This window comes from Antechinus flavipes, chromosome 2 (assembly GCF_016432865.1).
Source record: "Antechinus flavipes isolate AdamAnt ecotype Samford, QLD, Australia chromosome 2, AdamAnt_v2, whole genome shotgun sequence".
Classification (NCBI taxonomy): domain Eukaryota; kingdom Metazoa; phylum Chordata; class Mammalia; order Dasyuromorphia; family Dasyuridae; genus Antechinus; species Antechinus flavipes.
The window spans coordinates 656,244,870-656,316,958 of record NC_067399.1 but is presented as its reverse complement, the minus strand read 5'-3'; the positions used below and the strand labels follow the sequence as shown (position 1 = coordinate 656,316,958).

The following is a 72,089-nucleotide window of genomic DNA, read 5'->3' as shown; positions in this document are numbered from 1 at the left end:
CTATCTTTGCAGAGTTTTCTCAGTTACCAGGAGACATGCAAATCTCCTTTCAAAATTTATTTTATGATTTCAGATGTTATTATGGTCTGCACTGTGATTAATCAATATTGCAATTAAAAGAAAACTTTGCATTGTTATTCTTTTCAACTCAGTTTTGAACAAAGGGAGGAATTAAAATAATCATTATAATTCTGTAGCATTTTCCTACAGATACTGTTTAGAAGTATTTGATCTTGTCCTGTAATTGCTTTTGTACTGTAACACAAGTCATGATTCTTTGTTAATCATTTGTGTTTAGAATTCAGTTGGCTTGCAATGGGTCACTTTTAGAAATCCATTTCATCTCTATTCTTGCCTCAAAGAACTTAACTGACTTTAGGGGATGTTTGTGAACTCTCCAGGTCTAATATCTTTAGACCACCAACCTTTCCTTCAAGGATTTCTTGTTGGTTTTTATGCACCTGGAGACAGATGGGCACTCTTTCCTCTTCTGTAGACATTTATGACATTAAAAATTATTGTGACTCTATTTGACTCAAGTATTATCTGTTAAATGTGAATTTTAAAATTGTAATTCTGTTTTGACAATGTTTCATAACCTGAAATATCTTAGTGTATTTTTATATAGTAATTTTCCTTCTATAGCCAACCATACACCCAGACTTCTCTTTGTCTCTTGTCTCTCTCTGTCTTTCTATATCTTTGTCTCTGCCTGTGTGTGTGTGTGTGTGTGTGTGTGTGTGTGTGTGTGTGTGTGTGTGTGTGTCTTTCTCTCTTCTCCCTCTCTTTCTTCTATCTCTGTTTCAATTGTTTTCTTTCTTTCTTTTTGTATGGGTAAATACCGGTGCTTTGCCTACATGATTTTTTAGTATTTAAATATCTGCCCATTGTTCACTTCCAAAGGAAAATTCAGGAAAGAGAATCAAATCAAATATGATTTGTCTTAATTTCTCAATAGAAAATTTTCTCCTAGAATAATTTTGGAAATCTCCTTTCTTCCTTCCTCTCTCATTTCCTCCTTTCCTCTTTCTTTCTTTCCTCATTCTTCCTTCCTTCTTTTTTTCTTTTTCTTTTTTTCTTTCTGTATCTTTGTTTCTTTTTCTTTTTTCTTCTGTCATTCCTTTCCTCCTTCCTTCTTTTCTTCCTTCTTTCATTCCTTCCCTCCCTCCCTGCTTTCCTTTCTTCATTGCTTTGTTCCTTTTTATCTTTCTTGCCTCTGTCTCTATCTCTGAGAACATTTCTACTTTAGTCAGTGAGAAAATTATTTTTCTTGATTTAGTTCTAGGAATTGTCTTCTTCATCCAGTCAGGAACAGGTATATTGGGAAACTTCTTTCTCCTTTGTCATTATACCATCACTTTCTTTAATGGCAACAGCCTGCGATCCATAGACTCTCTTTTTTTTCCCCACATGGCCTTGGCCAACTCCATTGTGCTTATTTCCAAGGAAGTCCCTCAGACAATGTTTGGTTTCAGGCTGAAAAATTCCCTGGATCATGTTGGGTGTGAACTGATTTATTTCCTCCACCGAGTTGTCCGAAATATTTCTCTCACTATCACTTGCTTTCTGAGTGTTTTTCAGATTGTAACCACCAGTCCCTTCACCTTTTCCATTTGGTCAAAACCCAAAGCTACATTATGATGCACTATGATGAGTGTGACTAGCGAAAGAGATGAAGACTGAATTAGCATCCTGGATGCCTTAGAATCAGCCAGAGTCAGGATAAGCAAAAGTCCTTGCTTTATTCTTGGTCTTTAGGAGTAGAAGTGAACAGGATGGATACAAGATCTCCATGACCTTCCTTCTCTTTATCTACCGCCAAAGTGACTCTGGCTTGTCCACCCCCTAATCCTTCCCACAATTCTCTGTATACACCAAAAGACTGAACCAGCACAGAATAGTGGGAAGGGCCATTTTCCAAGCATATGCTAATAGAGTATTGTCCAATTGGTAATTAGCCTTAAGTGCTCATTTGTCTGACCTCAGTGCATCAACTCAGAGTTTCAGCCCTTTACATCTCTTTTGTTTGTTTTAGAACACAGGTAGTCATGCCATCCCTGACTTCTCAGGGAGGTGAGAACCCTAAAAAGAAGGTGATCATGTCCTCCCTGACATCTCAGGAAGGGAGATGAAAAAAAGGGAAGTGGGGATTGCTAGCAGGTTTCTGGGCTGAAGGATCTTATTAGAAACAGCTATGCACAAACCCACCAGCATGGGAGGTATTACACAAGCACATAGCAATAGCGCACATACTCTCCCCAAAGCCAGTGCAGGCTCAGTGTGGTGTAACAAGCATGAATTGTACATGCAAGTAATGATATAACAAACAATATAAATCAACATGATGCTGTAAGAGATTTCCAGAAGTCCTAGAAGGAGGGTATGTAAACAGCAGTCACACACATGCCTTCTTCAGCAGCCAAGAGATAGTCCAAAACCAAACTATTGTCCATTGCTTCACATGTCAGGGGATCGAATGATCCCTGAAAGTTTTTGAAGTCCTGAAACAGTCTTTTTATATGTTAGGGAATCCAATGATTCCTGCAGATTTTGAAGTTTTGCAACAGTCTTATCATTTCTCAGAAAATCTAATGATTCCTGAGGGTTTTCAAGTGCTACAATAGTCTTATCATGTCTCAGAGAATTCAGTGATTCTTGAGGGTTTTCAAGTCCAACAATTTTTGATGTCCATGAGTCAAATGCCATAATTGCCATGCTCTTTCAGTGGGGGGCTCAGTCAGCAATGGAACCACTTGATGTTTCTTGGGTCTTCTCCTTCATTTCAAGGGTCTGCTCCTTCTCTCTCTGAGAATTCACAAGGTGAATACAGATCATTGGCACACATCTGATTCCTTCTCCATTTGTAGAGTTACAAGCAAACCCTCTCCTCCAAGCAGTTAACTTATCTGGTCCCTTCCATTCGCCACTTTCTGGATCTCGTCACATCATTTGGAGATTATCTAAAGATAGTGGAACTGTTTGTACTGGACACTGCCCTTCCAGTGGGTTATAAAACCTGTCTGCCAGAGCCAGTGCATCTTTGTCAAAAATCAAGAAGTTAATAGTATAAAGGGCTAGATTTAGTAGTTCTCTATGGTTACCTGTGGCTTCCCCTTTCTTTTGTTTTTGGAGGAGCATCTTAATGTCTCTGTTTCTCCTCTCTACTACTGCCTGTCCTTGAAGATTAAAGATTGTACCAGTAGTGTGTAAAATCTGATACTGTGCACAAAAGTGTGCAAAATGTTTAGAAGTATATGCAGGTCCATTATTTGTTTTTATTACTTGTGGCACACCCATAATTGCAAATGCTTAGATAAGGAATTCAGTGACCAATTTGGTGAAAGGAAATATACTACACACACACACACACACACACACACACCCACACACACCAGAAAGTTCCTAGTAGTGAAAGCCTAGGATGTATATCTTGCAAGCACTTTTTGATTATATAAAAAATATAGAGAAAAAAGAGTAATCAGATAATTACAAGGAATCAGGAATCAGACAATGATGTCCTAGAATAAATAGAGAAAGATGAATAATAAAGAGAATGAGAGCAATCCTTTCTGTAAAGTAGTAAAAAAATGAAATATTAAAAAAAACTAGTGTATAACACTAGCTAAATGAGAAGAAAAAAAGGGAGAACCTATTTGACTCAATTAAAGGAAATAAGAGGAGGAAGAAACTAGATGATAGGAGAGAAAAAAGAACTAATATAAAGAATCAACTAAAAATTACTAGAAACAACAATTTTAACAAAATTGTAGAATATAAAATAAACCCACATAAATCATCCACATTTCTATATATTAACAAAGTCCAGCAGCAAGATAGAAATAGAGATCCCACTTAAAATACTGTAGGCAATATTAAATATTTGGGAGTCTACCTGCCAACACAATTACAAAACATTTTTCATTCAAATTGAGTCAGATCTATATATATAGAAAACTGAGTCAAATTTACAAGAATACAAATCATTCTTTCTCTCCTGGTTTGGAAAGACTTATTTGAATTGATGCTAAGTGAAGTGAGTAGAACCAAGAGAAGTGAGTAGAACCAAGAGAACAAAAATTGTAACCAGCAATAAGTTTATACAATGATCAATTCTGATAAACATGGTTCTTTTCAATAATGAGATGATCCAGGCCAGTTCCAATGGTCTTGTGATAGAGAGTCATATACACCCAGAGAGAGGACTGTGGGGACTGAGTGTCGATCAGAACGTAGTATTTACACTTTCCGTTGTTGTTGTTTATTTGCATTTTGTTTTCTTTCTCATTTTTTTTCCTGTTTGATCTGATTTTTCTTGTAAAGCAGATAATTGTGGGAATGTGTGTGGAAGATTAATACATGTTTAATATATATGGGATTACTTGTCATCTAGGGGAGGGGTTGAGGGGAAGGGAGGGAGAAAAAAAATTTGGAACACAAGGTTTTGCAAGGGTAAATATTGAAAACCATCTATGAATCTGTTGAAAATAAAAATCGTTATTTTAAAAAAGAATACAAATCATTCCCCAGTTAGTAAATGGTCTTTGGGTATGAATAGACAATTTTCAGATGAAGAAACTAAAGTCATCATGAAATTGTGCAACCCTTAGATCCAGCAATGTCCCTGCTGGGTTTATATCCCAAAAAGATACAAAGGGAAAGGACCCACATGTGCAAACACGTTTGTAGCAACTCTTTTCTGTAGTGGCAAGGAACTGGGGGTTGAGTGGCTGCCCATCAATTTGAAATTTATTAATGAGTTACGATATTTGAATGTAATGGGATATTATTGTTCTATAAAAAGTAACAAGCAGGCTGACTTCAGAAAAACCTGGAAAGACTTACATGAGTGAAATGAGAGAATATTGTATATATTAACAACAAAATTATGTGGTGATCAATTATAATAGATTTAGCTCTTCTCAGCAATACAGTGATCCAAGACAATTCCAATAGATTTGGAATGGAAAATGACATGGATATCCAGAGGGAAAACTATGGAGACTGAATTTAGATTAAAGCATACTATTTTCACCTTTTTTTTTGCTTGCTTCTTCTTTCTTGTATTTTTCCCTTTTGTTCTGATTTTTCTTTTACAATATGACAAATATGGAAATATATTTAAAATGATTGTACATATATAACCTATATCGGATTGCTTGCTGTCATGAGGAAAAAGAAATGAGGGGAGGAAAGGAGAAAATATTTGGAACTCAAAATCTTATAAAAAATGAATGCCAACATATTTAACATATATAGGACTGCTTGCCATCTTGGGGGGGGGGGTGAAGGGAGGGAGGGGAAAAAACGAAACATAAGCGAGTGCAAGGGATAATGTTGTAAAAAATTACCCTGGCATGGATTCTGTCAATACAAAGTTATTATTAAATAAAATAAAATTTAAAAAAATGAATGCCAAAAATTATCTTTACATGCAATTGAAAAATTAAATTGGAAAAATAAAATACTATTGAGAAAAAATAAATTAAAAAAGAAAAAAACTAATAAAAATTATAAGGGAGAAGAGATTTAAAAAAAGAAAAGAGTGAAGGTAACGGATAAAGGGTAAAAGCAGGAGAGCCAGTGAGAGAAGATGGCCACCTTAAAAAAGTAAGTTTGAAATAATTGAAGGAACATAATACTGTATTCCCCTCTCAGTTCTGGATAAGTCTAAGAAATATAAGAAAGCACAAGAAATATAATATAAAGTATAAGAAATACAAACAAAAAGGAAAATATGGAACTGAACAAATTTCCGAAGAAACTAGAGTTAAAAGACTTACTTAAATAGGACAGCAAAAGAATACACATTTCTCTATGTCACATGGAATTTTTACAAAAATTGACCCATGCAGTAAGACACAGAGATATTGCAAACAATTGTAAAAAGGCAAAAATAGGTAATTTTTTTTACAGACCATAATGCAATAAGACCAGAAATTGGTTCAGAAACCACAGACAAAAAAAAAAAAACAGATCTAAATGGAGACTTAATGGTGAAATCTTAAGTAATGAGTAAATCAAAGAACAAATAATAGAAATAATGAATAACTATATAAAAATGATAATAATGAAACAACGTACCAAAGTTTCTGGGATATGGCTAAAGCAACCTTCATGGGGGAAATCATATCCTTGCAATCATACATTAACACAATAGAAAAAGAAAAGATTAGAAAATAAACAAATAGAAAATAAGTAAGAAGACAGGCTATTAAAAATGAAGGGAGGAGGGGCAGCTAGGTGGTGCAATGGATAGAACACCAGTCCTGAAGTCAGGAGGACCTGAGTTTGACACTTAATGCTTCTTGTGACACTGGGCAAGTCACTTAACCCCAATTGCCTCAGGGAGGAAAAATGAAGGCGAAATTGGAAATAAGCCATAGAACTGATTTTTTTTTTAATTTGATTCTTTGAAAAGTTGAAAAAGCGGGGGAGAATTCTGGGAAAATGTCAAAGTAGATTGGTAAATTTCAAGCTCTCTAGATCTCCACAAAAAGAATAAATTTTCTCCTCTCTGTCTACATAGACTGGTGAAAAATCAAGAAGACAAGAGGCAGAAGAGGAGTCTTCCTGATACCACCCAGGAGATCTGAAGAAAAATGTGGACCAGGGATTAGCCCCTGTGAAATGCAAATACCCACAGGCTAGGTCCCCAGAAACCCCAAGTAGGGAGTCTTGGAGTGTGCTGGTTTGCCTGGAGCCTCAGCAGGAACCACCGGAATGTTCACCTCCCAGACAGCAGGTGGAATCAGGGTCGTCCAAGGAGGATTGGGGGAACCTTATGTGGAATGTCAGACCCAATTGTGTTGCAGAGACAACTCCCTGGGCAAGAAAGAACAAGCACGGGGTGAGTGCAGAGGCAGTGGGGCAAGGATGCTACTGGCTGTGGGCACTTGCTGGAGGGGCAGCTCTTGGTTTGGAGTTCCAGGTTAGAGAGGAAAGCTCAAATGAAACTAGAAGCATCATCCCCAATTAGAGGTGCTTACTGTTTTTTTTTTTTTTTTTTTTAATGAACTGAGAAAGAAGAAAGAACCCTGCTATAGAAACTTACTATGGGAACAAGGAAGACTGAGGTTCTTCAGAGGAAGACACCCCAAAGAGTAATGTGAAACAACTCCCTGCCCAGAGAGAATTTATAGAAGAACTAAAAAAAGAATTTGAAAATCAAATGAGACACACTGAGGAAAAACTCAAGAAAAACAAGATTATTGGTGGAATACATGGGAGCCACCTGACAAGTGATTGCTGGAGATCCAACCAAGAATGGATCTCCAACCTAGAATGGATCTCCACTTGTGAGAGGATGATATAAGGAGACTGAGAGGCTGTTGCTGTTCTCTGTCCTCTCTCACTGAGAGGCTGTTGTGTTGTCTAACCTCTCTCTTCTTCCCTCTGCCTCCAATTTATCTCATTCCTAGTCCGCAACACCTGTCAGCAAAGGCTGCCTTGCAACTCCTTCAGATGTTATGATCCACAGCTATGGAGGCTCTTGGAAAACTGACCTGTCCCTTAACAGATGATGAAAAAAAAAAGTTAACCAACTAGAAAAGGAGATACAGTGTCTCAAAGATGAAAATAACTCTTTGAAAATTAGAATTGGGCAAGGAGAAGCTAGTGAAGCTATGAGAGACCAAAAAATAACAAAACAGATTCTAAAGAATGAAAAAAAAATAGAACAGAATATAAAACATCTTACAAGAAAAATGACAATTCTGGAGAACAGATCAAGAAGAGAAAATATAAAAATAGTTGGACTGCCTGAAAATTGTAGGAAAAAAAAAAGAACTTTGACACAATAATGCAAGAAATAATCCAAAAAGCAGAAATAGAAAAAAAAAATCCACCAATCATCACCTCCATAAGATCCTTTGTGGAAAACACATATTATTTCCAAATTTCAAAAAACCCAGATTTTTTAAAAATAATTTTTTATTGACAGAACCCATGCCAGGGTAATTTTTTACAGCATTATCCCTTGCACTCACTTCTGTAACGATTTTTCCCCTCCCTCCCTCCACCCCTTTCCTCAGATGGCAAGCAGTCCTTTACATGTTAAATAGATTACAGTATATCTTAGATACAATAAGAACCGAACAGTTCGCTTGTTGCACAGGGAGAATTGGATTCAGAAGGTATAAATAACCCGGGAAGAAAAACAAAAATGTAAGCAGTTTATATTCATTCCCCAGTATTCTTTCTTTGGGTGTAGCTGCTTCTGTCCATCCTTGATCAATTGAAACTGAATTAGCAGTCTTTATCGAAGAGATCCACTTCCATCAGAATACATCCTCAAACAGTATCGTTGTTGAGGTATATAATGATCTCCTGCAAAAACCCCAGATTAAAGAGAGAATTTTGCAAGAAACAAGAAAAAACCAATTCAAATATGCTGGAGCTACAATTAGAGTTGTACAGGACTTAGCAACAGCCACAATAAAAGAGGTTCTGGAATCATATCTATGGACAATCAAAAGAATTAGGCCTGTGGCCAAAAATATCATATCCAGCAAAATATTTATAATATTGAATGAGAAAAAATGGACATTCAACAACCTTGCAGATTTTCAGAACTTTATATCAATCAAACCTGAACTTAACAGAAAATTTAACATATAAAATCAATATCCAAGATCAATTTCAAGGAACTCAACATAGACAAATTTTTAATTTTTTATGGGAAATATATTCTATATGTTTAAGATTGACATCAACAATAGAGTAGCTCAAAAGAAAGATTGGGGCAGAGTTAAGGTAAAAATAGTAATTATGCCATACAAATGAGGTGCAGAGGAAGAATAGACATAGAGTCATTAGAGAGGGGGGAGTTCTCATAGTTCTGAAAACCTACTCACATTGGGAATGGGTTAAATAGGAAAGAGTACATATATTCCATGAAAGGCATAGTACCCTCCAAAATCTATAAAGAAATAAGGGGGAAGGGATGAGCAGATGGGAAAGCAAAGCATGAGGGAAGAAGACAAGGAAGGGATTCATGGATGAGGGGAGGTTAAGTGTTGGAATCTTTACAAACTGCTAACTCATTAGAGTTGATAGATTATTGATCTGATTTTACAGGAAGATGTTTTGGGCCAGAACCTGAAACAAGGTACTAAGTAAAACTAACTGATACAATGCTTGTGTTCACACCTTTACTCATTGGAGTTCACACGTTTGGGAGATTTCAGGATGTAGTATGAGATATCCACTCCAGCGCTTAACCCAGGGGGTGATTCGAGAGGAGCTGATCCTGGGCCCAAACCCAGTTTGGGTAGTGTTGCGTTGAAAGATAGGCCCAAAACATCTTCCTATAAGATCAGATCAATAATCTATCAACTCTAATGAGTTAGAGTTAGCAGTTTGTAAAGATTCCAATAGTTAAGTGATAGCAAGGCAAGTTAAGGAGCAGAATGAAAACAAAGAGTCAACAAGGATAGAAAAGATACATGTGTATATGTGGGGATGGTATGGTATATGTGTGTGTGTGTGTACATATATATCTATATATGTGTACATATATGTATATATATATATATATATATATATATATATATATATATATATATATATCTTCTTTCTTAAGTATAGACTGCTTGAGAGTGGGAGGGATGAAAAGGGAAAAAAGAATAAAGTAGAAAAGATGTACAGTAGAGAACAAAATAACAATTTATAAGAAAGTAAAGAAAAGATGGATACTTATAATTCCATATATATATACATACTTTCTTGAACTCGTAATTTGTTGTTATATATTTTGATTCCTCCCTGATGTTCTGATGGGCACATGACAATGTTCTCTTTTATTTTGTTTTGTATTCTTTTTCTTATTCTATTTTTAAAATAAAATTTTAAAAATAATTTTTAAAAAAGAGCACCTGAATTCAAATCCAGTCTCAAACACTTGCCAGTTTTCATCTGTGTGATCTTGAACAAGTCATTTAACTATACTTGCCTTATACAACGACAAAAATTTCAGTGATAAGTTTGGTATCCCAGATTCCATATATATATAATACATTTGTATATTACATCTATATAACACATATACACAATATGTGATATATGTGTGTATCTATATAAAAAGAACTATCTATCTAGATAGCCATAGATATAAAAACTCAAAAGATGATGGTCAAAGATATGAACAAACAGTTTTCAAAAGAATTGCAAAGTATTCACAACACATGAAACAATTCTATAAATCAGTAACAATAAGAGAAATGCAAATTAAAACAACCCTGAGGTTTTATTTCACACCTGACAAATTGGCAAAAATGGTCCATCTAAAATGGCAACAGTCATATAAAGACAGACCCAATAATACATTGCTTGTTGAGCTGTGTATTAATATAATCATTTAGGAAATAAAAATTGTACAAATAAAGTTCCTAAATGTTTATGCCCTTTGAAACAGAGACTCTTACTGAACTTAAATTCCAGGGAAGCCATCAATGGGGAAAATGTTCCCATATACTCCAAAATATTTATGGTAGCACTTTAAGAATTGGAAACAAAGTAGATACCGACCTATTTGGGGATGGCTAGACAAATTGTACTAAATGAAGGTAAAGGAATATTATTGTGCTGTAAGAAATGATATATGTAATAACTTCAGAGAAACATAGAAAGGTCTATAATAACTGATATAGAGTGAAGTAAAGAAAACCAAGAAAACAATATACACAGTAACTACAGTGTAACAATATAAATGGAAAGAACAGTCACACCAAAAAAAAAAAAAAATGAAAAGAACAATATTACAGAATTGTAAAGATCAAATAGGCCTGAAATAAAGAGATATGAGAAAATATCTCCAATCCACCTCTTTATGGAGATGGGAAGTCCACAGACATTATACATACACACATTTTGGAATTTTTTCAATGTATCAGTTAGTTGTGTTACGTTTTTTGTTTTGTTTTGTTTTTTGTGTTGCCTTTTTTTTTTTTATTTCTAGAAAGTGTTATTTATCATGTGGGATAGTTCTCCAGGAGGAAGAAGGGGGAGATAAATGAAATATAAGAAATAGAAAATAACAATAAAACTTGTTTAAGAAAAACAAAAGGAAAATCTAGTGCTATAAGTCTCTCCAAGACAATGTCCTGTATACTTCACCAGGATTCTCCCCAAATCATCCCTTTCTCATAGAGAATTATAACAGTCAAGCATGCTGATCTATTCTGCACATTCTCATAGCGATTGAATGCATTGATCAATTCTCCTCCTCCTTACATTGCTCATCTTTTTCTCCTTAGTTCGCATAAATATTCAGGAATAGAAATTTAAATATGTGCAGACTGAACAGCAGAGAAGTTAAATGACTTTCTCTGAGTCATACAACTAATAAGTGTCAGAGTCTGGGTTTAAACTCACTACTAATTGTAATTCAAGATTTTCTGTTACTCTACAAATAGCTTGCTCTTATATTCACAGAATATTTTTCTCTCATGTACATCTGCAAAGAATAAGGAATCTCACCCTTAGAAAATGTAAGCTACTGTATACTAATAGTCATATACTTTAAACTGGGATTCCAGATCATCTTCTGATATTAAGCTTATTGGGTTTTTTGTTTTTGGTTTTTTCCTAGACCATTTTTCAAGAACAGGATGGCCAAATGTCAAAGTGCAAAATCTCAGAGCAATCTGATTAAATTTGTGCCTATTATTTTTAAAAAATGAATGCTTAAAAAAAAGAAAGAAAAATACATCATACCTAATAAAGAATTCCTTCTCTAGTTAAGTAGACATCCAACTTTTACTTGAAGAATTTCAGTGAGGGAAGGTTTATTACTTCCCAAACCAGTCTATTTCAGTCCTTCAGAAGCAGTGGAAGGCTTAATTTGACCAGAACTAGGTATAAGGTGAAAAAAAGGAGAAAAAGTAGTTATTGAAAAACAAGGAAACTAGGACAAAAGATTAAACACGTTTTCCTATTTATTTCTATTTCCTATTTTTCCTATTTTTAAGTTTTCCTATTTTTTTCACTAATTTCTTTAAGTATTTATGAATCAAGGATTCATTTGTTTCAGTGACTTTGCATTTTGTTAGAGTCCTAGCTCAATAGTTGTGCTGTTTTATTTCTAGTTTTGTGTCTGTTCTTCATGGTATCATGGAGAAGATGCAGCAATACTGTGTGAAAAGCTAATTTGCCACTTTGGAACAACTGAGAAGTCATTCATAAACAAAGGTAACAATGGTCCCTGCAAAGGAAGACCACAATAGAATAATGGGAGGGAGGAGTGATTTTGGAGCAGAGGACCTAATCCTTTCCAGCTCTAGGCCTTGAGCCCATGAATCTCAAGTGACTATCTAGATGCTACAGGTCCCTTTGTTGCCCAAATAGGATTTCTTATTTGCTTTTAAAACCATAGTTAATAAATATCACAATTTTTAGGTTTTTCTATTTTCAAGTAAACTTAAGTCTAAGGTTTTTTGTTTGCCAGAACTCTCCTCATGCTTGGCCCTCATTCAGAGCTCTGAACAGAGGGCTTCCTTTTATTCTCATCTTTCCACAGGATGCTATTGTGCTTTTGGAACAATTGTATTTAGGGAATGATTGCATCATTCATTCCCAGTGAGTTCCAGCAAGTTAGCTGAGTTTGGAGACACAATTTTGGGAGCCAAATGATTGCAAGTCTGCTATTTGGAAACTGGAAGAGTTGTGAGATGGGTTTTATTGTACTCCTTGTATAGGATGTCCCTGCAACCACTAATTGTAAGACATGAATTAGTATGACTGAAGCATTGCTGGCATGCATGGCTATGATGTGCTGAATTGAGCAATTGATTTTCTCACTAAAGTTTGGACCTAAATCAGCTTCTGAAAGCTACACAGCTGTTATCTGTTGCACTGTTAATACTGAGGGGGGCAACTGGGTGGCGCAGTGAATGGAATGTTGGGCCTGAAGTCAGGAATACTCATCTTCCTGAGTTCAAGTCTGGTCTCAGACACTAGCTGTGTGATCCTGAGCAAGTCATTTAATCCTATTTGCCTCAGTTTCCTCATCTGTAAAATAAGCTGGAGAAGGAAATGGCAGACTACCCCAGTATCTTTGTGATCCAAATGAGATCACAAAGAGAGAAAAAAGACTAAATGACTAAAAAACTTCAATACTGAGAGACTGCTTGGCCTTGAGTGTGTGATACAGAGTGGAAGCCTGTAGGGTAAGGAAGCCCGGATATAGGATCAACCTTTGACCCATACTGTTTCAAGAGAAGTTCCAGACAGGTTTCTTTTCTTTTCTTTTTATAACTTTTTTTATTGACAGAACCCATGCCTGGGTAATTTTTTTTTACAACATTATCCCTTGCACTCACTTCTGTTCTGACTTTTCCCCTCCCTCCCTTCACCCCCTCCCCCAGATGGCAAGCAGTTCTATATATGTTGAATATGTCACCATATATCCTAGATACAATATATGTGTGTAGAACCGAACAGTTCTCTTGTTACACAAGAAGAATTGAATTCAGAAAGTATAAATAACCCACTTCCATCAGAATACATCCTCATACAGTATTGTTGTTGAGGTATATAATGATCTCCTGGTTCTGCTCATTTCACTTAGCATCAGTTCATGTAAGTCTCTCCAAGCCTCTCTCTATTCATCCTGCTGGTCATTTCTTACAGAACAATAATATTCCATAGAATTCATATACCACAATTTGCCCAACCATTCTCCAATTGATGGGTGTCCATTCGTTTTCCAAATAGAAAATGGAACTGCCACAGGGCTTACCTTGGATTACTCCCACAAACAAGGCTGCCACAAACATTTTGGCACATACAGATCCCTTTCCCTTCTTTATGATCTCTTTGGGATATAAGGACAGGTTTCTTTTCACTACCAACTCTCCTCACTAATATTCTCCACGGCCTCATAATATTGTTCCCATGGTGTCACAATTGATGGCAAATAAGGAGGGAAAGAGAAATGGACTCCTTTTTTTAGTGATTTTTTTTCATAAGATTCGCAACTGAAGCCCATTTTAACTCAGGGGAGTGGGTACCTTAGGAGTCTTGAAAAAGAAGAATAAAAATGGCTTAAAATAGTCACTATGGCTAGTAGGTGAGTAATCTATTAGGGAGATCTAAAAGATTGCTTTGCTGCAATGAGGTTCCAATTGAGATTATGCAAGTCAAGTCAATCAACATTTTCTAAACTGCTACTATGTGCCAGGCACTGTGCCAAGGATAGAAAGAAAGGCAAAAATAACCCCTGACCTCAAGGCACTGCCTTTCTATTGGGAAAGACAACATGAAAACACCTATGAGCAGACACCACATAATACAGGATAAGTTAGAGATGAACCCAGGGGGAAGGCACTAGCATTTAGAAGGACTGAGAAAAATGGTGCAAAAGGTGAAATTTTAGCTGAGATTTGAAGGAAGTCAATGAAATCATTGAGATATAGGAAGGAAAAAAAACTATAGGCACCTAAAAATGCCTGGAGTTAGATCAAACATCTTCTATGAGGAATGGGAAGGAGACAGAATTCTTACACCACACTCCATCCCAGGATCATAGCTATTCCTTACACATCTTCCATTGTCACTGGCTAATAGGATCTATGGAGAGCAGATGCATGAATACTTAGAAAGTTACAAAGTGGCAGAGTGAGAATGAGCTTGAAAAACCAAAGGGAAAAAAAATTAAATTTACTCTGTAGGTAAGAAGGAGCCATTGGACTTAATGGATGGGTATGGGAAATGTTCAGCCTTGTGCTTTAGGCAAATTAATGTGACAGCTGAGTGGAAGATTAGCTGGAGTGGAAAAAGACCAATTGGGAAATGAATGTAATAGTTCATGTAGAGAGGATAAGGGCTTGAACCAGGCTGGTAGTAGTGTCAATGGAGAAAAAGGGGTTGAGGTATATTTTAAAAATTATATATTTCATAAATACATGTTTGTAAAGGTAAAAAATCAATGGGATTTGGCAACGGATTGACTGTAACATTATAGATGTAACATAAATTTGTAGTCAAATCAATAAGAATGATTTTCCTAGTTCTATTAAGCAGGACATGGTGGGAGTAATCCAAGGTTGGGGTTTGGTAAAATAAGACTAAGAACAGGAAAAGGGGCTAAGGGGCTGGTGTATAGTTAAGCTGGTTCATCAAGAAATTGAGACAGTGAAGGGAAGAGAATCCTATGGGTACAGGGTTAATGACCTAAGACAAAAAAGAGGGGTCAAGGAATGAGAGGTTGAAGTATAGGATTAAAAGTCATGAAAGAAAGGAAAGATCAAATGATAAAAGATTCTAATCAGATGAAGGAATTTCAGAGTTTATAAACAAAAAATTCCTAACCTAGCTTCTGTTTAAATTTTTTTTAATAACTATATTTCAGCATAATTGGTTCCCTTTGTAATCCTATGTATTTTGGTTTATTTAAAAAACATGTTATTCTGAGAAGGATCCATGGTCTGCCAAAGGAGTCTATAAGAGACATAAACAGAGGGAGACAGAAAGACAGGCAGAGACAAGACAAAGAGAGAGAGACAAACAGGGAGGAAAGAAAAGAAAGAGACAGAAAGAGAGACAAAGAGAAAGACACACACACAAAGAGAATGAGAGAAAAAAGACAAACAGAAAGAGACAGAAACAGGAAGAGAGAAAGAGAAAGAGACAGAGACAAAATAAAAACAAGCAAAAAACCTTGTGGTTTGGTTGGAGTGGTAGCACAGTGGATACCATTTTGCTTCAGATAGATAGTAGCCATGTGACCCAGGACAAGTCATTTAACAATTGTTTGTAGGATTCAGTGGTTTCTAAGGCCCCTTCCTGATCTAAATCTTTGCTTTATCAATCAGAATATATACAATACATGGGGCAAATTCAAAGAGGATGGATGGAGGGTAATCTATGGGTGTGGTGGGAAGAAGAGGGCGGACTGAACTAGCTGTTGGGGGACAAGGAAAAGGTGGTACTTGAACCCAGAAGCTCTGAGATGTTTGAAAAGTCAGGGAGGCAGTAAGTGGCACAGTCAGACTCCAAATAGCCCGGTCATTTGACCCTAGATTTTATTTTTTTAAAAACTTTATCAGTAGGCAGAAATTGAGGCCTGAAGAATCTATTCCAGTCATAGAAGATAACACTAGTAAAAGACAAGAGACCAGAAGAGCCAGTACTAGGGCATTGTTTGGCTAGAGTCCATGAAGGGGAATGCTCCAAAAGAAAGCTAGAAGGGCCACAAGCATCACTGTATCCTCTTCATTTTACCACCAAAAACAAAACACTAACTAGAAATACAATGAACTTGATTGTGGAATGTGGTGTTCTTTTTCTTATTTAAAATATATAATATAATGGTTCTCTCTGGGGGAGGTTTTCTGGAGGCAGTCTTAGTATCAGTTCAGATCAATAATTACCCCAAAACACAGCCAGGTGATAAAAGTTCAAATCTTTTATTGCCTCCAATATAGCCTGGTTAGTTGAGAGGACTATCTCCCTGCTTGGTTCCAAGAGCTCTTGCCGCTTTGTCCTTTGCTTCTGCCTCTGCTTTCTTCAGCCTCCAGCCAGCACAGTGATGGAATGAATCTCTTGTCTCCTTCACTTGGGGTTCAGCTAGCTTTCTGGCCAGTCTTTCAGACCAGCTTGGTCTCAGTGGGGGAAGTGCAGGAGCCCAGCCACCACAGTGGTGTGAGTTGAAGATAAATCTGGTTGCGCCTCTGAGAGAGCCTTCTCAATCTTCAGTTGAACTCTGTCTGAGAGCCTCTGTCTGTTTTCTTATATACAAGAGAGAGGGATTATGGGTTTTCTCCCATAGTGTTCTCTGGCCCTAAGAGCTTCAAGGGAGGTGTGAATTCACAAAGTTACACAGTTAACTTTGTAAATCTCCCATACTTATGAATTCCAAAGAGTAAAGGTGTAAACACAAGCATTGTATTAATTAGTTCTACTTAGCACTTTGTTTCAGGTTCTGGCCCAAAACATCTTCTTGTAAGATCAGATCAATAATCTATCAAACTCTAATGAGTTAGCAGTTTGTAAAGATTCCAACAGTGGAGTATGCCAGGGGGAAGGGCAAAGAGTGCCTGTGGTAACTCATAGGTAATAAAGAGCAAGCCAAGAGAAATAAACAAAGTATTTACAAAGTAATTCAAAAGAGTTTCAAGCACAAGAGAAAGCTAATAGCTTTGGGGTGAGAAGGGATTCCTAGGGCTCCCCAGATTCTAAACAGAATGGGATTTTAGAGGCCATAAAGTACAAATGAGGAATTGAGTTCTTGGGGGAAGGGAGAAGTGTCTTACCGAAAATAAGTATCTAAAGCAGGATTTGACTCCAGGTTTCTAGTCTCTCAGTCTGATACCCTATCCATATACATCCCATAAGATAACAGCACTGAGCTGAAACCTTGAAGCAAGGGAGGCATTCTAGACCTAGAAAAAGAGTCTGTTCCAAGACCAGGAATGAGAAAGGGAATGGCTTGTTTTGGGAATAGCAAGTAAGCTAAAATGTAAAGTGTCAAGGAAGTCACCTAACAAAAGTCAGAACAGACCAGTTGAACCCAGTTTGTGAAGGTTTTAAATATAACAGAGAAAAGTCTATATTTTATTCTGGAGCAATAGGAAGATACCAAATTATTTAAGTCGAGGAATGACTTGATTGGTTTTAGAATTATCCCCAGTATTGAACCCCTCCCAAATATAGTGTTTAATACTGTCAAATTAAATCATTGAGTTGAATTTAAAATGAACAAAGAAAATCTCCAATGGCTAATGAGCATCCCCAAAAATTTAGATGGAAGATAATGTTTCAATTGACCTTTAAAAGGAGCTGAAGATTTTAAGAGACAGGTGAGGAGGGAGTGCATTCTAGGGTTATGAGCCAGACAGGAAATAGAGAATCAAGTTTGGAGAATAGATAGTTGCTCAGTTTGGCTATAATAAAGAATGGCAACCAAAGAAGAACATTAAGTCTGAAAAGGCCTCAAATTTCCAGGAGGAGTTTACATCTTATCCTAGAGATAATAGGAAGCCACTAACAATTTTTCATCTTGGAGGTGACTTGGTCAAAGGTTGGTCGAGAAAAATTATTTTGGCAACTATGTGGATTAGTTGTAAGCTCTTGGAGGGGACGGACACCTGGCTTCCTTCAAGACCAGCTCAAGAGACTCAGGAAAACACATACACATTAACAGCAACATTGTACAACGTTCAACTATGATGCTCTTTCTCCCCATTTTGTTCTGATGCTTCTTTCACAACCTGATTAAGCTGGAAATATGTTTAACATGATTATATATGTATGACCTATATCAGATTATTTGCTATCATGGGAGAGGAGGGGAAAGGGAGGGATGGAGAAAATTTGGAGTTCAAAATTTTATAAAATGAATGTTGAAAACTGAAAAAAAAAAGTTGGGAATAGAGGCAAATAGAATATAATGAGTATACTATTCAAAAAAAAAAAAAAAAGAAACAGCTCAAACCCCTCCTCCCCCCACACACATACACACTCATACTCCACCAGAGAACATTCCCCTTAGATTTATCTCCCATTTATATTGTATATATCTTGTATGAACATAATTCTTTACATATCATTTTCATTGTTAGATTGTAACTTTCTTCTCTCTAGGTTTTGGGACATTACTCTGTCCTAGTTCTTCTGACTATTCCTCCTCTGTCCTCTTTGTTGGATTCTCATATAGATTACGGGTGTGACCCTAAATATCCCACAAGGGGATAGCCTGGGTCTTTTTCTCTTCTTCCTTCTATGCTACTTCATTTGGCTATCTTATCAGTTCCAATGGATTTACTTACTTTTTGCTGATGGTTCTCAGATTGACTTATCCTGTCGCAGTCTCTCTGCTGACTTCCAAACTCACATCTCCAAATGCCTTTTAAACATCTTAAAATGGATATCCAAGAGAAAGCTTACATTCATGTGCAAACTCCCTCTTCTTCCCTTTCTTATGGACAATACTATTTTCCCAGTCCCTCAGGCTCACAATATAGGAGCCACCTTGGACTCTTTGCTATCTTTCACCTCACCCCACCCCCATATCCAATTTATAAGCCTACTGGTTTTACTTATACATTTCTTGAGCACTCCCCCTTCTTAGCCACTGTCACTACTCTGGTACAGACTGCCCTCACCTAAGGCCAGGGCTACTGCAATAACTCATTGATGGGTCTGTCTGGCCTACTTCATTCAGATGCCAAAGTAATTTTCTTAAAGTACAGGTCTGATCATGTCACCTCCCTCTCTCCACTACAACACAATAGATTCCAGAATCAATGATAAAATTCTGCCTGCCGATCAAAGATCTTTATAACTTAGCCCTCTCCTTCATTTCCAGTCTTCTTATACCTTTCTCATCTATACATCCTCTTCAGTCTTGGTGCAGGTGCAGGAACAGCTTCTGCCACATCCTACATGTCTCAGGCTGACTTCCCAAGTTTGAAACTTGCTCCCTCCTCATTTCTACTTCCCTGGCTTTCAATTTCAGCCAAAACTCTTTTAGAGGAAACCTTTCCCAATACCTCTTTATTCAACGACCTTCTGTTAATTTCCTACTTACCCTGTATTGTTTGCCTCATCATTAAATTCTAAGTTTCTGGTGGACAGGAACTGGTTTTTGTCTCCTCTTCTTAGCATGGTGTTTGATATGTAGTAGGTGCTTAATACAGGCTTGTTAAATTGAGTTGAATTGAACTGGAAGTGAAGGGGAAAGGGAGGAAAAGGAGAGTTGGAATGCCCGGAAGCAGTTTATGAGACTTTGAGGATAGTCCAGGAGAGAGCTGGTGAGAATCTCAACTCAGTGAAACAATGTTACAGAAGCATTGAGTTTTCTAGGAACAATGTTTTAAATGGGTCACAGAGTGATGATGTGATAGATTTGGTTATAATGTATTACTTGTGAAAGCATCTGTTGGAGGCTACATTATAGGGAAGAAATCTACATAAAACAACAATAACTACAAATAGAAGGTTGCACTGAAGAAACAGAGTGTTTATTTTGAATGGGGGTAGGCGGAGCAGCCAAGCTATGTCCAGATGTGTGAGAGAGCAGTGGCCAGAGTAAACTTCATGGTGTAGCATTAAGGTGGGCTTGGAGGGGGATGAAAGGTGGGCAGGAACCCAGGTACATGCAAAGAATAAAGTCACAGATTTAGAGCCAGGGCTCATTTGTCTCAACCTTTTATGATGAAATGAGGCCAGAGAGGTTAAGTGAGCAGGTAATTGTCAGTGACAAGATTCCATCCCCAGTCTTCCCTTTTGCTCAAAGTAGAGGGTTTGCACACAAAGCCTGGAATGCCAGATTAGGAGTTTGGATTTTATCTTGAAGGCCTTTTTCTAAACCCGACAGTGACATGAAGGATGATCCTTTAAAGTCCTAAATTTCAGTTATTTGGCCACTGGTCCTCAAAGCCTTTTAGATTTAACTTTAGGAGTCTAGATCAGTAAGTTGCAGGTGGCCATATGGAATTCTTTTAAATCTCTGGTAAATCCTCATGCAGGATGAAAGCAGGAAAAAACCCATTGAATGAATTCATCAAAACTTTGTATTTTGCCTCATTACAATTAGCTGACTTGGCAAGTAGAATTTTATAAATATTGAACATTATGTGCACGTTCGTCTAATTTGGAGGGCTTTAAGCACTACCCAGTGCTTTCCCTCACAATAATAACTTTGTAAGGAAGTTTGACCACTTTACAGATCAGGAGACTGAAATGACTTTGCACATTCAGTGGCAACTCTCGGGATTCTCTCGTGCGTTCCTTGTGAGGACGTACACAGCGAGACTGTGACACAGAAATTCAGGGCTGGTTCAGGCCACCGGCCCAGACAAGTCCTCACGGTTTTTACCAACCAAGAGGTTTAGAGGAGACCTTCAAAAGAAGATGGCGGCAGAGAGCGTCCCGTCACGTGACGTGTTCGGCCCTCCCCCACCCCCCACCCCCGCAGACACGACCTCTCCGCCTCGGAGCGAGCCCGTAGCGCGCACGCGCGAGCGTCGCCAGGCCCATTGTTTTGCCCCCGCCTCCGACCCTGGCTTCGGACGCGCTCTCGGGTAGGAGCGATCCAGGGCCGGCGACGAAGCGTGACAGGGAGCCTCCGGGAGCGCGCCCGCCCGAACGTAAACACGGTGCGTCTCTCGGCGGCCAGGGCGGGGCCTGGGCGAGGGGGGAGTCGGCGCATGCGCAGGCGCCTGACGGGTTTGAAATGGCTTCAGCTCTGGCGGCGACCCGGCTCAGGTGAACGTCCGGTCCGGGGGGTCGGGGGCCGGCGGGCTTCGCGAGGCCGGGCCGGGGCCCGGGTGCCTTCGGGCCGGGGGGAGGCCGCGGTCCGGAGGCCTCTGGACGGCCGCAGGTCCTGGCCGCGGCTCGGGGCGCGATGGCGGGAGGGAGGCGGCCCCTTTTGTGCCGGGCGGCGGGCGGCGGGCGCAGGCCCGACCTCCCTCGGGCCTCCCCTCGGGCCTCGGGGCTCGGGGCTGCGGCAGGGCCTCGGGCCGGGGCTCGGGGAGCGGCCGGGGGCGGCCCGGGCCGGGCGGCGGACGGCGCTGACCTCCGCTCCCCTCCCCCACCGGCCCTCGTGGGCTGAGCCGGCCGCCCGGGGCGGTGCTTGGAGATCCTAGGGCTCCTCCGCCTGCGCGGGACCCGGGGGGAGGGGGGGGGGGCAAGCGGCTCGGACCCCGGCCCGGCGTCCTCGGGCCCAGCCCCGCCTGGAACTTGGGGGGGCGGGGAGACAATGCTCCGCACCCGTCCTTGTGGCCTGAACTCGGGCATCCCGAGAGTCCCCAGGTGCCCCAGCTCCGACACGGATGGGGCAGGGGTCGCCCCGCTGCCGACCGGGGCGGGGGAAGGTGGAGGGGGGTGTTCCCACGGAGAACCACCGAGCCTAGCGGGGGTGAGTGCCCTAGGTCGTCATGGTGTTTATCTGGAGCTCGGAAGTCGAGAAGTCTGGGTCCGAGTCCCAACCCCGGTGGGTGCCTGGGAGTTGGGTGGCCGGGGGACAGCTCTGGGCTACTCCCAGTCCTCGGAGCCCTGGTACTGGGAGACCCCCCCACCGGGATTCTCCAGCGTTCCTCCCCGACTCCTTGCGTTCTGTCCGATGACAAATACCGTCTATTTCTTTCCCCTGCACTCGGAGGGATCTGTTTCCAAATTGTCGTGCTCCGCTGATGCTGCTGCCTCCCATCCTCGGGACCGGGTCTCCATGAGGATGTGCAGAGATGGATGGGAATTTAAAAGAAGGTTTAATTTTGTTCCTGTTAGGTCCCCGCTGTAGAAGAAAACTAGCCCGAGCTTTTCGTCTTTCACCATGGCTCAATTTGGAGGACAGAAGAATCCACCATGGGCGACTCAGTTTACTGCCACTGCAGTTTCACAGCCAGGTCAGCCCACAAACCCTCTCTCTGCACATTTTGGGGATCGTGTTATTTCTGTTATACAGAGAGGCTGTCTACAAATTTGTTGAGAAACATTAGAATCTTTGTTATCCCTAAGTGGCAAGTTGCCTTTAAAATGTATATCCAACTCATAAAAGTCAACTGGACTTTTTTAGAATGTTTCAAATGCTGAGAATTAATTTGTTTAGAGTAGGACTTTGAGAACAGCTTTAAACTAGTAAGTGACTAACTCATTCTCTAAAATACTTGTGAATTAATTTGTATGTTTTTGTAGATAATTTTATGACGGATGTAGGATTTAATTTTCACTTGGTCTGGAATTAAAACATCCTAGAGTGTGCAAGTAACCTTAAAAAGTCCTTCTTAACCTGCTTATTTAGGCTTTGTGTTTTTTTCAGAATGATTTATGGTGTTGAATTCTACATAAATTTAGTGGGGAAAAGATTTTGCCCTGAGACCTTAATAATAAGTGCCCACTGACGATGTAAACATCTTTATGAAACAAATGAAAGTTCCAAACTCTGAATTTATACACTTGGCATTTCAATGTATTCTATCTTTTCTTGTAGGAACAATTCTCTTGTCTTAGCCTTTTCAGTAAGATCTCAAGTCTTTCACTTCTTTCTATTTGTATCAAATTCTGAGGGATCATTTTTGACATTAATCGTTGGAGATCATGGGCTAACAGTACATTGGGTGCTAGAATTTATCAGCAAACTGGTTGATGGGTTAGGACCTTCCTGCAAGACCTTAGCCAAGGAGCTGTCCGATTCTTCTCTCTGAATACTTCAGCCTTTGGCAGATTTTCAGGTTTCCCTATTTGAAAAGTGTCATTTCTGACTCCATTGCTAGCCTCAAATCTGTTTTTGTTAAATTGTACTTGATATAATATATCACAAAACCTAATTTTAGGTTAGTTCCAAAGAGACTGAGCATGAGCCAGACTCTGGTCTCAGCAATTATCTTTTGCTTGAGTTGTCTTAAAATTAGAATGAAATGGGTGCCCAGAGTTCATTGTCATTAACATCATCATAAGTCTTTTCTGTAGAATGTAAAACTCTAAATTGAGTTATTTCTTTTCCGTTAACTAACTTTGGAGAATATTTGTAGCAAGTGAATAGTGAATAACTCTTTCATACAGATATTAGTCTTTGGCACCAGTAGCACTGTATTTTATCTGTAATGCTGGCCCAAGTAATTTTCATAAATACTAATTATATAGTAAGAAAATGGCTCTTCCTAGCCTTCTCTTCAGTTTATTAAGCATCTCCTGTTTGTCTCAAACTATTCTTTCATAGCCTAACAGCATTTTGCCATATTTCTTATACAGCTGTGTTCAAGTAACTACTAAACCCCCTGGTATTTATATACTCTTAAGAAAGAACTTTAATATTTTATATATATATATATATATATGTATGTATGTCACTTAACATTGTTGTATTGTTTTTTTAATGACATGAGTTAATTCCACTCTCCTGAATGGAAAATGGCATTGTTCTGTTAAAGATGGAAGAAGGAAACCATGTGATTTATGAACTTGTCAAACATAACCAGCCAGCATTGAGCATAGCTCTACCATCTGCATTCTTGACTTCAGGGCAGCTGGGATTCCAAGTGTTAATGGGATTTATGCAAGTAGTATGCATGCTTATGCACAGCATTGTGCATTAATCCTTTAATAATTTTCTTGAAGCTTTCTTTGAATATGTTATTAACCAAGACTACTTGATACCAAAAAAAAAAATCATCAAAAAATTTTTATTGCTTTGTTACTAACATGCTGTTTCTTCATTATGACTTAACCACAGCTTTCAAACTAAAAAACTCAGCAACCAGTTTTCATATAGAGCTGTTTAATGTCAGTTCACATAAAGTATGCTTTAATTTCAGAGAGCAGTATTCTTGGCAGCTTTTTTAAAAGTTGTCCTTGTTTAGCCTTCCTTGAAAGTTTTCTTTTTGATATTACCTCTTGGGGATTGATGTAGAGTCAAATTGATTTCATTTTTAGATAGATTTTAAGTGAGACACTGACCAGACTAATCTTTCACTTTTTGTCTGAGAGAAGAATGTTAGCTATAAATGACCCACCTGCTGTTGGCTTCTTATATTTTAAGGCCAAAGTTTCAAAATAGAATTTGAATTCTATTTCTTATTCTATAAGGAGTTACAACCGAGGAAACTTTGAAAATTTTCACATCTTGTAGTACAGTGTGTATTAAAGCACTATATCAGATGTTTCAGGCACATACTGAGATTGTCATTGGTATTTTGTGTGTAAGAGGCAGAAGACAGATATAATGTTCACACCATACAGAAATGGCACATTTGCCATATATGTCCATTTTGAATGATTTTTTTCTTTTTTTCTCTTTGCATATGTTCCAGTGTCTCCTTGTAAGTAAAATCATATGTAGTGAACAGTGAAACAGTTTGTTCAATTTGTTTTGCTAACTAAATTTCCCAACAAAATTGGCAGTTTCTCTTTTATTACTTAAATTAATAAATCATTTGCTAGTAGCAATATAAAAATTGTATAACTCAGTATATATACTAATGAATATTTTAGAATAGATCCCAAATGTTTTAGTAAATACATAGATACTTTTATCAACTTGATTACTTGTTTAGAATGGTTTTTTTTAATTCACATACCTCTTATCTCTGTCAGTCAGGCAGTCAGCTAGCACTAAGTGCTTATAATGTGCCAGGAATTGTAGCAGGTGCTAGGGATACGAAGAAGAGGGGTGCCGGGAAGAGTCTGTACTCAAAGAGCTCAGTCTACTGGGAGAGTCAGCATATAAAAAACTATGTATAGACTAGGTATATAAAGATTAAAATCAGAGGTAATCTCAGAAAGAAAACTCTTAAGATTAATGAGGGAAAGGGAAAGAATTCCCGTCGAAGGTGGAACTTTAATTAAGACCCAAAAGAAGCCAGGGAATCTAGGAGTTGGAGATGAAGAACAACATTACAGACATAGAAGACAGTGGCTGAGAATGTAGAATTTGGCAAGTCCTGTGTGAGGAGCAACCAGGAAGTCGAGGTCACTGGATCCCAGAGTATGTGGAGGGAGGACATGTCAGGCCTCACTATAAAGGGCTTTGAATATCAAAGAGATGATTTTACCTTTTCTCCTGGAAGTGATTGGGGTGGTGGGAGGTAGAGAGGGGTCAGCAATCTATTTTTTTTTTAAATAGCTTTTTCTTGACAAAACATGCATGGATAATTTTTCAGCATTGACCCTTACAAAACTTTCTGTTCCAAATTTTCCCCTCCTTCCCCCCATCCCCTCCCCTAGATGGCAGATAGTCCAATACATGTCAAAATATGTTAAAATATGTGTTAAGTCCAATGTGTGTGTGTGTATATATACATATATATGTGTGTATATATATATATATACACACACACACACACACACACATATATATATACACACAGTTATCTTGCTGCACAAGAAAAATTAGATTTAGAAAGGAAAAAAAAACCGGAGAAGGAAAACAAAATGCAAGCAAACATTAACAGAAAGAGTGAAAATGCTATGTTGTGGTCCACATGCAGTTGCCACGATGTTTTCTCTGGGTGTAGATGGCTCTCTTCATCACTGAAGAAGTGGAACTGGTTTGAATCATCTCATTGTTGAAGAGAGCCACGTCCATCAGAATTGATCATTGTATAGTCTTCTTGTTGCCATATAATGTTCTCCTGGTTCTGCTCATTTTACTCAGCCTCAGTTCATTTAGTCTCTCTAGGCCTCTCTAAAATCCTCCTTCTGGTCGTTTCTTATAGAATAATAATATTTTCTAACATTCATATAATATAACTTATTCAGCCATTCCCCAACTGATGGGCTCCACTCAATTTCCAGTTTCTTACTACTACAAAAAGGGCTACTGTAATGGGCTGAGGCTCGAGTTGATGCACTGAGGGTCCCAGCAAGTGAGGCTAAATAGTAATTGGACCATACTCTATTAATATATATGTTTGGAGAAAGAATGGCCCCCGCCCATTCTTTGTGCAAGTCCTGATGTGTTGTATAGGAAATGATGATTTTGGTGGGTGGAGGCAGGGGGGCCGAGAAGGAAGTGGAAAAAGAGACTGCTGGCTAGCCTTTTGTCACAGCTGCTCTTATTGCTATTGCAACCCCCCTTGACCTCCAATTCCCCTTCACCTTTGATCCTTCTTCACCTCCACTAAGAATAAAGATTGACAATTTTCCCCTAACCTGAATTCCTGACTTCGGTTATTTTAAATACACGGTTATCACAGGCTGCCACAAGCATTTTTGTACATGTGGGTCCCTTTCCATCCTTTAAGATCTTTTTGGGATAAAAGCCCAGTAGAAACACTGCTGGATCAAAGGATATGCACAGTTTGATAACTTTTTGAGCATAGTTCCAAATTGCTCTCCGGAGTGGTTGGATCCATTCACAATTCCACCAACAATGTATCAGTGTCCCAGTTTTCCCACATACCCTCCAGCATTCATCATCTTCTTTTCCTGTCATCTTAGCCAATCTGAAAGGTGTGTAATGGTATCTCAGAATTGTCTTAATTTGCATTTCTCTGCTCAGTAGTGATTTGGAGCACCTTTCATATGACTAGAAATGGCTTCAATTTCTTTCTCTGGAAATTGTCTTTTCATATCCTTTGATTATTTATCAATTGGAGAATGGCTTGATTTCTTATAAATTTGAGTCAGTTCTCTATATATTTTGGAAATGAGGACTTTATCAGAACTTTTGAATGTAAAAATGTTTTCCCAGTTTATTGCTTCCCTTTTAATCTTGTCTGCATTAGTTTTGTTTGTACAAAAACTTTTTAACTTAATATAATCAAAATTATCTATTTGGTGGTCAATAATGATCTCTGGTTTTTCTTTGGTCACAGATTCCTTCCTCCTCCACAGGTCTGAGAGGTAAACTATCCTATGTTCTTGCGATTTATTTATAGTATCATTCTTTATGCCTAGGTCATGTACCCATTTTGACCTTATCTTGGTATACGGTGTTAAGTGTGGGTCAATGCCTAGTTTCTGCCATGCTAGTTTCTAATTTTCCCAGCAGTTTTTGTCAAATAGTGAATTCTTACCCCAAAAGCTGGGAGCAAGCCATTTTTAAGATCAATTTGCTGCCCAGGTTGGAGGATAGATTAGAATAAGGAAATGCCTGAAGCAGGGAGCCCAAGCATAAGGCTGTTGTACTTTGATGAGGGCCTAATCCAGGGTGGTGGCTGTGTCAAAAGAGAGAATGGGGCATGTAAGAGAGATGGGACAAAGGTCAAAAAAAAAAAATACTACTTGATATCTAATTGCAAAATTACAGGGAGAGTGAGTGAGAAATTGGGATGCATTTAGGATATAGGCCTAGGGAAATGGGAAAACAGTGGTGTCCTTAATAATAGTAAAGATAGGAAGAGAGAAAGAGTTTGGGGGGAAATGAGGAGTTCAGTTTTGGACATTTGTGTTTGAGATGTCTGTGGCACGTCCAGTTTGAGATGTCCAGTAGGCACTGGGAGATTTGACTCGATAAGTAGATTGGAGATAGAGATCGTCATTGAATCCATGAGAGCATAGGAGATCTTCAGGTGAAGAAGAGGCGGGAGGTCAGGGCAGGTCCCTGTCCAGTGGGATACTTGAGGTTAGCAGGCTTAACTTGGAGAAGTGTTCAGCAATGAAGATTGAAGAAAGGACAAGTCGAAGAAGTCGTAGGAAATCCAGGACAGAAGAGCACTTAGAGGTGGAGTGTGTTGGACAGGGTCAGAGACTGCAGAAAGATCTATTGTGTCTCTGGTTCATTGAAGGAGGTGACTGGAAGCTATTGTATGGAGAGTTTAGAGTAGGCCCCTGTTATATTGTCTTTGGAGGTAAGGTTTGGAACTGGGCTTCATTCATGGAGGAGATATCCTGGATGAAGGAATTCCCTCCTGCAAGTAGCTTGGAAGGAGCTGAAGTGTCTTTGTTTCTGTCACACTACTAGTGCCTGGATAAAGTTTGGATGGATTCTGTGTCCTGGGCTCTCCATCTACCATGGGATAGAGTATAATACCTTTCCTTTTGTCCTTTATATTCAGTCTTCTTCCGGGTTTTGCCTTTTATCTGAAACATTTTTGTCCCACTCCTTGCAAAAATGTAGTAGAATGAAAACAGTTTTGGATTTGGCATCAAAGAATTGAGTGTGAATCCTGCCTCAACACTACCCAGTAAAGGTCACGTTACTTGTCAGGAACAGTTAAATGGGATCAGTAATCTCCAAGGATAGGTGAGATATTAAACTATGTGGCAAACCTTTAGAGTGCTAGATAAATGGCATCTCTGTATTGCTCTCAGCACCCTGAGCTTGTCTTCATTGCCTTACACTTGTTATTCTCGTGTTTCCTAGATAGTTTCCCTTGCATTTTAGCTCTTTAAATGATAGTGCTACTGGCTTGCCTTCAAAATTTTGTCCTTTGTCCCTGTTTAAGAGTTTTTACTAGCTTTCTCTTGTGTATTGTGTAAAGTCCAGGCTCTTCTGCCTGAATTTCATAACTTCCATATCTTCTGTCTATCTTATTGGTCCATTGTGACTCTAGCACACATTTACATCTAAGACAGCTTGACATGGTATACCCCCACTACACTCTTCTGAGTTCTTGTTGACTTCACACATTTCCTTTGAGGAAAAAGACACTAGTGAAAGAAAGACCTCCTCCAAGCACCTTTCTCTACATTTCTCCTCTGGCAAGATACCTATTCTTGTGGCTTTAGTTATTACTTTTAAAATAATGAATAGCCCTTCCATTCAGATGTCATGGCCCCCTCAACTCTCATCCTATATCTTTCCCATTTACATAGCTAAATTCCTTAAAAAAAAAAAAAAAAAAAAAAGATTTTGTGCATTCATTCCCTCAATAGCTTCTTCAGGCCATCTAGCAAGAGCTCTCTCTTTTCATATTATTCTTATATCTTTCCCCTCTATTTCCTCCTTCACCATCACTACCCCCAATATGAAAATGTAGCCATTCTTGCCAAAGCAGATCCCTCTATAAACATCCATCATCCCTTGCCATCTTCTCTAATAGATTGTCTCTTCCCTATTGCCTGCAAATTCACCCAGTGTCTCCTCTGTCTTAAAAAAAAAAAAAAAAGCATTTGTCTACTATCTCTGCTAACTTTCATATTTCTCTTTTGTGAAACTCCTTGAGAAAGCCTTCTACACTTAATTCCTCTACTTCCTCTCCTTTCACTCATTTATTACCTCTTTGTGTCTGGCTTCAAACTTTATCACTCAACTGAAAATGTTTTCTTCAAAATTACCAGTGATTTACACAGTCTGCTGCCTTTTCTCAGTCCTCATCCTTGACCTCTATATCATTTGACACTGTTGACCAGCCACTTGGATATTTCCTCTTTTTTAGGTTTTCTTGACAATGCTCTCTCCTTTTTCTTTTTACTTAAAAAAAAGTTTTAATAGTATTTTATTTTCCAAACACATGTAGTTTTCAACATTTGTTTTTGGAAGACTTTGTGGTCCAAATTTTTCTCCTTTTCTTCCCCCTCCCCAGGACTGCAAGTAATATAGGTTAAATATGTATGGTTTTTAAAAACATTTCCATTTTTGTCATATTGTGCAAGAAAAATCTGACCAAAAGGGGAAAAAACCATGAGAAAAAAAAACAAACGTGAAAATATTATGTATTGATCCATAGTCTATCTCTATAGTTCTCTTTATAGATGTGGATGACATTTTCCATCCCAAGTCTATTGGAATTGCATCGTTGACAAGAGTCAACTCCATCACAGTTGATCATCACATCATCTTGCGGACTGTGAAGAGTGTTCTCCTGGTTCTGCTCATTTCATTTGGCATCAGTTCATCTAAGTCTTTCCAGGCTTTTCTGAAATTAACCTGCTGATAGTTTCTTAGAGAACAATAATATCATTACATTCATATGCTGTAACTTATTTAGCCCTTACCCAATTGATGGGCATCCACTCAATTTCCAGTTCTGGCCACTACAAAAAGTGTTGCTACAAAATTTTGGCACATTTGACCTCACTTTTCTTTATATCTGATCTGGTTCATTATTCTTAGCTTGCTGCCTGATTGTGGTTAGTTGTTCCCTAAGACTCTGGCCTTGGCCCTCTTTTATTTTCTCCAGCATTGATTCCATCAATTTCCAAGAGTTTGATTATTATCTTTAAGGATAATTCCCAGAACTATAAAGCCACTCCTAAGATTGCTCCTGAACTATCACCTAGTAGACATTTCATACCTAATGTTTTATAGACATCTCAGTTCAGCATGTCCCAAATTTTTACCTCTCTTCCAGACATCCATATTTCTGTTAGGGCGCCAACCATGCAGATTTGCAACCTTCATGTTACTCTTAAAAACTCACTTTTGCATTAGTGTCCCATTCACTTCAAATCTCTCCTTTCTCTGTCCCTCCACACAGCTGCCAAAGTAAATGAGGGGTTGGGGGGGGGGGGGGAGACTGAGGCAGTCGGGGTTAAGTGACTTGTCCAGGGTTATATAGCTAGGAAGTGTTAAGTGTCTGAGGTTAGATTTGAACTCCTGACTTAAAGGCTGGTGCTCTATCCACTCTATCAATTAGCTGCCTGTCATTCTCTTTCTTGGCAAACTCCATGGACTCCTTACTTAATGCTTCTAGGTGTTGAGAAACTTCTCTTTTTGGCATTCAAAGCTCTTCACCACTTACTTTGTATGTCCTGCAGCCCTTGTTGCTGTTATTTACACAGTTACCCATCTCCTTCCACATGCCTAGAATGCGCTTTAATGCTTCTTTGTCCCCTGACTGCTTTATATTTCTTTTACATGTGTTCCGCATATACTTGTAGAATTGTGTGTTGTCTCCTTTTGAGTGTGAGGAGGTCCTATTTTTATTTCAATCTTAATAGTTACAATACCTGATACTTAATGCTTAAGGCTTGCTCTTTGACGCATTGACTTTTGTTTGCTTCATTTACATTGCCATGTAAATGGACACTTTTGTTCATCTTCTTTAATCTATTTATTCTCATTCTAGGTGTTTGGATTTCATTTTTTTAGTCTTGTTTGAACTTATTTCATATATCCATTCTTGAAGTCTTTGTGAATAATCATTTTCCCCCCTAAACTTTCAATTGTATTTATTTTAAAGTTGATGTCTTCCAGTGATTTTTATCTTGAGAGTCTTCTTACCCCCGAGATATCTTTACTAGGATGGCAGCTTTTGTTTGTTTCCTATATCTAGAACTTTGTACCAGGATATTTATAGTAGCTGTTTTTGTATATTTATATTTGTATGTTTATAGCTATTCTTTTTGTAGTGGCAAAGAACTAGAAATTGATGGGATGCCTGTTGGAGAATAGTTGAATTAGTTGTGGTATATAAATGTTATAATATACTGTTTGTGCTATAGGAAATAGTGAACAGGTGGATTTCAAGAAAACCTGGAAAGATTTACATGAACTGGTATTCAATGAAATGAAAAAAAACAGAACATTGTACACAGTAACAGCAATGTTGTGTGAAGATCAACTCTGATAGGCTTAGCTCTTCTCAGCAATACAATGATCCAGGACTATTCTAAAAGACTGGCCATGGAAAATGCTATCCACACCCAGAGAAAGAACTGATGGAATCTGAATGCAAATTGAAGAATACTATTTTTACTTTTTTTTTTTTCTCATGGTTTTTCCCTTTTGTTCTTATTCTTTCACAATATGACTAATGTGGAAATGTTTAACATGATTGTACATGTATAACCTATGTCAGATTGCTTGCTATATTGGGGAAGGGAGAAGGAATGGAAGGAGAGAGAAAAAATTGGAACTCAAAATATTATTATTACTATTTTTAAAGGACTTTGTACTAGGGCCAGGATCTGCCCCATTCTGCTCTGATGGATGGGATAGGTAAACTCATGTATTGTCTCCCAGTGAAATCCTAGAGTTGTTGTACTCAACCAGATTCTACACTGTATGTACATACCCCTGTAGTCTGAGGGTGGGAAACTGCAAGAGTTCAGCCCCTGTTTTCCCCTTTGGACCTTGCCACAGGCTAACTGAATATAACATTGATAGTCCACTGCCAGTCTGCAACTTCCATTTAAATCATTGAGCTTCCACTGGCAGTCATGTAGTAGGGGTCCTTAGCTAGGATTTGGACTTTGATTCCAGCTCATATTCTGTGGGCTTCGGTCTTGTCACCTCAGAAAATCTCGTGACCCTTGTCTGATGGGTTCTGTCACATTTGCCTTTGCTGTCATCTATCTAGATAACCTTCCCTGGAGGCTTCAGTTTTAGTTTTCACCCTACTGGAATTGGGCCTGGTTTTAGACTAATGTGCCAGTGTGTCCTAGATCCTCAGACAAGCTTTCCTTGGCCCAGATTCATTTTTTCTGTCTCCTCTTATAATATCTGGGACTACCAAAGCAGCCCTAGCTTCCTTTCTCCTCTCCCCACCCCGTCTCCTTTTTCCACCTTTTATGAAATATTTGGCTTTACATTTTTATTTGATATTCTTTGTGTACATGTTCATTTTTAAAAGGCCTTCTTCAGGCAAACTGGGTCTGCCCAGGACTTTGCCTGTTCCTCTCCCAACCAGAAGTGATAACTGGGTGGTAATGGAATATTCCCTGTGCTTTTTCCTTTCTGTGCCTGTTTTGATGTTCCTTCTGCTCAAGTGCCTTTCCCCTGGTCTCCTATCAAAGTCCTGACCACCTTTCAAAGTTCAGTTCAAATGCCTTCTCCTCCCAGTTCCCTCGTTTTTCTAGTCAGATGTGATGGATAGTCTTTGTAAACCAGAGTGGAATAGAAAATAGGAGGAGCTTGTTAAGGGAAGTCCCTAGAGTGATTTATTTTCTCTTCTGACTCCTGATATAGTCTGCCTTGAGGTCCATAGCATCTTAGCCTTTGTAGCTTGAGGGCCGGTCTGCTACTCCTCTTGATATTCCCATCGAGGCATAGCCTAGAAAGCTGCCACTGTGCAGGCATATAGCAAGTGAATTCCTGACTCTTTCTTGTCATCTTTGTTTTTCCTTAGCCTAGGAGGCCTCTAATCTTTGCTCTAGCAAGACCCAAAGCCTCTGAAAAATTTTTCCTTATCCAAATTTAAACTCATCATGTATCTAAAGGATTATAGAGTTTAGAACTCAAAATCCTTAGTCATCACCTAAATCTTTTTCCTTATCCTAAGCTTAGAAACCCTAAGTTCTAGAGCATGGCGTCTACCCTCAGGTCACCCAGCTTTGAATAATGTAGTCACTTTTTGAACTTGGATCCCCACTAGCTGGTATTTGGTGCTACTTAATTGTTTACTTTTCTGTCATTAATATGTAGGCTCCTCAACTAGATTATAAATTAAGAACTCTCTGGGGCAAAGACAAAATGCAGCTAGTTGGCAAAGTAGATGGAGTCAGAAAGAGCTGGGTTCAAATTTGGCCTCAAATACCAACTAGCTGTGTGACCCTGAACAAGTTACTTAACCCCAATTGCCTATAAAAACAAAACCAAACAAACAAAAGAGAAGTCAATAAATATAGATTTATATAGTGTTATAAAATGTTTAAATATATTTACTCAGTTATTTTAAAAGGATTAAATTTTAAGGAAATGGGTGTCTGATCATGGTGATGCTTGTAATTTGAATAGCCAATCAGATCGCTTTATATCTCTCATTTATAATGAATGCAGGACACTTACAAAAGATGAATACCTATAAACTTTTTGATCACATGCAACAGCTTATTTTTCTGAATTCATAATATTTATAGACTAGGCCTTAGAACAAGGAAGATGCTTCCTTGCTAACTGCTAGCATCCTGCTAACTTTATCTTGGGATTTTGACTTGAAAGTTCAAGCTGCAAGACAGTTTTTATGGAAGAAGACATTAGCAACTTGGAAAATCAGGAAAAGCTTCTTGGAAAAGGTGGCCCTTGTGCCAAGCTTGGAAGTGAGCCAGGCAGAAGTGAGGTGAGGCAAGGAATGCACAAAGAGCCAAAAAGAAAGGCATGGAGGCTGGAGAAGGTGTCATTTGGGAACCACTAGAAGGCTCGTGTGGCTGGATGCTAAAATGTACAAAGGATGGAAAAGTGGACTAAAGCTGGAAAGTTACATCTGAGCTGTGGGGGAGGGATTGTAAATGGCTGAGGAGTTTAAACTTAATTCTTAAAGCAATAGGAAGGAAGTGAGACTTATGCTTTTTTTTTTTTGAAAGTCAATACAGTGGCCTAGAAGCAGACTGAAGACTTTTAAGTGTCAAGAATTTGCAGTGGATAGATCACCCACTAGGCCCAGGACAAATCCTCCTTCATCCTCTTACTGGCCATATGACCTTGGACAAGTCATTTAACCCCTTTCAGCCTCAGTTTTCTCATCTATAAAACAAGGACCTATCTCACAGGGTTGTAGGATCAAGTGAGAATGTGTGTGTAGAGTGCTTTGTCATACCTGAAACACTGAATGCTAGCAGCAAGGTGCTATTACAGTAGTTCAGATGAGAAATAGATTTGCATAGAGTTATATGATAAAGTGCAGATGACTGATTTGTGGCAAGATGATCTTGCCTGATTAGGTCACTGAACCTACTATGATGTAGATGATTTGGGAATTGTAGCTGAATTGTTCTTCTGAAGGAAAAAGTGGCCACTTCCAGTTCTGAGGCTCAGGGCAAGGGTAAGGGGAAGGGAGAAGACTTCTGGACCTTCAAGATTATCTTCCCTAAACTTATGTATTCTCTTTCCACTGCCAGGTTTATTTCTTTCTTAGCCTATGAACTTAGAAGTCATCTAACTGCCCTAAGATTTTAAAAGATAAGCACTTTAATTTCTCAGCCTCTATTCCTTTTTTGGTTTTGCATTTGCAGACAGGCTTTTTCTAGGTCTTCAGGAAAATGATCATGTATACAGGCATATCTTGGAGATCTTGTGGGCTTGGTTCCAGACTATTGACATAGAGTCCTCCGAAGTATTTTTTGTTTCCCAGCATATCTAAAAGTTATGCTTATACCATATTGTAGCCTGTTTGGTGTACTATAGTATTGTGTCTAAAAAATACAATGTATACATCTCAAATAAAAATGGTTTATCGCTTTAAAAAATGCTTACCATCATCAGAACCTTCAGCAAATTGTAATCTTTTTTGCTGGGGGAGGAGTTGTAATCTTTGCCTCAATGTTGATGGCTGCTGACTGATCAGGGTGTGGGGGTTATTGAAGGCAGCTGGGGTGGCTGAAGCAATTTCTTAAAATGAGGTAACAGTGAAGTTGCTTCAGTCAATTGATTCTTCTTAAAAGATTTCACGTGAGACTCTTTGATAGCATTTTACCCATAGTAAAACTTCTTTCCTGACTGGAGGCAATCCCCTCAAATCCTGCTGCTGCTTTACCAAATAAGTTTATGTAATATTTTTCAATATTGCTGTGTTTCAGGAAATAGAAAAGCCTGAGAAGAGGGAGAGAGACCAGAAACATGCATTTGTTAATTGTTTCCACTTTGTGATGCACCCAAACAATTACAATTGTAATGTCAAAGATGACTGCTCACAGATCACCATAATAGACATGAAAATAATGGAAAAGTTTAAAATATTGTGAGAATTGTCAAAACGTGACACAGACATGATTTGAACACAAGGCAGTTAGAAAAATGGTGCTATCAAACAAGGGTGCCTGTACAAAATGAATTTATATTTAAATTCCTTTGGCCTCCAGATGACACAGTAGATCCCAATCAAGGGAAGAAATTACTAGCACATGAGGCTTTAGATTAGAATGAGTTAATGAATCCTTGGCATTGCCATTTAGGAAATGTTACCGAATCCTAGAAGATGTGATATTAAAGACATCCTTTTTGTTTCTCGTTGTTGAAGTCACTGAATATTTCCATTTATTGCTGTATCTACGGGCTGATAAACTGATTTCTTGGTTATAAGGTAAAGAGAATGTTGTGTGCTTACTCATGAGCTCAGATTCTTGGGCAGTCTTGTCTTTTTTGAAAGAAATTCCCACACTTCTTTGGGAACTCTTTGGCTTAAACCAATGACAAGTTTTCAATTCCAGCTTGATATCTGGACTTAACTATGCAAAGAGGAGATCTGGTCTGCATGTTCACTTAGAAAACTACATTAATATTATGTGTTCTGTTGTATTTTTCTTTATTTTGTTATTTCCCATTTAGGTTTAATCTGGTTAGACTTGACTCAGGAGTGTTGTAGCCTGCAGGGCTTTCATGTTTGACAGACTCACTCTTATGTATCTGCCATTTTAGTGTGGAATATATATTTAGTGAAAATCATAATCCTTACACAGCTTCTCTCATAAATGCCTTTTGATAAAACTTCTTTACAAAATCCACTCTTTCGTGACAGCTAGGTGGTACAGTGGATAGAGCACCAGCCCTAAAGTCAGGATGACATGAGTTCAAATATGACCTCTGACACTTAACATTTTCTGGCTGTGTGACCCTGGGCAAGTCACTTAACCCTAACAGCCTTAGCCGCCCCTCTCCCCTCCTCCCCTCCCCCCCCCCAAAAAAAAAAAAAAACACTCTTTGCTTATTAGAAGCCTTTTGGTTCCTTTAATATCTTGAGGATACTAAGTAACACTTGGACTGTTCATTCATTGTGTCTCTTGCTACATGATTGCCCTGTCTTTTTAGTCCTAAAAAACATTTGTAATATCTTTTACAGCATTTATCATGTCTAGATCTCTATTGGTCTTATGGTTGTACTTATGGCCCCTCATCATAATGCTTTTTTTCTGATCTTTGAGTCATTGAGATCATGTACTTTGCTAAGACTGAAAATATATTTTGAGACTTTAGTTATTGGAAGTAGAAGAAACACATCCTTCAGACTGATCATCATCCTAGTTTTTAAAATCTTAAGCACTCAGATACACAAGCAATAGACACGTAAGGGGCTATTTACATGTAATCCTGTCTTCATATTACTGCATTTCTCTTTGACAGAAGCATAGGGCCTTTAATAATTTTACATGTACCTAGAACAGAAAGAGAAAACACTGAGAACAGTAGAAATGAAATTCCAAAAGGTCTCTCACTCTAGCATTCAATTAACTACAACACATGTGGTTATTTCTTTCAGTCTAGTTAGTTTTCCTCCAACTGATACAAATAGCAATGCATCCATGTCTGTCTGTTTTATGTAATTCTTGTCCATATCTACCCAGCATGTTTATAAACAGTCTGAAACAGTGGTATCAAACTCATGGAAACACAGGTATCACTCAAGTATACATAAAGATTCCTACAGGTCACACATTGAATTTGGAAGATAGCACATTCTTATGTTTATTTATTTAGAAAAATGTCATCAACATTAAAATCAGACAGGAACTAATTTTTTGAAAAATATTTAATTTTTCCATAATTATATGTAATCTCTTTGTATCCCCCTCCCTGAGATAATAAGCAATTTGATATAGGTTATACATTTGTATTCTGCAAAACATTTAAGAACTATATTTTCATCAGGTCCAGGTCACCCTTTTGAGGGTATTGTGGGCCATGTGTTTGACACCTCTAGTTTAAAAAACATGTGATTCTTAGCATTCTGCCTCCTTTACCACCACTTGGTCTCCAGTACCATGTGGAAAGGGGACAAATTAAGACAGAGATGCTTGTTTTTGTTATCTTTTTGGTCCTTTGCCATTGCCAAAGTAACTATTGTGGTGTATGCCTAAATATGTTAGTGCCAGAGAAACTCCCCATTAATTTTTCCATTCACCATTTGAGGCTCTGGATGTAATTCCATATTCCCTTTTCTACCTTATTACAGATTTTCCTTCTTCACTCTCTCTACACAGTTCATGCAAACTGATCCCTTTGCTGTTGCCAACCTGTGATGTTCTGTTTCAAACCTTGGTGCCCTTGCACACAATTCTGGCTGTCCCCTGTGCCTAGAGTGCACACTCTCCAATCAGAATCCTGAAACCTTGGTTTCCTTTGAGATTCAATTCAAATCATCACCTCTTGCTGGGGACTTTGCCTGGTCCCTTTGGTTGCTAGTATCTTCTTCCCCAAGGCTATCTTTTATCAGTTTTGTATATCCGTATATGTTTTACCCAGTAGAATGTAATCTCTTCAAGAGTAATGTTTTTGCTTTTGTATTCTCAGGGCTTTCACGGTGCCTAGGTTGTTCAATAATGTCTATTGATTGATTAGTCGGATAATATTTGTGTACAAGCTGTACTTCCTGGCCTTATACTGGCCTTTTCTTGAGTCTTATGGGAGCCATAGACATTTTATCCTAAACTGACCTACACTTCTTACTTAGCATGAAAGCAGAATAAGAAGGAAATGGACAGGGAAATCATAGTTTAAAAGCCCTTGAAGTCTCTTAGAATTGGGCTTGCTTTTTGTTGTATTGTCCCTTTATTCCTGTTTTTAATCCTGTCCAAAACCAAAATTAATGCATCCCTCCAAAAAGTTCTGGTCAGAAGTAAACCATCGTAAGATTCTTTTTATCTTTTATTCCACGTCACAGAGGTTAATTGGAATGAACATTTCAGATAGGATTTGCCATTTTCTGACGTGAAAAAGTAATGTTGTTCAGCAACTATTATAAGCTGTGTAAATTTGTAACCAGTTTTCAAAGGTCTGGAGATCTGGGTCTCAGAAGTGCTGAATTATATTGTGGGGTTTCTTGAATGTTTTGTGTTTGTGTTATGTTTAAAACATTATCACAACATGATGCTTGTCCCCTGGGATTGTCACCATGGTAGATGTGAAATATTTCTTGTCTTATATTCTTTAAGCTGATTATTTTGTTTATTAATTGTGTGCATTTAATAGACTTGCACTAGAGCTTATATTGCTTCATAATTTTCTTTCTTTAATCCTTCCTGCTGCTTTTTTATTTTAAGATAGACAACCTCTAATTTTAACATCCTCTATTATTATAAACATTAAATACATAAATCTATCATTCTAAGTCAAGAAAATCAGCTAAGTAAAAAAACTCAAAAGTTCTACACATTAAGGGATCCATATAGCAAAACACTAAACTCTCTAAAATTTGTTGTAATTTTAAGTTGCCGTGCTAATATTTACACTCATGTTAGACTTGCCATAAGTAAAATAGGAATAGTTAAGAATGGAAGTGTATGGCTTTTTTCAACAGTACTTCCAGACATAGTAGATTATAATGCCATCGCTTCCCCTTAAAGTGTTGAAGATTTAAAAAATAAGTGCAAGTTAACAAAAACAATCTAGACTTTCTCTTTCACATTCTTTCCTTGTTCCAAATGTCATTTTAGGCATTTGATCTGAGCTGTTGAACTTTATAAGTTGTGGGTTGATTGTGGGACATCTTACTTTAAATGGACTTCATTTTCCCTGAATGTTGATTTAATACAAAGCAGTGCATTCATAGTCATTGGGGGCCTTGAAACCCTTTGTGAATCCCTAAGGTTCTGCTTTTAGTTTACCATCTAATGATGTGAAGCCATGAACCCCAGCAGTCACCATCCCCCACACTTACATCATCTGAGACTTTTCAGTTGACAAAATTCCTCACAGTAGCTCCTCTGGTAGGAGGGGCCAGCTAAACACCCTTGGAAAATTCCTGGAAGGGGACTAAATCATCCGATTTCTTTTTGTTTTCTTAGCTGCTTTGGGAGTGCAGCAGCCCTCGTTACTTGGAGCATCCCCTACCATCTACACTCAGCAGACGGCCCTGGCAGCGGCAGGCCTTACTACCCCAACTCCTGCCAACTATCAGCTCACTCAGACTGCAGCCTTGCAGCAACAAGCAGCAGCTGCTGCCGCAGCTTTGCAGCAGGTACCTCTTCAGCAGTTAACATAGTTTAGGATGTAAAATGCCACAGAAAATCTGAGTGATGAGAGAAGAGGTATTTACACATTCAGATCTGGTTTCAATGGTTCTTAGACAGGGCTAAATCACATGTGATAATTTAAATCAAATTCAGAAATAAGTTTTTAACAAACTGATTTTTTAGTTATTTAAGCCCAAGTCCTTAAATACATCAATAGTCACCTTTGCCTTCATTTTATCATAGTGAGATTTGGCTATATACAGTATGTTTAACTGTAATTCTTACTATATGTCAAGTTTGGGGTGGACTTTTCTCATATTTAGTTAAATTTCTGGATGCTGCTTTGAACAGTGTTTCTCATTCTTTTTTCCAGCAATATTCACAACCTCAACAGGCCCTGTATAGTGTGCAGCAACAGGTTTGTTCCTTTTTTCTAACTTAAAAATACTTACTTGATTTGTTAAAGATAGCTGTGTACTTTGAAATTTGTTATACTAGTATTTTAATTTCCACCTGTAACCTTATTCAACACTCTCTCTCTTTCTGGGCTCACTTGGAGAAGGGGGAGTTGAACTAGTTGTCTTCTGTGACCTTTTTCATGGTCCTCAGAGTTTTGAGTTCTTTTGGGCGTGATTAGAGGGTGGTCTGTGAACAAAATATAATAAAGGTGACATTATAGGGAAATTTTATTATTTTAACCAACTGACATTATGCACCAGATTGATTCTCAAACTAAGGTAAGATTTATCACAGAAATACTCATGCACAAATTTCATTACTGTTAGAAAACAAACAAAATTCTCTACTTAGCATACATTCCCCTCGCCCTTCTCTTTAAATTCAGGGGTGAGTGCCAACCTCCTGTCCACAATTACATGTTCTCATATCCTATTGACTGAGCTGCTGTCATATATGGGTCTGTGCAGCTCTCCCATTGTTGGGATTAGTATTCAGTGTATGGATTAAGTAATCCTTCAGAGCTCTGTGGAGCTAAATGTTCACGAACAGTGGGATGAGTGAAGTTTGCAAAATACTTACTGCAACTCATGGGAGATCCATGACATCCCCATGAGGGAGGGAGTGCTTCAAGTATTAACACACCCATTTTATAGATGAGGAAGCAGGATCAGCAAGGTTAAATGGTCACTCAGGTAGTGTCAGAGGGTGAGACATGTGCCCAGGTGCTGTTGTTCCCAAGTCCAGCATGCACTGTAAATACCGTGTTGTATTACTCTACCCTGAAGAGTGACACTAAATGACCAATTTAATGAATGGTATTAGTAAGAACAAAAAAAATAGAGCTCATAGAAATATAGAAGTATGAGAGGGAGGTGTGTATTTAACAGTTTTTATAATAAATAATGTGGATTGTTTATGACAGGAGTGGAAATGAAAATTTAGTCATGGGTAAAAAACTGCCATTTTAAAAGCATACATATGCACATATCACTAATGTTTGATATTTTTGTCATGTATTTGTGTGTGCGCATATTTATATATTATAGCTATGTGATTAACTTACTTTCCCCCCATTTTTAGTTGCAGCAACCTCAGCAGACCTTGTTAACACAGGTTAGTTTGACTTCTTTCTTCCTTTATTTAGAGGTCAAAGTGATGCTTAGATGATGAGCCTTTATTTTCATTCCCTATTCAAATAGATGATGGGTAATATCTTTACACTAGGAAAAAAAATATGTCATATTATTTAATATTTTCTGGTCATAAAAATCTTTTTAGCCTGATTAATTATCTAATTTAGTCTAATTCTAACAATAAAAAAGAGGACTACGATCTACTTGACTTGGATGGATTTACTGAAATCAGATGTCTTTTAAGCCTCTCTGTTACTTTTTTGTTTTCAGTGAATCTTTTGTACAGGTAGTTGAGATGTTATAGATTGCATTCATAGTTTTTGTGTCAATTGTATTTTAAAGGGATGCAAATTTAAAACTCAGTATGAAATATAGAGCTAACATATCTAGTAGAGAAGCTACATGTATTTGTGTGTGTGCGTGCACAAGCATGCTCAAGCTCCTTAGAATTGAAATGGTTACAAACTAAAGGGCGCAAATCAAGTAATATAATATTTTAACAAGTGAATATTGGTACCCCGTTTTCATCAGATTCATACACTTTATTTCCCAGTGCATGATACTCCCAGTGAAAGGGATCCTTCACATATGACTCCTCTATCCTCTTACTAACTCCAGCTGAAATCTCTGCACTTTCCCTTCTTTTGCAGGTCATGGGGAATATCTTAGGGCTTTCATTCTTCATCTGGTGGAGATTACAAATCTAGCAGTGTGGTACCAGATTAGAAATTGTCCTCTCATCCAAAGAGATGCATTCATTGGGACTTGTCTCCACCAGACTTCTATTCCACAAAACTACATTTGCTCTTAGCTGGGAAATGAGGAATAGCCTTAATTGGGAACTTCACTGCATTTCTCGATAGCTTCCCTACTCTTCCTTCTGAATGTGGCTCTCCATTCCCAAAGCAAACATTTCCTTCCGAGCTGATCTGGCTCCTCTGGTTATTTTCCATTTCACTTAATTTTTTGGAAGAAATGATTTGTGACTCCTGAAATAGGAGTGGTCCAGAGCAGGCTGATCCCTAGTCCTTCCATTCCAGTTTAGAGGAAGGGGATTAAGAAAGGGATGGAAGGTACTTTTCAAACTTTTTTTTTGTTGTTGTTTATTTCTAACTAGTTTCTATAATTTTTATTCCATTTCATATTTGAATAAGCCCATGACTCTGTCAGTGTGCATACTCTATACTCTATATACAGAGGAAGCATGATGAAGCTCCCTTTTTTCATCATGTGCACTTTGTATCCACATCTCCATGAGGCCACACAAGGCATGTCCTAAGCAATTTACTTGGGGGGTCTCTTTGTTTCTAGCCAGCTGTTGCCTTGCCTACAAGCCTGAGCCTGTCCACTCCTCAGCCAGCAGCACAAATTACTGTCTCATATCCAACGCCACGGTCAAGTCAGCAGCAAACTCAGCCCCAGAAGCAGCGAGTTTTCACAGGAGTTGTTACAAAACTACACGATACGTTTGGATTTGTGGATGAGGATGTATTTTTTCAGCTCAGGTAAGCTGTGTATTCAGCTATGGCTGTGAGCAAAGTTCTTCCACAAACACAGGCTTTATGAGCTTCATAGGCCCAAACTGCCTCTATTGATGCTGGGAATTTTTATATCCATCAGTAAGCAAAGAAAATAAAGATTGCAGGAAAATAAATTTAAAAAAATAATAATAATAACTTTTTACTTTTCAGAATTCATGCAAAGATAATTTTCAGCCTTCACCCTTGCAAAACTTCATCTTCCAAATTTTTCTTCCTCTATTCCCATCTGTCCCCTCGATAGGGGACAGCAAGTAATCCAATATAGGTTAAACACGAATTTACACATTTATCATGCTATGTGAGGAAAATAAGATCAAAATTGAAATAAAACACACAAAAAAACCTAGTAAAAAGCATGAAAATACTATGTTTTTATCCACATTCAGTCTCCATAGTTCTCTCTCTGGATGCTGGGGGAAAAATTTGAACCTATAGTAAATTTTTAATTTTTGCATGTCAGTTGATATGCATGATCCTTTTATTATTAATTATGTTGGTAAAGTAGTCTTTTTGTAGCATTGTTTATCAGTAATGATTTACTACTAATGAGTTATTTTCCTATTAATTATTTAATTCTATGTAGTTGTTACTTGATGCTCACAACAGCCCTGTGAGGTAGGATCTCTTAGTCTCATTTTACAAATGAGGAAACTGAGGTAGATTTGCTCATAGCCATACCGTTAGTAAATTTTGACTAGACTAGACTAGACTAGAACTAGACTAAGATTTTTCTGATCCCAAATCTGTCAGTCAATTTATTAGGTATCTCCTATGTAGCAGGTGCTCTGCTAAATGTTGAGGATATAAGAAAGACAAGCTTACAGTCTTAAAGAGGAGACAACGTGCAAATAACTGTGTATGATATATACAGAAAAAATGAGAGAAAATTAGCAAAGGGAAGGTATTAGTATTAAGGAAGATCAGGTTAGCTTTGCACAGAAGGTGGAATTTTTATCTGAGATTGAGGGGAGAAAGGAAGACAGTAAAAATGTCAGAGCTGAGGTGCAGAGTATTTTGTATAAGGAGCAGGAAGGAGCTCATTATCCTGGGGTACTTGATGTAAGTGTGACATGCTAAGTCTGGAAAGATAGGAGAGAGCCAGATCATGAAGGGCTTTTTATACAAGGCAGAATTTTATATTTGATCCTGGAGGCAATAGGGAGCCACTAAAATTTGAGTAAGGAAATCAGTTTGGGGGCTGAATGGAGGAAAGACAGGAGTGCAGAGAGACTTGAGGCAGCTGTTGCAATAATCCAGGTAGGAGGTGGTAGGGCTCTTGTCAGAGGCCAGAAAATAAAAACTGATTTGGTTGTAACTTAGATGTGAAGGGTGAGAGAAAGTGAGGAGTCCAGAATGGGTGACAGTAGGAGGGTGATATCTTTACCAGTGATGGGGTAACAGGGAGGCATGTAGGGGAAAACAAATGAGTTCTCTTTTAGATGTGTTGAGTTTAAGATGTTTAAAAGGCAGCTGGCGATGGGCAACTCAAAATCACTCTCCATTATGCCAACTAGAGAACTGGATTTCTGCTTTTGAAATGTATTAGTGGTAGAGGAGTTCATTTTATTAAGCAAACATTGAGTAATCACCTGCACTGTAACAGGTCTTATATTTAGTCCCCCTGACTTTAGGGATTTTACTTCTGCTGAGAGAATGGACACAAAATATGTTGAGAATAATTTTGGAAAGTACATTAAAACTAGCAGGGCACAATTTGTGCAAAGGTATGGAGGGGAGGAGATGGATTATCATGGCTAGGAGGCTGTTTTGGATAAACCACAAAGTGTAGGAAGTGAAGGAATTCCGTAAGAGTTAGATTGGAACCAGACATTTGGAATATGAAACATGTCTTAAAAAAGATTCGACAAACTTGTTTACCCACTTTTAGTTAACTATCCGTACCATGCCTTTCAATAGGTAATTGATCATTTTTAACCATATTAACGAACTGACAAACAATGAGATTAGGGAATAAAATTGTCAAAACTTAAGTTTTGGATAGAGGAGATGAGAATAAGATATGATACAAAGGCAATCCAATATCAAAACCCAATGACGTATTTGTGACCTCAGAACAGCTACACGGTGGTCATTCAGCCTACTTTGTGAGTTCTACAATACTGATGTATTTCCTTTTTTGGTAGATGATTGCATGTAAGCAGTGTTTTAATGTGAGAAGCAAGGGAGAGAGCTTCATTTTTGTGTCCTTTTGTTGGTTTTCAGCCAACCTCACCACACTCTTGCAACGTCCCTTCTGGCTACCATTCCCTTTTCATCTTTTTTAAGATCAAAGATACAAATATTGGAAGAGAGGTCAGAAATCCAAGATGTTGATTTTTTTTCCCCTCCAAAACCACCTTTAGCATTAGACATGCCTTTTGCAGTCTTTACATGTCAGTGTAGTGTTTTAGAAGAGCTATATAGAGTCTAGGCTTCTTGTTGGGCCTCAGGAGCACAGTTTCCTCACCAGGAGTGCCTTGTGCTAGTAACATCATCAGTCTAGTAGTAAATAAAAGCGATGGGGGCCTGCTTTTAAGGAATGGCTTTCTACTTGGAGGTCTCAGTTTGCTTTTTCTTTGCAGCGCTGTCAAAGGGAAAACCCCCCAAGTAGGTGATCGAGTGTTGGTGGAAGCCACCTACAATCCCAGCATGCCTTTTAAATGGAATGCACAAAGAATTCAGACCCTGCCAAATCAGGTATGTGCATGTGGACTGTAAAAGGACACTGTAAGGAAAGGATGCTGTAAGGAAATTGTCCAGTTCCTAAGGGTTTCTTTTTTTCTTTTCCTTTTTTTCTTTTTTTTCTAGAATCAGTCTCAGACCCAGCCTTTATTGAAGACGCCTCCAGCTGTGCTCCAGCCACTGACCCAGCAGACTGCATTTGGTGTTCAGGCTCAGCCTCAACCACAGTCACTGTTGCAGGCACAGATTTCAGCAGCATCAATTACACCTTTGCTTCAGACTCAGCCACAGCCTTTATTACAGCAGCCACAACAGAAAGGTATCATGTGAAAGAGAGCTCTGTCTTCTTTGGGGATGGTTCAGACTACTACATTATTTAAAAATCAGGAATATATAGCTGATTGCAAAAGGATAAGGAAGTTTTAAAAGAGTTGAGCATAGAGGAAATAGAAAGACGGCTTCTTTTTTCCTTAAATTTTTCCCACTCTTTAGTAAATCCCAACCAAAACTCACTGCTTCATCAGAAATGATTTGATAGTGCAAACCCTGGTTTATATTGATTTGCCTTTCCTAACAGACTCATGAAATGACATTTCCTTATTTAAGTGTTTGCCTCCTAATTTATGCTGATTTAAATGAGATTGTATCCAGGTGTGCTTTGAGTGTGACAAGGTATGTAGTTGTGCTTACTATTACCTTTGAGAGAAAAGCCACTACTCTTTCTGTGATTTAACATTTAAATAGACAAAGACAGAATGTTTAAGCAGCAAAATCTAGTGTGCCTTTTGAAGCTATAGCACCACTTTTTATCATTCCAACTTAATTTTCCTAGAAGTTTGGACAAATTTTCCCCATATTAAAATTTTTCTATTTGAGAAATTCCAAAATTACCTATTTTAAAGATGGTCATTTGAAACTTGCAACATATTTATCCGTAGAAACAGTATTTTATGGTAATGGTTCCCACTTTGTCTCTGTACTTATATATAACTGAATTTATAGTATGTTTTTCTTAATTTTTTAATGGGGAAATGGATCTCAAATTTCACTTAGGAACTGAGTCCTTATTTTTCTAGAAGATAGTATGCTTTCTCATGGGTAAGAAGGAAGCATGCGCCTGTTATATTAAGGAAGTGAGTGCTTCAGGTGAGAGGTAGAGATTCCAGAGCCATCTCCAGTTGTCCTGATCTATATTCTGTCACTGGACCCAGATGGTCTTGGAGGAGAAAGTAAGGCTGGTGATTGCCCAGTCCTCCCTCATTCAGATCCAATTCACTTGTATGTTATGGCATCACCTTTCTGATGTCATGGTCCTCTTCAAGAAAGAAGGAAAAACAACAAGAGGTACTCTGGAACCAGATAGTTGAGTCTTTGGACTGTCTATATTTGAGGGTACATTGGAGCTTCCTTAAGCTCATATTTTAAAGTACTCTGATTTTAAAAAAACAAATTAATGTTCCATCTAAAAATTGAAGTCACCCACTCCCTCTAACTTATCATCTTAATGAAAAACTGCATATGATCTTAGCAATAGTTTGTCATATGAATGTTCTTGATGTTGATTTACTTTTTCAGAACTCTTTAAATTTTGTTTCACTACAACCTACACACTAAGATATAATTCAAGTTGACAGTATATGCTATCTGTAATTTGTTCTTACTATACAGTAGTTAAAAAAAAAAAAAAAGCATGATCCTGATCAGGACTGGTGAGGTTTCTATGTATCTTGAACCGCCAGCAAGCCTAGAATTGAATGCTTTTTATCCAAGTCCTTACTAAGATTCCTGCTTTTTCATGCTCATTGCTTCAAATCTCAAGATTGCAAAATTTTGTTGCTCAATTCCTCCTCCTCACGTTTCACTATGATTATAAACCAACTTGTAATTAGAATTTTGAAATGTTAGATATGTTCATCTCTTTCTTTTAATAATCTGAATAAGTTTTTTTTTTTCAGCCTTGAACAAATAGTACAAACATGTTAAGTCCAGTAAAATTTGGTACTGTTTGGCCTGTGCTATTAATTGGAAAAGAGAAGAAAAATTTGAAATGTCTCTGGCCTTTGAAGAAGAGGGATTGTCTTTGTTTTTGTGATTTTATTTAGTTGAGTTGTGAGAGTTGCATTCTCTAAATCCACAATTCAAGATTTTAATGTCTGTATTGTAACAAAAGCATTTCTTTGAATAATGTGTAGTTTTTGTTTGAAAGAGGTTTTTAATGACTAATTTTTTTAATGATACCCTGTACTTCACCATTCTTTGAAGAATGTCATCAAGAAAGTACTTAGCATTTGATAACACCAAATTATTAGCTGCTTACCTTTGTTTTGAACTTTTTACACAATTTTTAACAATTCGTAATTACTCTGAATATATGTAGGCAACTATATGTAAAATTGAGCTAGATGATGGTTTTGTAATTTGTAAAAGTATATCCTAAAGTGTATCTGTATCTCTTTAAGCTGGTTTGTTACAGCCCCCTGTCCGTATAGTTTCACAGCCACAACCAGCACGAAGGTTAGACCCACCGTCCAGATTTTCAGGGAGAAATGACAGAGGGGACCCAGTTCCCAACAGAAAAGATGACAGAAGGTACAGTGTTTCAACAACTGGGGCAGGAGCTTTTGGTTGTTGCTTTTTTGACCTCTTAGAATGTTTTTCTGTTAAGATTTGTTCTTTTGTGCTAGAAACAAGAATAATTTTTATTAAACTTTTCCTTTTAGTCGTGAAAGGGAGAGAGAGAGACGTAGATCTCGGGAAAGATCACCTCAGAGGAAACGTTCCAGGGAGAGATCTCCCCGAAGAGAGAGGGAGCGATCACCTCGAAGACCTCGCCGTGTTGTCCCTCGTTACACTGTTCAGTTTTCAAAGTTTTCACTAGATTGGTAGGTCCTTATTGGGCTTTTCGATATTGAAATGTTCAAAATTTATCACAACAGTCTCTAGTTACCATAATTTGCCAGTTTATTTATGGATTACACCATTCTTTGTGGTTCCAAGTAGTGAAGCTTTACTGGAATCAGTATATTAAAAGAATAGCACTCAAAAGGGAAAAAACTTTGCATGTAGGAGAATTTTCTTTCTGATTTTTCTAGTGTAGTCAGTTGCCTCATTCTACCTTTATTCTCAGGGGAATTTATGCACTTAGAAAAATATTTCTTTCTTTTTAAAAAAAAAATTATAGCTTTTTATTTACAAGATATATGCATGGATAATTTTTCAGCATTGACAATTGCAAAACCTTTTGTTCCAACTTTTCCCCTTCTTCCCTCCACCCCTTCTCTCAGATGGCAGGTTGACCAATACATGTTAAATATGTTAAAGTAAAAGTTAAATACAATATATATGTGTGTGTGTGTGTGTGTGTGTGTGTGTGTACATACATACATGTCCAAACAGTTATTTTGCTGTACAAAAAGAATCGAACTTTGAAATAGTGTATGATTAGCCTGTGAAAGACACAAAAATGCAGGTGGACAAAAATAGAGGGCCTGGGAATTCTATGTAGTGGTTCATAGTCCTCTCCCAGAGTTCTTTTGCTGGGTATAGCTGGTTCAATTCATTACTGCTCTGTTTGAACTGATTTGGTTCATCTCATTGCTGAGGATGGCTACGTCCATCAGAATTGATCATCATATAAGTATTGTTGTTGAAGTATATAATGGTCTCCTGGCCCTGCTCATTTCACTCAGCATCAGTTCATGTAAGTCTATCCAGGCCTTAAAAAAATATTTCTTAAAAATTGCTTAGCTTGATAAGTTAGCAAATCAAAAATCTTGTTTTGTCTTTTTTTTTCTTGGACTCATTCTTAATTTATCATCTGCTCTGTTGGTGTCTTTTTGCTTATAACCACACTTTACATATATATGTGCACATGACATATCAAAATAATTGACTGTTGAGAAATTCCAGCCCCAGAAATATTATGAGGGTTCCCCTAGTCTTTACACTGGTACTTTTCCTCATTCCATTCTTAGTATAAAGTGAGCGGTGGGGACAAGTTGAAAGCAAGAGGACAAAGCTTACCAGTTTTCTAGTTCCATTGGTCTGCCCTTAGAGAAAGATGGCATTTCCCAAGTATAAGATACACACATATACTTTCTCTCTCTCTCTCTCTCTCTCTCTCTCTCTCTCTCTTTCTCTCTCTCTCTTTTTCTCTCTCTCTCTCTTTCTCTTTCTCTCTCTCTCTCTTTCTCCCCTCCCCCCCTTTCTGAATATCCCAATCCCTTGCCTCCATTAATACTAACTATACATTAGGTTGAATTGAAGTTTACAATAAGGTCATGCTTTTATGGAAAGAGCAAATGGAAAGAGGAGCTACTTTTACATATTTCATATTATTTTGTAGCAGACAATATCTTACTCATAGAGAATGCAGATTTCTTGAGAATATTTTGTGAGTAGAGAGACTTGTGTTTTTTCTTTGTCATGGAATTTAAAATGAAAAAGGCCTTGGAGACCATCTGGTCCAACTTATGTCTGAACATGATTCCCATCTCTCTCACTTCATGCGGATGATTTATCAGAAATATCCAGTCCTGGTCTCTTGCCTTTTTGCACATTTCAAACGGGACACATCCAGAACAATTTATCATGTTCTCTACCACCGATCCCATCCTCCCTTCTTCCCAAACTTGATGCCACAGTCCTAGGCTTATGTTCCTTACTCCTTCTCTCCACATCTAAATCTGATGCCAGATCTTGTTTTTACTTTCTTTGTCTCCGAAGCTACTCCCTCCTTCAGATCTGCTCCTACATTAACCTATCCTCCACTCAGCTGCCAGTGATTTGCTTCAAGTGCATGACCACATCACTGCCCTCAGAACTTGTGTGCCTCCTTCTTAATATCCAGGATCAAATACAAACTTCGTTTGACATTTAAAACTCTACCCATCTCACCTCTGCCCCACGCCCCTCATGTTCTCTACAGCCCTCCTACATCGTCCTCCTCGCAGTCGCTGTTCATTACATATGATAACTCATTTCCTTGCATGCCCCCAGGCTTAGAGCATCCTTTCTCTCTTACTTCTGCCTCCTGACTTCTCTGGCTTTCTTTAAGACACAGCTTAATCTTAGCTTTGACAAGAAGTGTGGCTTAGATCCTTGGCTGCTGTGCTTTCCCTCTCCGAAAGTATCCCCATTCCCAACCATCCCTCTCCTGTTGTTGATTTGTCTCCCTCTTTCTATGTTCATGCACATTTAAAAAACAAAACAAAAACAAACTAATGTGTATAGACATAGTGATTTATTGTTTTTGCCTGTCACATAATAAGCTCTTAAGAAATGTTTATTGACTGACATTGTCTAACTTTTGCTACTGACTTCTAACTCAGTCCCTTTCTCTTTTCAGAAGTATTAAAAATTATAACAGAGTTCTATTTTTCTCAGTTTGATTTCTGAGATTCCCATTATTGTGCAATAGTTAACATTCCCCTCATCCCCAACAAAAAGAACAACCCTAGATAGTCCCAGATAGTCATAGCAGCACTTGGCATAAAAGTGTCAATTAACAAACATTTATTTAGTGTGTTTTATAAGAAACAAAATATATGGGGCTTTCAAAGAAATGTGAAGTTATGTGAACTAAACCTCGATTAGTTTTCATGATGAACAGATGTTGAGCTGTATCTTCCTCCTCTTGGTAGCAATGTAGGGACTGAATTCAATAGCAGTGGCTGTTGGTTTTGCTAAACTAATCTTTGTTGCAAGAAAGAGTTCAGTTGTGACAGGACTTTTACTGGTCTGTGATTGGGGTGCAAAAACAAAGGACATCCATAGGCCTTAAATAAATGATCTCATTCATGAAGGTCTTTTTTCACATTTGCTATTTTTTTTCTTCACCATAAAATGCATTTCTTCTTTTTATGCTTATATTTGTCTAAGTTATTTGAATATAAATGTATCATTTTTTAAGAATTCACTGCAGACTAAAGCTGAATTTGCTTATGTAGTAATCTGATTAAGGCATTCAGGAATTGAGCACTTTTCTTACCTTGCTCATCTGCTTTCAAAGTCTATAGTATAGAAAATAGCTGTTTCTCAGATCAGTTTAGAACCCCCCACTTAAAAGCTGGATCTCCAACTTTGTCTGTAGGAGGAATTTTAATTAATGACTTTGGTTTCAAAGGGATTTCCTCCATGCAAAGAAGGCAATGAAGGAATTGCTGAGACAGCAGTGTCATTTGTCAAAATAGGTGATTTTTTTTACAGCAACTTATTTCTCAATAAATCCAATTTTTCCTCTTCCTAGAAAATGCCTTTTTTATCTTTTCCTTTTGGAAAGTGTAACTTTTATGAAACTTTAAAGATGATATCAGTCTGTTACTGTTACTGTTATGTAACCATATAGATTTAACTGTCCTGGGGTAAACATTTAATTTTCATATTATGTGACTATATGTGATGTCCATGCTAAACTTGCTACTTTATTCATCATTTGTTTCTGTTTTGCAGCCCTAGTTGTGACATGATGGAACTAAGACGTCGTTATCAGAATCTGTACATCCCTAGTGACTTTTTTGATGCTCAGTTTATGTGGGTCGATGCTTTTCCTTTGTCAAGACCATTCCAGCTGGGAAACTACTGTAATTTCTACGTCATGCACAGAGAGGTAGATCCTTTGGAGAAAAATGTGGCTATACTTGACCCGCCTGATGCCGATCACTTGTATAGTGCCAAGGTTTGTATTCCATCTGGGACTTGACAGTTATTTGGATCAGAAAGGAAGAGAGATGATGGTTTTTAAGTAGCCTCTCTTTGCCCTTCATCCTTCTACTCTCAAAATTGGGGAGGCGATTGCTTGTCCCTTATGTAGTTTGGAGGAATCTGAAGATGAAAGAAATGGTATCAGTTATGACATCATGACGCGCCTAGAAGAAAGAAAGGCGCTACTGGGTCTCTGCCTTCAGGGGCCCAGAAATGAGGGCGCCCACCGCATGGCCAGTAGTCTTCAGGGGGAATACTTGGGACACTGCTTACTATACATGGCTTTGTAATATTTTCAAAACACTATTAATAGCATCCCTCGAAAAAAAAAAGATGAAACCAATACAGATGTCAGGTATTTATGATTCACTACCACTGCTGTAGCCTCGTGCTCTGGGGGTACCTTTGTATAGTGGAGTTCAGATACAAATTTGCATATCTAAAAGGTGAGGAAGGTGTATGTAGTTTTGCCACTTTCATTTTCTTCTTTACCACTTTAGACTATTTTGACAGGATTGAATTATTTGACTATGTAATAGGTAATGCTGATGGCTAGCCCTAGTATGGAAGACTTATATCACAAATCATGCGCTCTTGCTGAAGATCCACAAGAACTTCGAGACGGATTCCAACATCCTGCTAGACTTGTTAAGGTAAAATGGCTATCCATTGAAAGGGGGTTTGTTTTTGTTAATTACAATTTCCTGTATGTTAAAGGGAAAACAGGTTTTAATTTTGGGTAATTCAGAATTTATGTAGCATCCTGGTGTCATGTTGTTTGTAGAATATGAAGATGTTGGTACGTAGAGTTCTGTGCTGAATGTCACCCCATGTTGACAGTGGTAATGAAATGGAGTGTATTTTCACATCATTAAAGTTTGACTTTGAGTTTGTGGTTGAAAATAAATCGGGTTATGAGGAAATATTTTTGCAAGGATGAGTTGTGATGAGTAAAATCCTATTCCATTGCTGAAATACAGTGTGGAACATGATGACCTGAGCTCTTCCTTGGCCAGTAGGCCCATCAGGGATAATGAAGTGGACTTTGTGAAGGGGGTGTGTGCACATTTTCTTTTCAGGCTCTTGCATCATCTGACATTTGAAGCACACGCAATATAACAAAACATTTAATCCATTCTTTGTCTTTGACTTAGTTTTTAGTGGGCATGAAAGGCAAGGATGAGGCCATGGCTATTGGAGGCCACTGGTCTCCTTCACTGGATGGACCAGACCCAGAGAAAGATCCCTCTGTGTTGATAAAGACTGCTATTCGTTGTTGTAAGGCTCTGACAGGCATTGATTTAAGTGTGTGCACTCAATGGTAAGTACCAATCTTCTCCATATGACTGGCATGAATAGAAATGTGCTAATAGCTTATTTAGATGTGTCTGTCAACCAGCCTTTTTCCCCCCCATCTCATTCAGCAAGCTTTGGTGATGCAGGTAAACTACTCAAAAGGAAAGTCCCATTTGTAGCAAGAACTTGTTTGGTGCCAAAAGTGTTCAGAACTGACTTAAGGACTAATCACGATGAATTGCAAACTGAACTGTGTTTTGTTATGCTGTACTTCTGCAGGGAATGTATGTTGGAAATGTTTTTCATTTCATGCGTAGCTGGAGAAGACCGACAAGAGAGAACTTCTTTCATTATAATTCTTTTGTCATAAAGTAAACGCTGTAGTTGCTGACTCACTGCCCAGCCATATTTTCTCTTGAGGCTAATTTGTCTTGTGCGTCTTGTACTACTGTTCAGACCTGATTTGAAAAAGCTCTCACTTCCCACACACACTTGATTTTGCGCGCCTTCTTCGAGGGTGCCGGGGAGTGTGGGGTGACTAATCGAGCGCGCAGCCTGGGGCTGCGCCACTTGCTGTGAGCGTGCTCCGCTCCACCGAAGGGAGCCAAGCTGGACAAGCGCACCAAAGAGCAACTATGGCTTCTGTAATTTTTTTTTCTTTAGACCAGCCTGAGGTTCTGGCAGCAAAAGTTCTTTACTTGATGTGCTACAAGTGAACTAGGGTCTTTAAAGTGTATTTTAGAATTTTTTTTCCAACATGCTTCTTCCCTTGCAACAGGTACCGTTTTGCAGAGATTCGCTACCATCGCCCTGAGGAGACCCACAAGGGGCGTACAGTTCCAGCTCATGTGGAGACAGTGGTTTTATTTTTCCCGGATGTTTGGCATTGCCTTCCCACCCGCTCAGAGTGGGAAACCCTCTCCCGAGGATACAAGCAGCAGCTGGCCGAGAAGCTACAGGGTGAACGCAAGGAGGCTGATGGAGAACAGGCACTGAACGCTAATCCCTTTTTCTATTTCCGCTTCTCACAGGCACAGGAACACAGGCACAAATGCACATCACATGCTACACGATAAACACACACGGAGGAACATAACTGGTAACAGCGACTGGCAATCCAGCTTTCAGCAGAGTAGTTGTACGTTCCGTTCTCTTTAAAAACAAAAAACCAAAACCAAAACCAATTCGTCAATTATGCTAACTTAATGAATGCTGAGACCACAAAGGAAAAGTAAATTGTGCTTAAATTGCACAAAGCTTTGTTTTCATCATAGGTCTAGTTGCTGGAATCTGGGACCAGTTGTTGAGCGAGATTCAGTATTAAGCCATTTTAAACATTTTGCCATTTTCTAAAATTATAAAAAATTTTCTTTTTCACGGTCATCAGTTCTAATCATGGATATTTGAAATTGGACAACCACAAGTCTGAGAGCTTTGAAATTTCAGGCTATGTGGCAACGTCTTTGGTACATTTTAAAGGTCTGACTAAATCAAGATTAACTCTGGGTGGCTTGAAAATTGGGGCAAGATCACACACTGTGTGGTTAGTGGAGACCATCAGTGTCTGTGCATCCCTGATATCCTTTGTGTTGTAATTTATCACCCTTTTGTGTTTCACAGATCTGGCTTTGATTGGCTGATGAGTGTCTTTGTGATCAGTTAAAGTGGTAGAATGTATGTACGTGGACTTGCCTAAACAATAACTTTAGGAGAAGACAATCTGAAACACTTGTGACCTTGCACAGATCAGCAACAGAATATTAAGAATAAATTAATATCCTTTTAAAGCTTCAGAATAATAATTATATTCTAACTTTGTATGTCAGGATGAAGAAGAGAAGGATGATGGTGAGGCGAAAGAAATCTCCACACCCACCCATTGGTCTAAACTTGATCCAAAGACAATGAAGGTAACTTTCTGAAGGCGGTACTTGACTTCGATCTTGGCCCTTTGGGGCATTCAGGGTACTTTGGGAAACTTTACTCATAGGATAATTTCTGAAAGGAAGGTCACTTAAGAAGAAAGCCATAGTGGAGGTTTACAAGAAAAAGCAGTTTAGTAGTTATTTAATATTGTGTTAAATATTTGGAGTGATACTAGGAGTAGTAAGATGGGCATACAGGTAAATACAATACCAAATTAAAAATGTAAAGAAAGAGACATAGGACTTTGAGATGTAAACTTGGACACAAATTAAGCAAAAGTTGATCATGTGGTTGTCATGTTATTGGTCTTTAAATTTTATATATATATATATATATATATATATATTTTTTTTTTAAAAAACAAAATTTTGTCCAAGTTAAAGTTAAATTTTTGTTTATCTTTTTAAATCTTCCTGCCCATTTCAAAAAAAAAAAAAATGTTATTTCTATGTATGGGCCTAAGCTACCATTAATTTGTGTTTTGAGAACAAAACTTTTTCAGAAAACATATTCTTTTCCCCCAAAGTTAATTCGCTTTAAGGGAGTCATAAGTTTTAAAAGAAATTAGAAGTAAAAGTGCAAGGATCAGGAAACCTCAGTAGGAGGAAAAGCTTGGCTGTCTTGTAGAAAGCATAGGACTCCATAAGTGATGTTTTGGCATCTACACCTCTTGATCTTCAGCTATGGAAAGAAGCTCTCCTAGAAGACCAAGGGCTGTACCCGAGTGAGGGGTCAAATAAGCACTAACTCTTGCAGCTTTAGCAGTGGTATTATTGCATTATAGGCAGTTTTGGTATTTTGTGACTGAAACATTTGTGAAGGTCCATAATAATGGCACAGATTTTAATAATGTGATCGCTGTGATTTGTTTTTTGTTTTTGCTTTTTAGGATATTGGAATTAAATAAACTTTAAAATATCTTCATAAAAACATTTTGTTTTAGAGCTTGAAGGGAGCCTAGCTCATGTTAGCCAATGTAGTTATTCTACTTAATGATGAAATTTAGAACTGTAAAGATGAGGTTTTATGCAAAAGAATAGAAGAGACAAAGTTATGTTCCTTTACATCTGAAATTGGCTTCAGTCTTCTAATTTATTTGAGAGAATCTTTGGTCCTGTGGCGGGGGGGAAAGAGGGGAGAGAGAAACTCCTAGACACCATCTAACAAATTGTCCTTGAAATTTCTTTTGGATCTTAAACACCATAAATTTTTTCTATGTTCTTTCCAGACAAATAATATGAGGTGCTTTGCACAGATCACAGAAATAGGAACAAAGAAATAACCAAATGAGAATTAAACAATGCAAAAAGGAGAAAAACTTGAAAATCTTTAGTTAGCTGGCATGATATCTTTTATCAGGGTCTGACGCTTTCTCCCCAACATTGTACCAATTAGTGGTCGTAGTAATGAAGTGACACTACCAACTTCTCCAGATTAAAAAGTCCCAAGGTGTCTTAACTCTGTTTTAAATCTCAAATATCTTCAAACTATACCAAGACTTGGGACATCCTATGTAAGTGGAAATCTGTCAATTGCCTATGACAGAGATGCTGATAACACATCTTTCTTCAAGTCATTGTTTGTAAAGGGTTCACCATTTGTGCTAGCTACTGAGGTGAGATAGAAAAATAAAAAATTTAGTCCTTTCCCTCAAGGAATTTAGTATTGCTGAAGGATGGTAAGGCATGAAAGGTAAAAGTAATACAAATTAGAACATAGTCATGCATAAGAAGACTCCAGAGTGAGACAAGATCGGATAAGGTAACTGATTTCTAGCTGAAGAGATGAGGAGGAACTTCCCTGAGAGCTGAATCTGGAAGTATGGAGGCCCTGGGAGTGGGTAGAGACCATAAGCAAAGAACAAAAAGTATACTGTTTGTGGGGCATGTTTGAAGGCAAAGATCTGGTTTGATTATAGCTTAGGGTATGTGAGTAGAGGGGTTGACGTTATAGAGGGTCATACATTTTGGGGACAAGGAGTTTTTACTTAATATCATAGGCTGCAGGGAAACACTGAAGATCTTTGAGATGAGCATGGTCATAAAAGAAAAAAAGTATTAGAATAAACACTTAGAATATTAATAGTGGTGTGTTAAGTGAGTTGAATGTGAATGAATAAATGTGTTTAGAACTTCTTAAGGGCTGGCGTCACAAATACAAAAGCACAGACAACCCTGTACTGTAGGAGCTTACGTTCAATTACGGAGAGATGACACATTGAGAAGTAGTGGCCAGGGATGAGTATTTTAGCTTGGAAAGGTACAGGGAGAGCAAATAGAGAAAGAGGAAGAGAAATCCAGAGTTGACGACAGAGTTGATTTGATTTGGGAGAGTTAATGTTTGGGGGCAGTGAAGCATGACTTAAGACCAAGCCTAAATGGAGTGGATGACTGAGACAATTACTAATCAGAGGTCCCATGGCAAGACTTCTGGAGATGAAAATATTAAGTTCTTCCTCTAAGGTATGTTTGGGATTTGGTGAGTGTAGAGGTGGAAAGACCTTGCAGGAAATTTCTCATAATCCAGGGTAGATATGATAAAGGTGGTAGCAGTGAAATTGAGAAGGGAGAAAGGGATATGAGATTCATTGAAGATGTTGATTACCTTGTGTGGTACCAGGCTGAGGAGATTGTCAAGTGTGGTTTACAAGAGCAATGACTGGGGGAGATTGGTACTGCTGTGGTGGGTTAGAAAGAAGAGCAGGTTTGGGGGAAATGATCTTAAGTGAATGGACTTCAAGAGGTACCAAAGATCTTAGAGGTGAAGTGAATTCATTCAAGTCCCACAGAAAAGAACCAAGTCATGAATGTAAGTCTCTTCCCATTTTGTTATACATCCCTTTAGGAATTCTACAGCTCCTCCAGTCATCATCTTTCCCATCAAGTCTTTTAGTTTATAGAGGGGACTATATGTGATTGTCTTAAAAACCACCACCATTCAATTCTCTTATTGTCTCTGTGATCTCATTCACTTGAAAGCTCTCTACAACTATGGAGAGCCTATATAACTCTTGTCCATGTCCATAAATTTGCCACTTGGGGTCGTCCAGTCTGCTGGAGGCCTAATCACTTTCTTTTGACATCACAAGGGTATACTGGAGCCTCTGGGTAGTCATCATTCCTCTCCATGGAACCAGCCTATCTGCCCTTCCTCACACACATTTCTTTGATCCCATCTTTTACATCTTCTTTGAAGTTCCCCATTGTCCATAAATATTACCAGATGAAACAGATGGACAGTAATTGAATCATCTAAATTGAATAAGAGGAAGAAAATAAACTGAAATACCTTGAGGAAATTGCAGATCTCCTCTTAAGGACTCCATTCTTCCCATGGATACCACAGTTCATCTTAAGGCTCACATTATACTGGCAGCAAGATATGGAATACACCAATCTGAAGAATTAAAAAATAGAGCAATAGGAGAGACGCCTTGTGTGGGGGAGCAGGCTTCAACATATAACCGAATGAGGATCTTCGAAGAACAGGATTTTAATCTCATACCATGTGATTTATTTATTTGAAAACTGAAGTGCAACATGTATAGTGAATAGAGAACTATTCTTGGAGCCAGGACAGTGTGACCCAAGCTGGCAGGGTGTCCCTGGGCATGTCTTAAGGCCGTGTAGCCATCAGAGACTCTGTGGACCTACAGTGGTAGAGTGACTTTCCTCACCATTGAAACCACAGGTCTTGCACCATTTTAAAAGAATTTTAGGGTTTTTTTTTTTTTTTAAGAAATTGAGGATTCCAGATAATTTCAAGTTTCAAGTTAATCAGCGTTTTATTTTAAGCAAGTTAGAATATGCTTTTATTCACTTGTTTCACTATTAAGTTGCTTGGTTTGGTGTTTTTTTGTTTTGTTTTGTTTTGTTTTGTTTGTTTTTACTAATCCTGGATCTTTATTGAGTTGGTTCCATATTTTGATTTCATGCTTTTAGACTGTGTTAATTTGTATGCTTAATATATGCTCATTTAGGTAAATGACCTTCGTAAAGAATTAGAAAGCCGAGCTCTTAGTTCTAAAGGATTAAAATCCCAGTTGATAGCCCGCCTGACAAAGCAGCTTAAAGTAGAAGAACAGAAAGAGGAACAGAAGGAGTTGGAGAAATCTGAAAAAGAAGAGGAAGAAGAGGAAGACAGGAAATCTGAGGACGATAAAGAGGTATGGCCATGATGCAAAGTGTTGGGGTCTAGCGTGTTTGTGTCAATCCATTCATTGGGCACTCCAAGAGGATTGTACATTTCTGCATTTGTTTCTAATCCTTACAGTTTCTTGGTGGCAGTAGAGAATTGTCACTGCTCTCACAAGGGCATCTCTTGGTAGCCATTCTTGTGGTTACAAACCTCCCCACATAGCTTGAGGCTGGATCTGAAGTAGTCACTGAGTCTCTGCTTGAGTTCCCACTCAACCAGCAGGGCTTGGGCTGTGCTTGCAGAACCAGGGGCTTCTAGGCCATGATCGTTCAAGGGAGGATTTGTAGAATTTAGGTGTAGAAAGCTAATCATGGAACGCTTCTGCCCCCCTCCCTCATCCCCAACCACAACCCCCTCTCAGGAAGCAGATCCTATTCCAGGCTTCATTGTCTTAGATTGTACTGAAATAATGAGATTAGATTGCATCTTCATGAACTTCCAGTGTGGTCAGGCTCTCTCGGCCTCAGTGACTTCAAAAGCATCACCTTTTCAATAAACATGGCAAGGCAATTGACCTCTCTTTTGAAAGGATGACTATACAAATGCATAGTTTTGGGGAAATAATTTTTGGTTGGTTTCTGTTATCTTGAATTTGTGATTTAGGCCATACCACACTCCAGCTCAAGAAGTTTCAGTAATTCCCTATTGCCTCTAGAATGCAGCACAAATTCCTCTGTTTAGTCTCTGAAGCCTTCCCTTCCCCATCATACTCCAGCCTCCATTTCCAGACAATCCTCGTTCCTCTCCCCTCACACATTCTGTGGGTCAGCTTAACCATCCGACATGTTGTCTCTCCCATCTGCCATCTTCTCTTTGGCACAGGCTGTCTCCTGGCCCTGGCACGCTTTCCCTCTTCAGCCTTCTGTCCTCTCCAAAGTTCAGTTCATCCTCCTTTCCCTCCAGCTGCTAGTTTCTTGTCTTCTCTCTTCCTCCTTAAAATTGACTTTAAATCTCTTGATTCTTCTGTCTCTATGCATGTTGTTTCCCATTACAGAATATAAGCTCTTTGAGGGGAAGGACTGTTTAGTTTTGCCTTTGTATCCTTAGCACAGCATAGTGTCTGCCACTCAATCACTAACTGATTGATAGCTTGGTTTGCTCTGATGTACGTTGTTCACAACAGTTTTTCCCATGTCTTTGGGAAGTAAGATTAAACCAAAACACCAGCAGAAGGAGTGAAACTGAAATAGATGGGGAAAGCTAGAAACTAGCTGATTTTTGTGGCTCTAGAGAAGTGTAGGAGAACTATGATGATTGGGATCTTTTGTTAGCTTCTTTTGTGACTTTGTTTCCCTCATTAAGCTGTTGGTTTGGTCACATGTAAGCAAATTACATTTTGTCTTTGGGGGTCATTTGCTCATGAATTTTTCTTCTTCCTAAAGACTAACTTTTTTGGTGATGCTCATTTTGATCCATAATTGCATGTTTAACTTTTAAAAATAAAATAGATTTATAAACACAGTTTGAAATTTGAAACATGTAGGAAGAAGAAAGGAAACGCCAGGAAGAAATGGAGCGTCAGCGCCGTGAAAGGCGGTACATTTTACCCGATGAGCCAGCCATCATTGTACACCCTAACTGGGCTGCAAAGAGTGGCAAGTTTGACTGTAGCATCATGTCTCTGAGTGTACTTTTGGACTACAGATTAGAGGATAACAAAGAGCATTCATTCGAGGTAATTTTACTTTGATCTTATCCTTTTTTAAACTGATAGGTTATTTAATAAGTCCAGGAGGAAACAAATGGCTTTATTATTGCTCTGCACGCAGAACTTTTCATACTAACCAGTTGGCTTTATTAGCTCTTTTCTATCCGGTATTTCTTTATAGTATCCTATATTCTTTGTCTTTCTAAAACAACTTAGCAACATCAAGTTTCTGTTTTTACTAATGAAGTACCAGAGCTGAAGAATTATAAAGTATATGATTTAGCTTATAAAACTTTTTAATATTGGGTGTCTTGCATGTTAACCATATGCTAAAAGGTTTATACATCCTTTTAAAAAAAATAAAATTAGAATGATATTCCTTAATTAAAACAAAATGAAACAACATTCTCAGACTTCTTGGCATAAGTACTGTACTGTAAGTTAGTGGTATCAACCTCAAATAGAAGTATTTGTGTCCACAGGCCACATATTGACTTTAGAAAACCAAAAAATTACCATGTTTGTATTGTATTATATCTTTATTTTGTTAAATATTTCTAATTACATTATAATCTGGTTTGGGTTGCACCACCAGTATCTCAACTCTTAAGAGCTAAGACACTGCAGTTTTATATTTTGGATTTACGGAATAGCAACAAGGTCAAAATTCTGTGATTATCCATCATTTGGGCATAATCAGCTCCAAATAGAAGGTTTAATTGTATGAGATCTCTTTCATAATGCATGCTAGTGTTTGATCCATGATAAAAATCTTGAACCTCCATGCAGTATGGAGAAAAATCAGGTAAAATAAATTTGTTTTCCTAATATAGAGTTCTTCAAAGAGAGGAAAGAATCAGAATAAGAGAATATCAATTTTATTCTAGGGTATCAATAATTATTTTCTTAATAGCCTATGTTATCACAAATGTCCAAAAGACCTTTTGCTAGAAGCTGTTAACAGGATTAAAGATGAATGCATTCCTTATAGCAGAGTAGGAAACATCTTTGCGGCTATGGGCAAGTCATTTGCCTTATGGATATCAATCTCTAAAGTTTCTTCTACTCTTTATTCCTATGACCCTGTAAATTTATTTCTGATAGAAAAAATAAAGAAAATACTTCCAATCTCTTCTACATTTCCCCTTGGACACCAGCTCCCAATTTTGAGGGGTTTTATAAGCTTTACAAACCTTAAATGCCATTACTGGTATGGACAAATCACTTCAACTAAGAATGGGCATGTAGCACCACAAGATCAGCTACAAATATCATCTTGGTCATTTTAATCTTAAACATGCTGCATCTCATTTCTTGTTAAATGCTTTATCATTGAAGAGAAACTACATTAATCCATTTCTCCAGATACATGTACTGCTACCTATCATGCTTAACCTTTCTTTTTTTGTAGTAAAGGCTGGTTTTTGTTCATGTAAAGAAGGTATGTGTGGCATGGTCTGGGTCATAGTTGTAGTTAATGAACTTAGTTAGAATATATGTTCTCTCTTTAGGTTAACTGGTGCATTAGATTTTCATTTTTATTTTATTAAATTTCCTATTATGTAAGGATAAATATTCTGGCTAGTCAAATGTTGGTTGAGTTCCATGTCTGTAACTAGATGACCAGTTTTCAGATAATTAAAAAAATCTTTGAATAATGTTTGAATTCTTCAAACAAATTGTATAATGAAGTATACTTAATTTAAAATTGCCTTAAAGATAATCTATGATTTAAAACACATCAAGATTTTATAAAACCATAAGGTCATTATGAACATCAGCTGTCATTGTAATCTAAATGTTGAAAAAGGATTAGGTTATGAAGATTTATTTTCAATAAGACTTTTGGAAGAACCAGTTATAACTATGCTGAAAACTTAGTTATTCTTTTTCTGGTTAACAGAATTTTCTTTATTTTAATGTCCTAAGGTGAAGACTTTTAAAAAGATTTTTTCTTTATTTTTTACATCTTCATATAGGTTTCATTATTTGCAGAACTCTTCAATGAAATGCTTCAAAGAGACTTTGGTGTCCGGATATATAAATCATTAATATCCCTTCCAGAAAAAGAGGATAAGAAAGAAAAGGATAAGAAAAGCAAAAAAGAAGAGAGAAAAGAGAAAAAGGAAGACAGGGATGACGAAATTGATGAGCCAAAACCAAAAAGAAGAAAATCGGGAGATGACAAAGACAGAAAAGATGACCGAGATGATAGAAAGGTCTGGCTTTTATTTCTGGGACTAGCTAAATTGCACTTCCTCCTGTCCATCCTCTTTTTCAGGTTTCTGAAAATTTTAGTTTGGTTTTATTTATTTTTTACAAAGTAGAAAAGTTCATTTCTTTTACATTTACAATGTAGAAAAGATGTGTTTACTACTGTTCTTTCACTTAACTTTCACTAGTTTTCTTGATTTCTTTTATGTGTCCCCCAAAATTTATTAGGAAAAGAACTTTTTTCCCTTAGCAGAATAATGCCTCTTATTAATAAAGCCTTTTTGCCTCTTGTTTAATTTTAAAACACTTTACAGAAAGAAGATAAAAGGAAAGATGATAAAGATGATGATGAAACTGAAGAAGATAATAACCAAGAAGAATATGACCCACTGGAAGCTGAAGATGCTGAAGATGAGGAGGATGGTATGTTCACTTTTTTATCCCTTTCTAAATAATTTCATTATTTGAAAGAATATTTTCAGCATGCTTTTAAGTTACTTTACTCTAATTCTGTATTTTAGATCTCATAATGTAGGCAAGAATTATGTTCTCGGGCTTTTTTTGTTAAGTCATATTTTATATATAATTAATTTGTTCCTTAATCTACATCAAAAATTGAGTAGTTTATGGGAGGTTTATCACTAAAATCCTTGCTTCATAGGAAAAAGCTTTCATCTGATTCTATATTCTTCAGATTGTTTACTTTTCTTTTTCTTTTTGAAATGCTTCAAAGAGATTTTTGGTGTTCAGATATTGTACTCCCCAATTTTCTTCCTGGAAAGATTAAAAGCACAAATGATATTTTGAGTAAATGCCTGCAGGTATGGATACCTTTACATAAAATAAACTCCTGCTGACTTTCCCAGATAGAAACACAGCCTGGGTTTTAGAGCTAATGAAGCTAAGTTTCAGGGCAGTTCAATAGATTTCACACAGTATCTCATACTAGAATTAAATAGTGAAGCCAACATCAGAATGCAGGGTGTCTGAGTCTTCCTCAAATGTGATTGGGTTCACAGGTCTTAGAGCTGGAAAGAGCCTTGGAGATCATCTTGTTAACCCCTCAGGTTACAGGATTGAGAACCAGAGATGTGGTGTATCCTCTATCTTCTGGCATCAGATCCTAGGGTTTTCCGTTGGTGATTTTTATCTCAGTTTTTAAATCATACTTGGGCTTAGAACATTGTGTTTTCTTTTATTGTAGGTGTTTTCCGTAGTTTGTAGTGAGCTTTTAAATTCTCAAATCACTTTTTGGTTGAACTTGCTATGAGAAATTTCTTGCTTTTGAATCTCTTCATCAGATGGTTTATGTGGATTAAGTAATTTGCTTTGAAACAGTATTTTTTCTTATGCATTTTTAATGCTTTATTTCTCATTCCCCATTGTAAGTGTCTTCCTTTTCATCCTCGTAGTACTGTTAATATGTAAAAGAATCTGTACAATAAGTCTGTCGATGGTATTTCCAAGAAATCATAAATATATTTCTGTATACTTGATCCTCTTGGAATTGATTGTTGTAATTTAGTAGTTAGAAAATAGAAAAGTCATTTCTAACTCTACTATTAAATATTCCTATTCTTTAATTTTTTGCTGTGATTGCTTTTACTTTTTATTTATTTGGGATTTTTTTCTTGTTTTTAATAGACCGAGATGAGGAAGAGATGAATAAACGGGATGACAAAAGAGAAATTAATCGCTATGGCAAAGACAGAGCTTCTAAAGATAAGGTGCTTCATAGTGTATAAAATACTCATTTAAGAAATAGTTTGGCTTCTAGGGTTTTTTGCTCTTTTATAAACAGCTGTCACTCTAGCAGAACATGTTAACCTGAGCTCTGTATACCGCTTTTAATTATTGGCTTCATTTTAATTTTTTTTTCTTAAAAAATCTGCTTTCTCTTGATGTCTTACTTTCCTCCTGTTAGACATATGATTTAAAGTGGTAGCTGTAGACAGACCAGTCAAGAAGTATTACTTACTTGGTTGTTTGGTGATACATGTGGCCACATCCCATCACTTTGGCTTAGGGGGAGACGAAATAAAGCAGCTCAGCAACACTAGTTGAACTTTATGCATTCCCCACCTGTTAGACCCTTTTTTGGTGTTCTTGAAGCACTGAGGCAGAATTTGGGCATTGAATGTCCAAAGTATCTCAGACTTTTAAAGAAAAGATTTCCTTGACAACATTCATTTGATAACATTGTAAAGCAAAGCAGGTACTTACTGTCACCCTCACTTGTCCTTCTTCTTTAGGAAAAAGACAAGACACAGATGATTACAGTTAACAGGGATCTTTTGATGGCATTTGTTTACTTTGATCAAAGCCACTGTGGTTACCTGCTGGAAAAGGATATGGAAGAAATACTGTATACTCTCGGACTTCATCTTTCCCGGGCTCAGGTAATTCTTTTAGAAATCTTTAGCAATAAATATACCAGGCTGATTTTTAGGAATGTTTTAAAAGAACTCCTATAAACATTTTTACACATTTTTGTACCTGTTCTATATCTTGGAGAACAAAGAAACCTGACTCTCCTAGTCAATCTTTGACTAACATTTAGTTTGTAGCAAAAAATCATGCAAAGTCATCCCCTTAGCAAATCTTGCCCCCAAAAAAACTGTGTTCCTTATAAAGCCATGACGAGATTCCTTTTTTTTTTTTTTTTTAACTAACAGGTTAAGAAACTGCTTAATAAAGTGGTACTCCGAGAATCCTGCTTTTACAGGAAATTAACAGATACCTCAAAAGACGAAGAAAACCATGAAGACTCTGAAACCTTGCAAGAAGATATGCTGGGTAATAAGAGTGCAAAAGTTCAAAGTTTAGAGTGGGTGGTGGCGTTCATAAAAATTAGACTTTTTCTTTTTTATTTTTATTCATTTTACTGAGACAATTGGAGTTAAGTGACTTGCCCAGGGTCACACAGCTATGAAGTGTTAAGTGTCTGAGGTCAAATTTGAACTCAGGTCCTCCTGACTTCAAGGCTGGTGCTCTATCCACTGTACCAACTAGCTCCCCCTGGACTGATTTTTTTTTTTTTTAATGTTTTTGGGCAAAAGAATGAATAGTTTTTCAAAAATTTTAAATTTGTACATTTTCATTCAAATGTAGGAAACAGATTGCTGCTCCCAACACCTACGGTAAAGCAAGAGTCAAAGGTCGTAGAAGAAAATGTCGGCCTGATAGTGTATAATGGTGCGATGGTGGATGTGGGGAGTCTCTTGCAAAAACTAGAGAAAAGCGAAAAAGTCAGAGCTGAAATAGAGCAGAAGCTCCAGTTACTAGAGGATAAAACAGGTGAGGAAAAAATCCGTGTGTCTTCTCTCCCTCTCCCCTGCCTCAGTCTGGTGTGACCGATGTTTTTGTGAGGATCTTGTTGGCAGACGGGGTGCCCGTGCTCAGCACCTCTGACCTCTGTGCCAGCTTCCCGTGGAGGGAGGGTTTGTCAGCCTCTGATCTCTTATAATCTAAGAGACAGGTCTTGTTGCTCTCAAAAGAGAAGGTTTGCTCTAATCTCTCATTTTGCTGCCCCTACTGCCAGACTGGATGGATGAGTTAGAGGGAGAAATAGACTTAGAAGGCTCCAATCCAACCCACTCATTACAGATGGAGAAACTGAGGCCAAGCGAGTCATTAAGTGACTTGCTCAAGGTCATGCCAGTAAAACCTGGAGAAAGGAAGGCCACCAACACGTAAGCTTTGACCAGATCCAGTTCTAAGTGCTCACAGTCATGGTCCTGTCCACCTTCCTTTCTCCTCCCTTCCCTACTTAGTGTCCGAGTGCAGCCACTTCATGCACTTTTAAAATGAGTGCTTAAGCTTCCTGATGAAATTGCAGGTGTTGTGGGGGAAGGTGACTGATCATTTGGAATGCCTTCTTTACAGGTGAGGACGAGAAGACAATTTTACATTTGGAAAATTCTAACAAAAGCCTAACTTGTGAACTCAGAGAAGTCAAAAGGGACCTTAGTCAACTACAGGAAAACTTGAAGACTTCAGAAAATGCAAATTTGCAATTTGAGAACCAGCTAAATAAGACAATCAAAAATTTATCCACAGTTATGGATGAGATTCATACTGTTCTTAAAAAGGTGAGGAGTCTTTACTTTTTCCCTGTCTTTAGTTTATTGCAGTTTTTGGACTTTGTTGCATTTTCCCATCCCATTGGTATATATTTGTTAATATCATGCTGCTCTGTGTGAAAGAATAGTGATGTCCTGGATACTTTTTTTGAATACTCTCATAACATTTCTCTTTCATATAGCATCCAGCAGAAGTGGCCCTCAAATCTTTCCTAAGTGGTGCACTTTAGCTCCTCCCTTTCTTCTCCATGTCCCCCCCCCCAGACACATCTTTATTCTTGTTTTAATAAACCCAGTATACGGAGCATTTATCGTATGCTCAGTAGTATTAGGAGACAAGAATCATGAAGACAGTCTTTCTCCTCCTCAATATGATTAGTACTTGGTTAAAAAAATGAGATTTACAAAGAACAATTAAGTGCTAAATTGTATAGTGTGGATGGCGTGCTGAATATTTCTCATTATTGTGGCACATAAAAACTGCTTGTAAAATTCTCAAGCTCAATTGCCATTTCTCTCATAACCAAGCAATGAATTATACGCCTATAAATCATCTCTCACTCAAATCAGGAAGAAACAACCACCCAGAGAGAAAGAAAAACTTGCTACCAGTGGGAGTGGATTGCTGTAAGTGGCTTTCTTGTGTTGTTGAGGTTCAGAAGGCTGCGTTTTCAGTGTCCGTAGTCTCAGAGCCCCTCAGCCTGAGCACTACTGTGCCCTGCTGGTGAGCCTCCCCTCTCACTGCATCTTGCAGTCTCATTTTGGTGGCACTGAGAGGCTGCCAGAGTTAGTGTTTGTGCCAACTGTGGCTTCGGCAGCCATCCCCTTCCCAGTACTGTCTACTCTACCTAACTTGTGTGTGCGGTTCTGGTGTGGAAGAGGTCAGTGGCTAGAGTTTTCATTGAACTCCTTTATCATTATTCAGGCTGGCGTGATTGTCATGTTTTTACTAGATTACATGGGCCACGGGAGTTGAGCAGTCTGTAGCTGTACAAGTGCCATCTTGGCCTGAAGTCCCTTCCACTGTCAATATTTCGACATCTGGATGGGCACCTGGAAGAGATTCATACCAAACTTTTCTAGTCGTCTCCCATGTTAGTGGAACAATAGCCAACATATTAGTGATGAGTCATTTCCTCTTTTTAAAATAATTAGTTCCATTTTGTTATTTGGTGTTCATCAAATCCAGTGTTTTCCTTTGATGTTCATGTGATGTTTTTTGGGGGAGAGAGGGAGAAGAGAGGGAGTATTTCCAAAATAGATGTTAATTAAAAAAGAAAGAAAGAAAGCTCTCCAATGTGATCATGTGTATTTTTAAAAATGAATGACTTTCCATATTCTGGTGCTTTTCCTTTATTTTATTTATTTATTTATTTATTTTTGCTGAGGCCAGTGGGATTAAGTGATTTGGCCAGTCACACAGCTAGAAAGTGTTAAATATCTGAGGCCAGATTTGAACTCAGATCCTCCTGACCTCAGGGCTGGTGTTCTATCCACCGCGCCAACTAGCTGCCCCTATAGTTTACTTTTTAAAAATTTTATGTAAGTAAAACTTCAGTGAAGAAATGCATCTTTCTTTGTTCATTATTTTATAGGATAATATGAAGAATGAAGACAGAGATCAAAAATCCAAAGAGAATGGTGCAAATGTATGATAAAATTTGTTTTTGAGAAGAATGGTGTTACATAATGTAATATATAAATCATGATACCAGAATGTTTGAAAGTGATGCATGTTTGATTTTAGTAGTATAAATATCTGTTAGTTCGAAAGATGTATAAAGTTTTATGAATGTGAGTCTCTGCTTTTGAACATTGCTTGTAATTCATAGCATTCAATTTATTAGACACTCTTTGAGTGAAATAATTTTGCAAAATGTTTTAGGATGAACTTTGTTATAGTTTTAACCCTAATAAAGTTCATCAATTTAATGGACAGTAGCAAGTATTTAATTACCAAATGTCTTTCATAAAAAAAAAAAAGTCTAGTAAAATCAAAATTTCTTTATTTATAGAATTATCATTATTAGGTTTTTATTTTGAATTCAGTCCATCTTTTAAAATCCAGTGTAAATCATAAAATAGCATGTTGCATAATTTTGCAAGTTTTTTGGGGAACCCAAAATTTTTTACTCACCACAAAAAGCTTCTTCCTCCTCCTAATCATACCCCCTCTCTCAAACTACTTATAAAAATTTGAGCCCCATCAAATACTCGGAAAGCAATAGTAAGCCACCATTATTCTTTGGGTAAGTTGGTGGGGTTTACAAGAAAATTAAGTTGAGCCTTATTTGAATGTGTTCATTATGCTCTATTATCAAGAGTTCTGCTTTCCTTAAGAGCGTTTATAATGTAAAAACACAGTGATTGAAATGTATAGTTCAATTTGAGGCCAGTAGATGTCAGCATAATGCCTTACATGAAAAAAAAATTGTAATTTAAATTAAACTCCTTTAATTAGGATTGATTTTTTTAATAGTTTTCCTGTAGTTCCTTGCCATTGCTGGAGTGTTGCTGGATATTTTGGAGTTGATAAGCTCTTAATTGTAAAAAGTAGGTTAAATCTGTTACAAAGCCATGAGAATATTCATCGTCTTAAACAAAAAAGGCCTGTTTTAAGTTTAATACTTAGTGATGCATATTTCCAGAAAAGAATTTTTTTAAATGAGGTCTTTGGAGTTTTCTTTTTTTGCTAGAACAACGAATTTTTAGCCTTGATGTCCCAGGTAATTAACTGTGAGAACGTGAGTGCTCTGAAGCGGATCGGCACAACGACTCTCACTCACCGAAAGATGGATTCCAATGCCCCAAACAGTTCTGTTCCAATCCGTTTTTGTCTGAAGTTGCTGAATGTCGTGTTTGTTTGGGATTCTCTGAAAGACCAGCTCGTGTACAGAAATGTTTCTTTCTCTCTGAGCAGAGATTAAATGACATAGAGCGTAGGTGAAAAATGTTCTTCTTTATTTTTTAATTAAAATAATTTTTTAAAAGAAGATGAGCTTTTGACTGAAGAAGTTTATGCTATAGTTCTTGATTGTTGTAAGTTTCTGTTTCTACCTCTCTCTTATCCTCTCATCTCTCTACAAACATTGAATTTCCTATTTATTTAGGAAATTGTTTTCATCTTGGATCCAGTGAGAAAGGCTGGAAATGTGTCAGGCTTCTAGTTTTTCAAGTAAAATGAAAACCAGAATAAAGCAAGGGAAAATGACGTTTAGGCCATCAGATTATTACTCAAAAAGATTTTTGTTTGTTCTTTTTAATAAATTTTCTTAGATACAGAAGGGGTGGACTAAACAAATAACCAATCCCAGATAGAGGCTTAAATGACCTTTTGAATATTTCTTTAATTTTTCATGATATCTTTGTGATGATGGCCAATTTACAAAGGTATCCAAATCCTTAGTGAAACTGGCAGTGAATTGGGGTCATCTGTCATCAACTAGGCCTGAAAGTATTTTAATCACTGTAGCACAAGCTGTGTTGCTTAGTGTAGACAGAGCTGGCCTCCAGTCAAAAAGGCCTGCATGTTTCTGTAGCTGACATGTATTAGCCATATGGCCCTGGGCCAACTGTCTAGGACCCTTTGAGGTGCCAACCCTCAGTGATAGAGGTAGCTCCACACCAGGACCTCCATACACTAATGAATGAAGTCACAGGTCTGGTCAGGTTGCTAGGAATACCTTAATTTGGATCCAGTTTCTATTCTCTCTAGTGACCATCTACAAGGAATTCTTCCTTCCCCACCCAAGACAGATTTCATGACATAAAAATTGCATATCAGATGCTAAAAACTTATAAATTTGCCTTTAGCCTCTTGAAGGAAAAACTAAATAAAACACGGGAAATTAGAAGAACACTAGCTAAAAAAGGATGCTGTGATTTGATGTAAAAGTAGCCTTGAAATGATTATGTGTGCATTTTTTACATAGATGTAAATGTATAGTTCAATTTGAGGCCGGTACATGTTTTACATAGAGTTGCTTCTGAATATTTAGGAGCCCTCTTTTATCTAGGAGACACTCTTCAAGGCCTTTTAAGGTCCATCTGTTTAGAAGATAAGGTT

At 37.8% G+C, this 72,089-nt stretch overlaps 1 protein-coding gene and 1 non-coding gene across 2 annotated transcripts; both read left to right on the top strand.

Annotated features, from left to right (window-relative positions):
• The first annotated feature begins 21,103 nt into the window (after positions 1-21,103).
• On the top strand, positions 21,104-71,016 carry CCAR1 (cell division cycle and apoptosis regulator 1). The gene is made up of 25 exons (XM_051982565.1): positions 21,104-21,204; positions 22,225-22,343; positions 39,976-40,148; positions 40,517-40,561; positions 41,683-41,715; positions 43,047-43,240; positions 45,859-45,973; positions 46,085-46,277; positions 48,418-48,547; positions 48,679-48,840; positions 52,409-52,634; positions 53,200-53,313; positions 53,815-53,981; positions 54,735-54,945; positions 55,783-55,866; positions 59,862-60,047; positions 61,563-61,754; positions 63,707-63,946; positions 64,256-64,364; positions 65,586-65,668; positions 66,194-66,340; positions 66,617-66,737; positions 67,053-67,238; positions 67,827-68,032; positions 69,619-71,016. The coding sequence occupies exons 2-25, from the start codon at positions 22,271-22,273 to the stop codon at positions 69,676-69,678; spliced, it is 3,450 nt and encodes a 1,149-aa protein (XP_051838525.1). The 5' UTR covers positions 21,104-21,204; positions 22,225-22,270; the 3' UTR covers positions 69,679-71,016.
• LOC127552685 (small nucleolar RNA SNORD98) lies at positions 53,599-53,664 on the top strand. The gene has a single exon (XR_007951540.1). It is a non-coding gene; the product is annotated as a small nucleolar RNA SNORD98 (small nucleolar RNA).
• Positions 71,017-72,089: the final 1,073 nt, after the last annotated feature.

Excerpts from the sequence above, each read along its gene's own strand:
- CCAR1 (XM_051982565.1), top strand. The coding sequence starts at position 22,271 with ATGGCTCAATTTGGAGGACAGAAGAATCCACCATGGGCGACTCAGTTT. Across the intron at positions 43,241-45,858 it reads GATGTATTTTTTCAGCTCAG|CGCTGTCAAAGGGAAAACCC; the intron begins GTAAGCTGTGTA and ends TTTTCTTTGCAG. Across the intron at positions 65,669-66,193 it reads ACAGAGCTTCTAAAGATAAG|GAAAAAGACAAGACACAGAT; the intron begins GTGCTTCATAGT and ends CTTCTTCTTTAG.